Here is a 71,722-nt window from a genome sequence, read left to right on the forward strand (position 1 = left end):
TGGTTATGTCACATGATATTTTGCTAGGGTAGACACATGAGAGAATGCTTGATGTTTGGAAAGAATATAAATATGACCCCATGGAGAGTGGGAGGAGGCTCTGGCATGGTTTCACCTTGCATTGAGTTGCTTATCTTTGCTTGTCATGACTTTGTAGAGAGTAACACACCAAAGAACTTCTAGTGGAGCCTTGTGGTTTCCTCTGGTTTGAACTGCCACTGCTGATTCATGGTAGTGTTTTGCTAGAGGACTGCACTGGTGACAAGGAAGATTTGACATTGCCCCAAGGAACTATTTATAAACAGGCCCACAACCCTCATTTCCTATTAACCTTTCTTTTCCACTATCTTTGGTGGGTGGTGGATTAGCAGGGGGGGGTTGAAGCATTAAAAAACACTTATTAAAGTAGGTTTTGAATATCTAATATCTAATATCTAAATATCTAAGTCTACACCCTCCAAAAGCAAAAGATGGATATAAGTGCTTGTGAAATACTGAAAGGATGTGTGTGAACTCTGAGTGATCTCCAGGTTGATCTTATAATAGCTCTGTGTCAAAACTACTGCAGCAAAGGATAACTGATTGGATGGAGTCAACAGAAATAATAGCTCATCTTCTGGAAGCCAAAGTCGAAGATCGAGGTGTCCTCAGGGTTGAGGCAGGGTCTTCTTTTATTATTCAGTATTGGGGACTAAACCTTGAACATACTGGATGAATGCTCTGTCACTAACATGAGCCCCTCCCTAACCCCTTACTGGGGGATTCTAAGCAAGGAGTCTACTTTTGAATCATACACTCAGTCCCTCACTAGGTATTCTAGGCAGGGGCTCTACCACTGAGCCACGCCCCCAGTCCTTCACTGGGGGATTTTAGGCAGGTGCTTTGCTGCTGAGTTCAATCTCCAGTCCACCATGGTGGAGAAGGAATGGCAGCCAGCTAGCTCCTGAGTAGTGTGTGGCATAAGAGCAGTGACACCTGGTTATATCTACCATACAACCATGATAAAAAAAGCATAGACATGAGACTTTCTGAAATTCCCCAAAACAGCATCGCCAGCTGGAGGCCAAGAGTTCAAACAAATGAGCAAACCTGACCTGAGTCTGAGGGCAGGGAGTTAAGACCTTGCATGCATGACAGCTTCCTGGGTCCAGAGAGGGTAGAGGCCCAAGTGACCAGCCCATAGGACACTTGATGCCCCGTGATCTCTTCCATGTCTGTCATTTACACATACTTTTGCTATTTACAGAGGAAAGCTGCTTCCTGTCAGCTTCTCACCCTCCAGCCATGCCACCATCATCGTGCATCGAGAAGGTGAAAAGGACAGTCTGACCCACTAAGACAATGGCTTCTCGTTTGGACAGGTGTGGAAGTGCAGCGTTTGGGAGGCTGAGGTTGGAGGCTTGCTGTGAATCTGAGGTCAACCCCAGACTCCATAATGAGTTCCAGGCTGGCTGAAATAATAATAAAACCTTGTCTTAAAATGAAATAAAACAGGACCTGCTGAGATGGTTCTGTGGGTAAAGGTGCTTTACAGACAAGCCCTGACAACCTGAGTTCGATCCTCAGGACCCACATGGTAAAAGGAAAGGAACAGCTTTTATAGCTGCCCTTTGACCTCTACAGGCATGCTGTGGCTCACATCACTCCCTCCCCCTACACACACAAATAAATGACACAACAGAAAAATAATAAACTCTCCTATTCTTTGAACCAAAACCTCAGTTAGTCTCATAAGCAGAAGAACATATGCTATGCAGGGCCTCCTGGATTGGGTGGGCACTCAGCCTTTCTTCCCGACAGGACACGGCTCCACGCTCTATCTTCTCAGAATCTGGAGGCTCTCTTGAAGCTACAGCAGCCCTTCAGTAATAATCCCTGAGGCGAGATGGTTAACTCACTGTCTTTGCTCATGGATGGCTGTGGACTGTCTACCCATAACCCCTCTCTGCACAACTCCTGCCTCTGCTCTTGGTTCCCAATGGTTCAATGTGACAAAGGAGACAAGTCTCCCATGAGCCCATTTCACTCATTTCCTCTTCAGTTGGAGCATGCGGTTTATGCTACCATCCCATACCTGCAGTTTTTGTATCAAAAGATTCAAACAAGAACTGCAAAAAAAAATTTTTATAAAGAACTGTATCTACACACACACACACACACACACACACACACACACACACACACATTTTCTGGCTCTTTGCCGCCAGAGGACCACCATCATGGGTTGTGTGCACACACCTGGTGTCTTATCTAGGATTGCTATTGCTGTGATAAAACACCACAACCAAAGGAACTTGGGAAGGAAAGGGTTCATTTGGCTTACACTTCCATACTGCTGTACACCATTGCTGGAAGTCAGGAAAGGACCTTAAGTATGGCAGGAATCTGGAGGCAGGAGCTGATGCAGAGGCCATGGAACAGTGCTGCTTACATCTAGATCTGGAGGCCTGGCGCAAGCTTTTGAAGCTCAAAACCTACCCCTTAGTGAAACACTTTCTCCAACAAGGCTACACCCACTCCAATGAGGACACACCTCCTAATTCCTCTCAAGTAGTGCCACTCCCTGGTGACCAAGCATTCAAATATATGAGCCTATGGGGACCATTCCTATTTAAACCACCACACCTGGGGCCTGTTCCACTTGGTACTGCCGACCACCTTAACATCCTTATCAGGCTGAAGTTGACAGTTGACATCTGATGGCAAGAAGGAACAGATTTACAAATTGACCGCATTAGGTCTAACTCCCTCACAAATTAGTGTGATCCAGAGGGACTCCCATGTGTGGCACTGGTCCATTTTGTGACTAGTAATAAAACCTTGAGAATCTTTAAGTCCAAATGATTGACTCTCCCCAAGGATCTCCACCATCTGGTTAAGGAAGCAATCACTGTCCGCAGCGTCTTGAGAGGAACAGAAAGGATAAGTATGCTATGTTCTGCCAGATCCTGACAGGGAGTAGAATTTACCAGCTTGCTCATTGGTAAGACCAAGACAGTAATTGGAAATACTGCTCTAGTGGCATAAATTCTCTTGTGTATGTGAGCAATAAAATCACTTTAAAAAATGCTTCTGACTTCTGACTTAAACCTGAACAATCTTCCTTCCTTCCTTCCTTCTTTCCTTCCTTCCTTCCTTCCTTCCTTCCTTCCCTCCCTTCTTCCTTCCTTCCTTCCTTCCTTCCTTCCTTCCTTCCTTCCTTCCCTCCCTCCCTCCCTCCCTCCCTCCCTCCCTCCCTCCCTCCCTTCCTTCCTTCTTTGCCTTCTTGCTTTCTTGTTTTCTTTCTTCCTGTCTCTCCCTCCTCTTCCCTCCCTTCCTCTCGACCCTCCTCCTCTTCCTCCTCCTCCTTTGAAATAGGGTTTCTCTGTGTAGCCCTGGCTGTCCTGGAACTCACTCTGTAGACCAGGCTGGCCTCAAACTCATGGAGATCTGCCTGCCTCTGCTTCACGAGTGCTGGGATTAAAGGCATGCACCACCATGCTTGACGCCAGGGCCAAGAAGTGGGAGTGAGTGGGTAGGGGAGCAGGGCGGGGGGAGGGTATAGGGGACTTTTGGGATAGCATTTGAAATGTAAATGAAGAAAATATCTAATAAAAAAATAAATAACAAAAATAAAATCACCAGTTCCTGTAGAGTAGAGGCTACATTCATATGGTATTTATATTATATTAGGAATTATAACGCATCTTGATATGATCTGGCATGTAGGCATGCCCAACCTTTTGACATTGTAACATGATGTCATCTATAAAGATTTGTGCAATCAAGTTATATAACAAAAACAGAAACAGAAATGGAAGCTAAAGAGATAGCTCAGTGGATAAAGTGCTTGCTGGGTGAGCGTGAGCACCCATCTCTAGCCCTAGCAGCCTTGTAATATCTAACTAGGGGTATCTTGGTGATAGATGGATTTGTGTGATCAGGGTTCCTCACTTGTGGCTCCTTTCTCCTCTAGGTTTTTAAGTCCTTGCCATTTAGCTATGAACTAGGGGAAGAGAGAGTGAGAATTGTATGTGGTTTTGCAGGGCAGGCTCAGATCTGGCAGAGAACTAGAACTTAGTCACCTGACCATACCTCACTGCAGAAGAAGCTGAGGAATTCAGTGTAGCTGTTTTTGTGGAGAGATGAGGAGGTGTTGTATACTGGTGTTGATTAGAAGAGGGAACACATTGACTCAGGTCAGCTGGATTCAGTGGGACAGAAACTCATGCCCTTTCTGATTTTATTTGCATCTGCTTACTGCTTCATATAACAGAATAACTGAAGCTGGGGACCTTATAAAGTCAAGAGGTTTCTTCTGTATATGTGCTGGTAGAGTGAACATGAAAACTTATTTCTTCAGCTCACAGCTCAAAGCATGGTGCTGGTGTTTGCTAGAACTCTGGTGAGGCCTCAATCACACGATGATGCCATGTGTCCCCAAGCAGTGGGAGGATACGAGAGATTGGCATGTGGGTGTGTAAGGAAGAGGCTGACATACCTAGGGTAACCTTACACTGCAGTAACCTGTTTCTGTGACAACTAATCTATCCCTGAGAGACCCAATTTAGTCTTTTGAGAAAAACAACAACTTCCATTAATCTCTTCCTCTTTCTCCTCTTTCTTTTCACCCTCTTCATGTTGTCTGTTGAAAATGCTTATTTTTTATTAATGTGTCTGTGTGTGGGTGTATGCAAATCTGCGCAGGTGCCTCCGATGGAGGCCAGAAGAGGGGATCAGACCCCCTGGAGCTGGGGTTGTACAGGTAGTTGTGAGCTGCCTGACATGGGTGCTAGGATCGCAGCTCAGGCCTTCTGGAAGGCAATTGCACACTCGTAACCACTGAGCCATTTCTTCAGCCTCTTTTGTCTTTTGATACAAGGTCTTATACTGTAGTCTGTGTTGGCTTTGGACTCACTATGTAGTTTAGGCTGGCTTTTAACTGAAGCCAATTCTCCTGCTGCAGCCTCCTGAGCACTGGAACTACAGGTGTGTGCCGTTATTAATCTGTTCTTGAAGTGGAAGCCACCACGGCCTAATTCGTTCTCATTTATAGTCTCTTTCTTTGAAACTGAGGTTTCAGCTTAGTATTTCAGTTTATAGCAGAAGTTTTAAGAAAAGCTTCACACTCAACAGAAAAGGAATTAGCTCATATATTGTACCTGAAGCCAAAGTAGAACACAGTCAGATTATGGGAATGTGCTGGACTAATTGGTTAAGAGCAGGTTCCCACATGAGTGGCTCACTACCTCCTGTAGCACCAATTCTGGGAAATATGGCACCTTATTCTGGCTTCTGAGGGCATTTGCACTCACCCACTCACACACACTCACTCTCTCTCTCTCTCTCTCTCTCTCTCTCTCTCTCTCTCTCGCGCGCGCGCACACACACACACACACACACACACACACACACACACACAGGGTCTGTGCCAACATAATGTCAAGGGAACCAACCATAGCTACAACTTCTCCAGCACTGAAGCCCATTGACACTCTACTCCACTGATAATTCAGGGACTCTCTCCCTCTACCTGTCTTCTCCTTTATGATTAATTTATTTATATTTTATTAGATTCATTTATTTTATGCGTGTGAGTGTTTTTCTGTGTGTATGTATGCACACTGTGTGCATGCCTAGTATTCTAGGAAGTCAGAAGAAGGTATTGGATCCCCTGAAACTGAAGCTGTGAATCACCACGTGGGAGCTGAGTTTCAAAGAATTTAAAGCACAAACAGGTCTCATCTTAGGAGCATGGACTCTTCAAAGACATAGAGAAATGGCCTCTTCTATTCACTCTAAAGAAATGCCTTTATTAACTGTTCGGGTAATGCTGAAACCATTTTCTGGACATCTAATCATATTATCTTTTCATATTTTTTAAATTTTATATTCCAATTATTTTTTTGTGTCCTGAGGTGTGTGGGTAAAGGTCAGAGAACAAACTGTGGGATTAGATTCTCTCCTTTTACCATGTGTGTCTGAGGGATAGAACTCAGGTCATAAGAATTGGCAGCAAGCAACCATACCCCCCCTTCCATATCTTTTAAGAAATAAGGACTCATACATAGCTCCATTTTACAGGTAAGGAAGGTGATGCCAGAATTTGCAATGTCCTTACAACAACTCTGTGCCAAGTCTTGCTTTGCTGAGTTGTGGCCATTTAGAACTCTAGAGACAGCTATGGGGAGAGACTCTGGCAACCTAGCACTGAGGAGGAGACCAGCTGGCCTTCGGTCGGTCGTGCTGAAGAGCCTACAGTACATATTCTGATCTCAAGGCTCCGCTCCAAGAAATTCCCTTGGAGATTAAAGGCTTATTGTCTGGGGTTTTTATTTACTCTTCAAGGAGTGTTCCAGTGAGGCCTGCTAGTAGGAATGTCAACAGAGAGCCCCGCCCCACACCTACACTTTTCATTCGCCTCTCTTGCCTTTGTTGGGTGAACTTACAGCAAATATATCTAGTCTTATTTCACTGATTCTCCACATCCTCCTTAGGGTTTTGAACCCTGCTGGGGCTGGAACATGTCAGCCCATCCTTCCTTCCTTCCTTCCTTCCTTCCTTCCTTCCTTCCTTCCTTTCTTTCTTTCTTTCTTTCTTTCTTTCTTTCTTTCTTTCTTTCTTTCTTTCTTTCTTTCTTTTTGATTTTAGAAAAAAGGGCTCCTTCATTGGGGGCCCTTTGTTCCATCCAATAAATGACTGTGAGCATCCACTTCTGTATTTGCCAGGCACTGGCATAGCCTCATACGAGACAGCTATATCAGGTTCCCTTCAGATTTTAGAAAAAATAAATGATTTATTTATTCAATGTATTGTGATTTTGTTTTTTTTAGTTGTAAACTTTATTTATTTCCTCTTTATTAGATATTTTCTTTATTTACATTTCAAATGCTATCCCGAAAGTTCCGTATACCCTCCCCGCGCCCTGCTCCCCTACCCACCCACTCCCACTTCTTGGTCCTGGCATTCCCCTGTTCTGGGGCATATAAAGTTTGCAAGACCAAGGGGCCTCTCTTTCCAATGACGGCCGACTAGGCTATCTTCTGCTACATATGCAGCTAGAGATATGAGGTTTTGGGGTACTGGTTAGTTCATATCGTTGTTACACCTATAGAGTTACAGACTCCTTCAGCTCCTTGGGTACTTTCTGTAGCTCCTTCATTGGGGGCCCTTTGTTCCATCCAATAAATGACTGTGAACATCCACTTCTGTATTTGCCAGGCACTGGCATAGCCTCATACGAGACAGCTATATCAGGTTCCCTTCAGCAAAATCTTGCAATTCAATATGCAATATGCATATGCAATAATGTCTGGGTTTGGTGGCTGGTTATGGGATGGATCCCTGGGTGGGGTAGTCTCTGGATAGTCCATCCTTTCGTCTTAGCTCCAAACTTTGTCTCTGTAACACCTTTCATGGGTATTTTGTTCCCTATTCTAAGGAGGAATAAAGTAACCACATGTTGGTCTTCCCTCTTCTTGATTTTCTTGTGTTTTGCAAATTGTATCTTGGGTATTCTAAGTTTCTGGGCTAATATTGACTTATTAGTGAGTGCATATCTAATGACTTCTTTTGTGATTGGGTTACCTCACTAAGGATGATATCCTCCAGATACATCCATTTGCCCAAGAATTTCATAAATTCATTGTTTTTAATAGCTGAGTAGTGCCGCAGATCCTCTGGGTCCCTTTGTCTGCGTGGAACGGGTCTCTGGGTACAGAAGGGCAAGGAGTAGACGGGTGACAGACAGACCAACACGTGAGATTGTGTAGAATCTGAATGTCTTGTCACAAAGTGAACACCAGTCTTATATAGTACAGAAAATAAAAGGGGTAGGAAGTCACAGCAGGCAAAGTAAATTGAAGTTGCCTGACACAAAACAAAGGAATGACTTCAAAAGGATTTACAGGAACAGGTAAATGTTTACAATAAAGATAAAGCAGTCCTGCCTAGGGTCAGCTTAATGACAGGTAAGGATTTCACACCCTAATGCTACTCCTTTGAGCCTTGTGATGGCTAGCACCAGGGGGTTCTGCCCTTAGCAGGCCTTCTCATGAATAATGCAATACCACAACTCCCCTATTTCCTAGATCTTGCTAAATTCTTATGAGTGTAACTTTTATGTATCTGGAGAATCTTCATTTGTCAGAAGAATTCACCAACGTGCTTCTAATATGCAATGTAGCCTGTACTGAAGATTTCTATCTCAGTGGGATTCCCTGGCTCTACTATAGTATTCCCTTGTTTGGGTGCGATTTGCTATTGTCCTTAGTAAATACTTTGCAGACCAGCTCTGAGCTACTGGCTCCGTCTTTTGTAATGCTTAATTAGTTACTGAATAGGTATCTTCCTTACTGCATTTCTACCGGATTCTAAGCTCGTCGGCTTCTGGAACCTTGGAACACTGGTGGGGGCTTACATATGTCAGAATTCAATCTTAAAAGACACTATTAATAAGATAATACTAAAAGAGAGCACGTGGATAATACTAAAAGAGAGCACACCAGACTAACGCGGGAATGGGGTATGAGTATATGGGTTAATGAGAATGCCAAAGCTCCAGGAGGTGAGTTTCCGTGAAACTCTTTTCTTCATGAGTGCTTCCAGGCTTCTCAGCCTGTCAAGCAGACTTGACTGGAGTGCATGGCAGAGTAGTACTCCATTGTGTAAATGTACCACATTTTCTGTATCCATTCCGCTGTTGAGGGACATCTGGGTTCTTTCCAGATTCTGGCTGTTATAATTAAGGCTGCTATGAACATAGTGAAGCATGTGCTCTTATTACCAGTTGGAACATCTTCTGGATATATGCCCAGGAGAGGTATTGCTGGATCTTCTGGTAGTACTATGTTCAATTTTCTGAGGAACTACCAGATTGTCTTCCAGAGTGGTTGTACAAGCTTTCAATCCCACCAGCAATGGACGAGTGTTCCTCTTTCTACACATCCTCGCCAGCATCTGCTGTCACTTGAATTTTTGATCTTAGCCATTCTGACTGGTGTGAGGTGGAATCTCAGGGTTGTTTTGATTTGCATTTACCTGATGATTAAGGATGCTGAACATTTTTTTCATGTGCTTCTCAGCCATTCGGTATTCCTCAGTTGAGAATTCTTTGTTTAGTTCTGTACCCCATTTTTTAATGGGGTTGAATTTCTGGAGCTCAGCTTCTTCTTCTTCTTCCTCTTCCTCTTCCTCTTCCTCTTCCTCTTCCTCTTCTCCTCCTCCTCCTCCTCCTCCTCCTCCTCCTCCTTCTTCTTCTTCTTTACGAGACACAAAAGGCATTTAATAGAAGTGTGCTAGGAAGCTGCCCCTCTTTGAGACACTCAGAATCCAAGGCTTGGTCAGTACTGTCTCCACTTTGTTCACAAACTTTTGGCCTTTCTCATGGTCTTCTAGCTTGGGAAATTCTTAGGATATAATTGGAACAGCTTGCCTTCCTGTGTGGGCTCGAAGCCGTATTTCTCCAGGTTGTCAGCATCAAAAGTCCCGTCTTTAAAGTCTTTTTCGATAGCGGGTGCAACTGTTTCCTGGAAGAGCGCTTTGACGGTCAGAGGTGTGTCTATGCCTGCAGGAGCTCGGTAATTAACGTAGGGCTTGAGCTTGAAGCCCGTCAAGTCCGGGACAACAAATTCTGGAACCATTTCTTTTATTTGCACAAACTTCCTATCAGAAGTATAGATGCCTGTTTTCTTGGCACCCCGACTCTTAGTGAATGTGCGTGGTCCCCGCTTGCTTGTCCACTTGCTCATCCTGTCTGCTCCCCACACCAGGCAGTCAGGAAACCCATGCTGGGCTCTGGATAAATCAGCTCTGGGCTGATGGCTCTAGAGCTGGCCCGCAAGCCTCTTCTCCCTTTCGACCTGAGACAGCTCAGACACGGTTTCCCCAGCCTGAGCCATTTAAAACACCGCCAGACCTTCCAAGGCACAGCAAGGTCCTCCCTCCAGTCCAGCTTCTTGAGCTTTTTGTATATATTGGCTATTAGACCCCTATCAGATTTAGGATTGGTAAAAATCCTTTCCCAATCTGTTGGTGGTCTTTTTGTCTTATTGACAGTGTCTTTTGCCTTACAGAAGCTTTGCAATTTATGAGGTCGAATTTGTCAATTCTTGATCTTACAGCACAAGCCATTGCTGTTCTGTTTAGGAATTTTCCCCCTGTGCCCATATCTTCGAGGCTTTTCCCCACTTTCTTCTCTATTAATTTCAGTGTCTCTGGTTTTATGTGGAGGTCTTTGATCCACTTAGACTTGAGTTTTGTACAAGGAGATAAGATGGATCAATTCGCATTCTTCTACATGATAACCACCAGTTGTGCCAGCACCATTTGTTGAAAATGCTGTCTTTTTTCCACTGGATGGTTTTAGCTCCCTTGTCAAAGATCAAGTGACCATAGGTGTGTGGATTCATTTCTGGGTCTTCAATTCTATTCCATTGGTCTACCTGTCTGTCGTTGTACCAGTGCCATGCAGTTTTTATCACAATTGCTCTGTAGTACAGCTTTAAGTCAGGCATGGTGATTCCACCAGAGGTTCTTTTATTGTTGAGAATAGTTTTTGCTATCCTAGGTTTTTTACTATTCCAGATGAATTTGCAAATTGCCCTTTCTATTTCAGTGAAGAATTGAGTTGGAATTTTGATGGGGATTGCATTGAATCTGTAGATTGCTTTCAGCAGGATAGCCATTTTGACTATATTAATCCTGCCAATTCATGAGCATAGGAGATCTTTACATCTTCTGAGATCTTCAATTTCTTTCTTCAGAGACTTGAAGTTCTTATCGTACAGATCTTTCACTTCCTTAGTTAGAGTCAAGCCAAGGTATATTATTTGTGACTATTGTGAAGGGTGTTGTTTCCCTAATTTCTTTCTCAGTCCATTTATCCTTTGTGTAGAGAAAGGCCATTGATTTGTTTGAGTTAATTTTATATCCAGCTACTGCACTGAAGCTGTTTATCAGGTTTAGGAGTTCTCTGGTGAAATTTTTAGGGTCACTTATATACTATCATATCATCTGCAAATAGTGATATTTTGACTTCTTCCTTTCCAATTTGTATCCCCTTGATGTCCTTTTGTTGTCTAATTGCTCTGGCTAGGACTTCAAGTACTATATTGAATAGGTAGGGAGAAAGTGGGCAGCCTTGTTTAGTCCCTGATTTTCGTGGGATTGCTTCGAGTTTCTCTCCATTTTGTTTGATTTGGCTACTGGTTTGCTGTATATTGTCAGCCCGTCCTTCATGGATGAAAACCAGCACCTCTAAGCAGTGTGTGGTGGCTCGTGTCTGTAATCTCAGCAAGTTGGGGGCTGTAAGTAGGAGTTCAAAGCCATCCCTATCTATATAGCAAGTTTGAGGCTAGCATGAGCTACATGAGACGCCCATCTCAAAAACAAAAGTAAGATCTGATGTCTGATGGACCCCGTTGAAGTCTACAGCCTGCAGCCTTCTAGCTTGCTGACCTGGCTGACCTTGAGAAAGGTTCTTGGCCTTTCTGTCTACCCTCTACCCTTCTTCTTTCTCGAGCAACTTCAGCCTAGTTCCTGAACAAGCCACAGCTCTGGCCCTCATCTCAGGGGCTTTGCAGAGGTCATTCATCCTGCATAGAATACTTTTCCTAAAAGATCCAAGTCTTTCCCATCCTCACTTCCTTTAGGTCTTTATCCCATTAATCACCTTCTCAGGACAGCGTCCCCCAAACTCCTGTGCTGGACATGACCATCTCTCTCTGCCCTCAGCATTACCTATGTACCCTCTTGTCTTTCTGTGATACTTCACTTGTTTGTTTCCAAATGACTGAGAACAAGGACTGAGAACAAGGACTGAGAACAAGGACTGAGAACAAGATGTTCTGCCAATAGTTATTTATTTTTAGATGGGGTTTCATGCAGTACTTGCTAAATAGCCAAGGGGTAATCTTGAGCCCTTGTTCCTCTTGTCTCCTTTCTGTGCTAGGTTACCAGAGTCTCTCTCCATAGTTGTCTCTAGAGTTCTAAATGGCCACAACTCAGCAAAGCAAGACTTGGCACAGAGTTGTAAGGACATTTCAAATTCTGGCCTCACCCTCCTCATCTGTAAAATGGAGCTATGTATGAGTCCTTATTTCTTAAAAGATATAGAAGGGGGTATGGTTGCTTGCTGCCAATTCTTATGACCTGAGTTCTATCCCTCAGACACACATGGTAAAAGGAGAGAATCTAGTCCCACAGTTTGTTCTCTGACCTTTACCCACACACCTTAGCACACAATAAGTAACTGGAAGATAAAATAAAAAAATATGAAAAGATAACATGATTGAATGGTCAGAAACAGGTTCCATATCACCAGGTTTAGGATGAACAGTTAATAAAGGCATTTCTTTAGAGTGAATAGAAGAGGCCATTTCTCTATGTCTTTGAAGAGTCCATGCTCCTAAGATGAAACCTATTTGTGCTTTAAATTCTTTGAAATTCATAACCCTGAGTCTGGAGAAATGGCTTAAAGGTTAAGAGCACTGTCTGTTCTTCCAGAGGTTAGTTCAATTCCAGCACCTACATGGTGGCTCACAACCATATGTAATGGGATCTGATGTCTTCTTTTGGTGTGTCTGAAGACAGTAGCAGTATACTCATATAAATAAAATAAATAAGTCTTAAAAAAGCAAATTCATAACCCTGTTTTTCCTCAAAGGAAACCACATGGTGTAAAATCAAATAGACTGTGACTAGGGACCGTATAATTGCTCACATTGGGATTATTTTGAAAGACAGATTGCTAGTAATTAACGAGGGCAGGAAGACAATTTAGGAAAAGAAAAAGACAGCTCTAAAAGAATCATCCTTGCAATAAAGTAACTGCATGAGCCAGCAGAGAGCAGATGTTATGAACAGGGTTTACATGTCTAAGTCCATGACCAGTACCCCTTCCATAATTCTCGATTAGGGACTGAGTTACACACACAGACACACGCACACACACACACAGAGACACATACAGACACACACAGACACACAGACACACAGACACACAGACACACACACACACACACACACACAGGGATCCGTGCTGACAAAACAAACTTTGCAGCTCCCTCACCCTGTCTCCAGCTCCCTCACCCTGTCCCCATTTCCCTCACCCTGTCCCCAGCTCCCTCACCCTGTCCCCAGCTCCCTCACCCTGTCCCCAGCTCCCTCAGCTTGCAGTGTCTCCCTCAGGCTATCTTTAGCTTCCCTCATCTCCATGTTTCCCTCAGTGGCTCCAGGTCCTCACTGAGCACCTTCAAAATGCCAGGTCCTGTGCCTTGCAGCCCTCATTTCTACCTCATGATGCACCTGTGCACTAACATCCTTCACTTTTCCAGATGAGGGAATTTAAAACTCAAAGCTGAGTAGGCAACTGCCAAGATCTCTTAAGGAAAACAAAACAGACAATTGAACTGTGATGGAGACTCAGGTCTTTAGAATTGAAATATTAGTGCTTTATTGTGACTTACAAACATTTCTTAGAGTGAGTCCCTTGAAACCGGTACAGGAAATGTAGGGATGAATTCACCAGTGGAAGAAAAGCTTAGAGGCTGAATCTCAGAGCTGCTGTTCGTCTCTTTCTGTCCCAGGAAGCCCTGTCTCTGTCTCTGTCTCTGTCTCTGTCTCTGTCTCTGTCTCTGTCTCTGTCTCTGTCTCTGTCTCTGCCTCTGTCTCTGCCTCTGTCTCTCTCCCTTCCTTCCTTCCTTCCTTCCTTCCTTCCTTCCTTCCTTCCTTCCTTCCTTCCTTTCTTCCTCCCTCCCTTCTCTCCTCCTCCTCCTCCTCTCTCTCTCTCTCTCTCTCTCTCTCTCTTTCTTTCTTTCTTTCTTTCTGATTTCAATTATTTACATTTCAAGTGTTGTCCCCTTCCCTGTTTTCCCTCTGCAAACCCCCATCCCATTCCCCCTCCCCTTTAACTCCACAGGACCAAGGGTCTTTCCTCCCATTGATTCCCAGCAAGGCCATCCTCTGCTACATCTGTATTTGAAGCCATGGGTCCCTCTGTATGTACTCTTTGGTTAGTGGTTTAGTCCCTGGGAGCTCTAGGTGGTCCAGTTAGTTGTTATTGTTGTTCTTCCTATGGGGTTGCAATCTCCTTCAGCTCCTTCAGTCCTTCCCTTGACTCTTCCACTGGGGTCCCTGGGCTCAGTCCGATGGTTGGCTGTGAGTATCTGCATCAGTATTGGTTAGGTGCTGGCAAAGCCTCTTAGGGGACAGCTAAACCAGGCTTCAGGAAGCCATTTCTAATTCCCACTACTAGTGTTCATTCTGGGGCAAATAAGTCTGTTTCTATTGAGAGAGGGTCTCATTAGCTCAGGCTGCCCCAGGACTCACTATATAACCACCATTCCGGGGCTATGCTGTGCTGGAGATGGAACTTCATGCATGCTGGGCAGTCCCTCTCTCTACTGAGCCACGTGCCTAGCCCAAGATGTCTGTGTATTGTTAGTAGACATGTCTCCATGTTGCTTATCCATCCATGGAACCCCTTGAACTCTCTTTCCTCATTTCTCACTGTTTTTTTGTCTGCCTCTCTTGCTTCTCTATTATGAGGTTTGTCTGCCTGTCTCACATTCTGCATTATCAGGCTCTTGGCAACAGACTGGGTTTGACCCCTGACTTCTAGACCATAGTGGGCTAAGAGGCAAGGTGTCAACCTCTCTGTGCTTCCCCATTTCCACCAACAAAACAGGGGAGGGCAACAGTAGTTTATTTACTTTTCCTCACTTAAAAGATTAGTTCTTTGAGAATTCCATACAAGCCATTTTAATCACATTCACACCCCAGAGCCAGCTCCTCCTAGAACAGAGCTTCTCAACCTGTGGGTCACAAGCCCTTGTGCATGTGTGTGTGTGTGTGTGTGTGTGTGTGTGTGTGTGTGTTGAATGACCCTCTCTCAGGGTCGCATGTCAGATATCCTGCACATCAGATATTTACATTAAGATTCATAACAGCAGCCAAATTACAGTTATGAAGTAGTAAAGAAAATAATTTTATGGTTGGGGGGGCGGTGGTTAGCACACATGAGGAAGTGTATTAAAGGGTTGCAGCATTAGGAAGTCTGAGAAGCACTGTATTAGAAACATACTCCTCTAAACATCCCACTCTGAGTCCTCTTTTTCACTTCTTAAAAACCCTTCAAGTCCAATTTGGGCAGCAACAGTCTATTGTCTGGCGAGGACTAAGTGGATTATGCTGTGTAAAAGATACCATGCTTTCCCATCATGTTCCTCAGGGCTAGAATGAGGATCTGAGCCGACCAGTTAAAGAGTAATGTTGTGGGTTCATAAAAGTCCAAGGTGGCATTTTGCCAAGTTCATATGTGTGCGAAGGTCAGGTGTACTCTGTTGGTCCTCTCTCATGGGGTCACAAGAGTGTATACTGTCTCTATCTGACCTCCCCACCTCTGTTTCAGCCATCTCCACCCAGACCAGCACTATCAGCAATAGTTTGCCTCTGAAAGCTTTCACTTGCTTAAACTCCCTTACTTGAAAGAACCCATTCTACAGCCTGGTCCCTTACCAGCTACTTACCCTTTAGAACCTGTGGTGTTCTAAATGAAACACTCATACGTAAAGTGTAAAAGCCACACAGAACAGAAAACGTACAATGTTGGTCTTTCTGGGTCTGGGTTACGTCATCCTAGATGATCATTTCTAGTTTCACAGTTACCTGGATGTTTCGCAATTTAATTTTTTAACAGCTGAATAATATTTCCCTGTGTAAATGAAACACATTTTCATTATGGGTTCATCACTTGATGTGCATCTTGGCTAGTTCCGATTTCCATATGTTACCAGTAGAGCAGCAAGGGACATGGATGAGCAAGTGTCTGTGTAGTAAAATGGAGAGTCCTTCTGGTACATGTCCAAGAATGGTGTAGCTGGAGTCTTGTGGTAGATCTACTTTCAGCTTGTTGAAGAACCGTCACAGTGATTCCCATAGTGGCTAGACCAGTTTGTATTTCTATCAGCTGTGAATAAGTGCTTCCATTCTCCTGAATTCTTACCAGCATCTGCTGTCATTTGCTTTATTAATGTTGGCCATTCTGGCTGGGGTAAGATGAAATCTCAAAGTAGTTTCCTCCCCCCTTCCCCCGCCCCCTTTCCTTTTAGAAGAGAGCTGTTTTGGTCCTCTGGCTCTCACAATATCCCTGTGATGTTCCCTGAGCCTTAAGTACAGAGGTTGTTTTTTAAGTGTATTTACTGGGGACACATGAATTCAGTTGATCTCTGCATTTGACTTCTTGTATCTTTCTGTAATGATCTCAAAGGAGCTTCTTGGATGAAGGGTCAGAGATGCACTTTCCTGTGGAGAAGTTTGATTCTTTTTTAAAAAAAGTACTTTATGTGTGTGAATGTTTTGCCTACATGTATGTGTGTTTTGCTTGCATGCCTGGACGCTGCAGAGGCCAGAAGAGGTCCCCCAGGAGTGAAGTTACAGTCAGTTGTGAGACACCATGTTGGTGCTGGGAATCAAACTCAGGTCCTTTGGAAGATCAGCCAGTGTTCTTAACCTCTGGGCCATCTTTCCAGTCCCGTCCCCGACTCTGCATCAAATTTATAATATGTATGAAAGCAAAATGTATGAAAAGAAGAGCCCAAGGGTCCAGGGTGCTCTCTTCTACTGCAGGGTTCTCATGTGAGAACCTGGCGTGGTACACTGTCATCAGAAGTCCGGCGGTGATAAATTAAAGTTTTAATCTATGAAAGGTGTACACTCTGAACCCCAAAGCGATAATGAAAAGGGCAAACAGCTGGAAAGCCCAGTGGAGCCATTAAGGCGCCTGATAAGTTGACGATTTATACTTTGGACCTTTTATAGTAACAACAACAGAACAGGGACCTGTGATTAATAGGCAAGGTTATGAAATGGAACCATGAAAATACTTAAGACAAAAGAAGATAAGAAAAGAGGGGAAAAAGAGGGGGAAAGAACATACGGGACAAATAAATTGCATCTAGACTTATACCCAATAATGTCTGTACTCATTAGATACAAATTAAAACTACTAAAAGCAGTGCCTGTGCATACAGTGTTCATTCTAATTACACCCAGAGAGTCAGTAAGTTATGCAGGGAACATGGGATGAAGGAAACACATCGATCTGGTAGGTGGTGGTGCCAATGTCAATATACAGTTGGCACCGCTTACTGCTGGCTAGGGTGCATTTTTTGGAACTGTCCCCTTGGTTGTGAGATTTCGAGGGGAGCCATGGACGGACATGTATTCACTCCACACAGGGCAGCACAGCAACAATATTTTTAAACCTTGCAGCTTGGTGAACCAGTGAGTTTATTGAAGGTTACTTACAGGAGCACAAGAAATTCAAAGGCAGTTGTATCCCCCACGACCCCTTCCCAAACCCACTCGCATAGGCAATGGTTCATCAAAGCTGCATCCTTGGGATAACTTGCAGGCGGTTACACTGGAGAGTACCTCCATCCAGATCGGCAGCTGCGTATTGCTTACATAACTTCAGAGAAGGCTTTGTGAGTTCTATAACTTTTTGAGTTTTCTGAGCCTTATGCCTTTCCACGGCTCCCGTGTTTCCTTCTCCCCTCCTCCTTCCGGAAGAGAATGTTTCAAGTCTCAGGAAATAGCTACATAACATGTCTCAAGACCCTTGTGTTTAAAGGCTTGGTCCCCAGGCTGGTGCTATTGGGAGGTGATGGAGCCCTTAAGAGGAGGACTCAGTGGGAAGACTTTATGGTTGTTCTTACTCTTAGTGAGTAGTGAGACCCCAGTCCCTTCCTCTTCTTTTCTGGGTGAAGCTGTGAGATGACTGGTTTTGAGCTGCAAGGTGCTTTTGTTAAGCTGTGCTGAATGCCCTGGTCCCATCCTTGGCATCCTCACCTCCGTGAAAGACACCAACCTGCACATATGTTGAACTGATTTCCAACAGTTACAAAGACAATCTGGAGGAGAAATGACATTTCAGCAGATACTGCTAGAAGATTGGATAGCCATATGCCAAAGAAGGAATGTTGATCCATGCTTGTTGCTGTATGCAAAGATTGACTCGAAATGCATCGCAAACAGAAAGGAAACTCCAAACTATAAAACTCCTAGAAGTGTCCGACATTTGTGGTTGGGAAGATATCGACCATATAATTCATGAAAATAATGATAAATGGGAGTTTAAAGCTCTATAAATGATTCTGGTGCTGGGTGCCATGGTATATGCCTTCAAATCTAGCATCTGGGAAGCAGAGGCAGGGGAATCGCTATAACTTTGGGTCCAGACTGGTCTATATATCAAACTCAGGCTAGCCAGGGCTGCACAGTGAAGGGAAATGTTTGTTGTAATTTGAGATGCATCCTGTAATTTGAGATGTTTGCTCGTATGTCCATTTACCAACTTACCGATTATTTTTTTTTAAAAGGTTTAAGGAAAGGGGCTGTAGCTCAGTTGATAAAGCGATTGCCTAGCATGCATGAAGCTGGGATTCAGTCCCCAGCACCCCATAAAAACTTGGTGGTGGTACCCACTTGCCTCCTAGCATGTGGAGGTAGAGGCAGGAGGATCAGTTCAAGATCTCTTTGGGCTACAAAAATTTCGAGGCAAGCGTGGGATAAAAGACCTCTCATCTCAAAAAAGTAACAAAATCCAACATTGCTCATGTTGGAAAGTTTTCACCACTTCCTGTATTATCCAAATGACACCAAAATCAGCGATAATAGCATTGCTTAGAGCAGGCCACCAACTTATATGCTTTGGTAAAGTTATGCCTTTAAAACTCCTCGTTTAAAATGTGAAATGTTTTTTGTTTGTTTGTTTCGTTTCGTTTCGTTTTTTCCCGGTAGGTGGTTGATTCTCCCACCTTCATCTTTCCTCATTGTCTAAGAATGGAGTGAGCAGACGATGAAGGGCAACAAAGAACTTTACCTCACGCGAGTAACTATTTAAACGAGAAAGTAAATATTCATTGGGGAAGGATGCTCACCAGAGGACATGGGGGACATGCTCTGTGCTCCTGGTCTTCTGTCTCTGGTAGGTCTCTAGGGCTGGAGCCAGCTGCAGGAATGAATTTTCATCTTCAGCCAAGGGATGGGGTCTTAGAGGCAGAGGCAGGGATGAGCACCACTGCCTGCGACCATAGGTCGAGTCCCACAGACTGGAGTAGTGGGGTCCCAAGCAAGGCCCTGTTTGAGACTGAAGCCTCCTCGGCCGATTATTTACTACAGCGCTCTTTCTCTGCAGAGTACCTGGAAGCTCAGCCCCGAGCCAGGAGCCAGGAGCCTGAGCAAGAGCCAGGCTCTGGCCAGATGTGGGACTGGGAACCTTCCTTCTCTGACAATTTGAGGATTTTATTGTTTCAGAGCTTGTACAACTCAAGGGTATAGGACCACCTGGAGGCTCTGATTGGCTGAATGCACACATATGCAAATAAGGTGAAAATGGAACCAATCAGAGAACAGTTGTCAAATCTGGTGGGGGAGGAAGGGAAACTGGTTCACAATCCGGTCTGTACTAACTGTCCTTGGCAGTGTAGAGAATTTGACACTTAACTGTCCACAGGGCTTCTGTCAGTTCTGGCTCACCTTTTCCGGGGAGCTGCTTGGGGTGAGGGTTCTTCATTCACTGCAGTCTTCTGGTTGCTGCTGTCACTGTGCTTTCACACTCGGGTGTCCATCATGGCCTGCCAACGTCTGCTTCCCCACCCACTGGGCTGTCCATCATTGCCTGCCACTGTCTCCACTCAATTCGCATGGCAGCTCTGCCAGTCAGTTGCATTCTGCCTGGGTTGGCATTTCTTTCCCAGTCGCCTCATTTGACAGGTTGGGTTGCTTCACAGCAGGTTGTCAAATGGCAACCGGGAGCAGCTGGTAGTCCTACCTCTTCTTCCCCTCCCCTCCCCTCCCCTCCCCTCCCCTCCCCTCCCCTCCCCTCCCCTCCCCTCCCCTCCCCTCCCCTCCCCTCCCCTCCCCTCCCCTTCTCTTTTCTCTTCTCTTCCACAGGTCTGTAGGTACAGCTGTTGTTTGCAGTCACTTTATTTTGGTCTTTCCAGGGTGTAGCTACGTCTCTGACTTCAGGGCATTAAGACCAAATTTGGAAGCTAGCAGCCATACCCTGGCAACAATCTTCTGACTTTCTAGATCTGTCACCTTATGATGCTAAGTCCACAGCAGGAGAATTGGACAACCTTATACTTAAAAAAAATTCTATTGATTTTTTTCGTGAATTTCACATCATGAAAACATCTCCCTATTCCTCTGTATCTGCCCTTGCAATCTCCCCCCCCACCAAAAAAAAATGAAAAAAAAATGAAAATAAAAGATAAAAATAAACCATCTTATGTTGGAAGCTGTGGTGTGTTACAGCGTGTCCCACAGTTTACCTCTCTACTCACACATCTTTACTTGCAGTGAGTCCTTGCAATGAGTCACTGGTCTGTTTCAAGGCCTCTGGCTTCTGCTACTCTATCAATACTGGGTCCTCACTGTTGTTGTCCTGTGTCATGGAGATCCTACAGCTTTGGTTCTGCAGTATCTGCCCCCTTCTCATGCTCCAGCACTCATAGGTGGGGTAGATGTTGGGGTGGGTCAACTCAAAGCCCTGGATCTGGGCCTGGGTGGTAGTGAGCCGGTCAGCCACCAGCTCTCCTGTGCCAGTGAAACGAGCGCCATTTCTCCTGCTTTGCCCAGGCAAGGGGCAGGTCAGTTTTGCCTGCAAAGGCCTGCAAAGGACAAGACCAGCTGCACTCACACCATCTGGGTCAGCTCTCCCAGATCCAGGCCACCAGGGCCAGCTCTCCAGCATTGCCTCAGCAAGGGGCAGGGTCAGATTACCCAAACTCCACAGCTGGTGAGGGACAGGGCAAACTCTCTTGCTCTAATATCCTCAGGGCTGGTTCTCCTGAGCCCACGCTACCACGGCCAGCTGAAATGGGATGCCCAGGCAAGGCATGGGGCTAGCTCTTCTACACCACCCTGGTGAGGGGTGGGTTCAGTTTTTCCACTTCACTAGGGGCCGTTTTTTTTTTTTTTTTTTTTTTTTTTTTTTTTTGAGACAGAGTCTTACTACATAGCCTTGACTAGATGGAACTCACTATGTAGACCAGGCTAGCCTGCATTTTGCAGAGATTCACCAGCCCCTGCCTCCTGAATGCTAGTATTAAAGGCATTTGTTCCACCACAGGGTCACACACGTTTATGTGTTTAGTTGGCGCTATGATTTTTTCTCTAAAGCTGCCATCATGAACTCTGGCATCAAATCTATTAAACTGAAGTTCTGCTGTGGGTCCTTTGTTTCTGCACTTAAAAATGGGAGATCCTAAAGTAAAGGCAAGTTGTATATACATAGTTTACATAACCATTTTCTCTGTGGCCAATCTGTGTACACTTTTAAATGCTTATTTAATTTTTTTCTCTTTAAAGTTTCTCTCTCCCTCCCTCCCCCTCTCTCTGTGCTTGTGTGTGGTATATCTGCTTATGTTTCTGTGGAGAGGCTAGATAGTAATGTTACTACCTTCCTCAGTTGTTTTCCAATTAATCAATTAATTAAGTTAATTTGAGACAGAGTCTTTCGCTTCACCTGAAGCTCATCAATTCAGCTGGCTGGCTGAGTGGCCAATGAGATCCAGGTATCTATCTCCTTCTGTCTATTCCACCCTTCAAATGCTGGGCTTGCAGATATATGCTCTGTATCCATGCCTAGCTTTTATGTGGATGCTGGGGACCCCAACTCAGCTTCTTGTGCTTCTGAGGCAGGTACGTTTCTGGCTGAGCTATTTCTCCAGGTCCTCATGAACTTTTCTGTAACTTCTTAAGAATATAAAATAATGGATTTCATTATGAAGTTTTCATACATATCACACGTTACTCCTCTACTACCTTGTCTCTCTCTGTAATGGGAATTGAGCCGATGGTCTCATTTATGCAAGACTAGTGTTATGCCACAGAGCCCCAAGTCCTTCACTGTTGTCAGATGTGTCTAGGTGTGGTAGTTTGAATGAGGATGGCCCATAGACCCATATGTTTGAATGCTTGGCCCCCAGTTTCTGGAACTGTTGGTGAAAGATTAGGAAATGTGGCCTTTGGAGAGGTGTGTCATTAGGAATGGACTTTGAGGTTTCAAAATGGTTTCAATAACCATTTTCAGTTATTGGTTCTCTCTGTCTCTCTGTGTCTGTGTCTGTGTCTGTCTGTCTGTCTGTCTGTCTCTCTCTCTCTCTCTCTCATGCTTGTAGATAAAGATGTAAGCTCTCAACTACCGAGCTCTTGACACTTGAGCAGTGTCATGCGTGTCTGCTGCCGTGCTCCTTGCCATGATGGTTATGGACTCTAACTCTCTTGAATTACAAGGAAGTCCAAACAAACTCTTTCTTCTATAAGTTGTCTTTGTCATGGTGTCTCTTCACAGAACCAGAAAATAAACTAAGATACCAGGAGAATGGTCTACCTTAAGGGTATACAACCAACTCTTAAAGTTTTAATTTTGAGATAGGGTCTCCCTAAGTTACCCAGGCAAGGACAGCCTTCCCAACGTGGAGATGAAAATCATGGGCTGCTCTGCCCATCCTTGGACCTCTCCTTAACAACACTTCATTTCTCTTTAATGGAGAGAGGTGGAGGGAGAGGAAGCAGCACCCCTTTTGTGATGTTCAGCTAATGCCTGTCTGGATCAGGACACAATCTTGAAGAGGTGCACTCCAGTGACTTAGGAGGAAGGTCAGAAAAACATGGTGATTTCGGGCACAGAATCTGTACTTTCCTGACCTTGGCACAGTGCCACCATCAACTTGCCTGACACCAGGACCTTGCTCCTGCCAAGCTGGTTGATCTGGCACTGAACTTGGGTCAGTATTCCAGCCCAGGATTCCCAGTGGGAGCCATGAAGTGTGTTCTATGCAGTAACTGGCACAATACTTACATTTTGGAGAGGTGTATATTGCCTCCACTTTTTAATAGACAGAAGTACAGAGAGATTAAGAGTCTTGTCTAAGACCACACAGTGGATTAGAACTACATTGTCCACATGATAGCTGCTTTCCAAATGTGGCCATCAAGAGCTTGGCATGTTCTAAATGTGATAGCACACATCTGTGGTCCCAGTAGTGGGGAGGCCAGAAGAGAACATTATGAGTTCAAAGTCAGCCTGGGATATGTAGGGGGACCTTGTCTAAGACCAAAGAATGAAGAGTTCAACCAATGGGCTTAAAATGTGTGGTGGTTTGAACTTATTTACTTCAGAAGTTGAAGCAAGTCGACCACAACCAGTTTGAGCTATAAAGATGTAGCTAAAACAGATAGCTGGATATGGTAGTACAAACCTGAAATCCTGACACCTGGGATGTAGAGGCAGAAGGACCAGGAACCTAGGATGGACAGTGAGACTCTTTCTCCCAAATTCCTGCTACCAAGCAACTGAGGAGAAGGATTTATTTCCTCTCAGTTTCATTGCAGGGGAGGTATGGCATTTGGGGCTTGGTCTAGATGTTGGAGCTTGTGGTTGTTCTTATGTACAAGAGATGGAAGAAGGAGGAGGAAGGAGAGAGGGAGGAAGAAGGGGAGAGAGAGAGAGAGAGAGAGGGAGAGAGAGAGAGAGAGAGAGAGAGAGAGGGAGAGAGAGAGAGAGATTGATTCAGTAAAGTTATAATTCATTAGGTTACCTCCAGCAACCTACTTCTTTCTTGCAAGCTTTAGCCCTAAGTGTCCTGCCACCTCCCCAAATAATATCAGTTAGGTATAGTGTTGAAACATGAACTTCTGAGACAGATTTTTGCATTCGAAATAGAACATGTTCTGAGCGGATCAATGTTACCCCTGTACTGGTGGGCTAATTAAGAACTTTCTATTTCCCTCTTAGCTTTTTATTTCCTTTTAGCAAGAGGGAAGGTCAGAGAACTTCCTGTGCTGTGAAAACAACAAGGAGGATGAGTGGAACCATTTGTCCTTAGACACAGTGGTCAGAGACAATCTGAGTTAGGGTCTCTATTTCTGTGATAAAACTTCTACAGGCAACTTGGGGAGGAAAGGATATATTTTGCTTGCAATTTATAGTTTATCATCCAAGGAAGTCGGGGCAGGAACACAAGGCAGGAAGCTGGAGGCAATGCAGAGGCCATGGAGGGATGCTGCTTACTCATCATGGCTTGCTCAGCCTGGTTTCTTATAGAACCCAGGATCACCAGTCCAGGGATGAAATTTCCCACGGTGACTTAGGCCCTCCAACATCCAATCGCTGATTAAGAAAACACTCTAAAGGCTTGCCTTCAGTGTGATTTTATGGATATATTCTCTCAATTGAAGTTCCCTCATCTCAAATGACTACAGCATGTGTCATGTTGACACAAAAGCTAGCCAGTCCAGAAACCCAGGAGCTCCATCTGCTCTGCCAGGTTTCGCCTCTGTCCACCTGACTTCTGAGCCTCACTACTCTCTTGCCTCTCCTTTTTTCTCCTCCCTTTTCTCCCATCTATGGCTATCATGGGCCAGAGAGTGAAATGGGGGCTCTGGAGAAATTATATCTGCAGACCTTAAAAAAACCTGGATCAGGGAATGAACAGGCAGAGACAAACAAAAGATCATGGGACACTACTCTTGTCAAGCCAAATGTAATCACGTTTACCCAGGACATAAAGAACATACAGAGAGGCCTCCATAATTTAAGATTAGACATGTAAATACACCCCAGACATGTAAGAATAGATTAGGTAGCACATCTAGACTCAGACACAGAAATACACATCCGTACATTCATCTCAGAAATGACCTTTCAGGTATTAAAAGCGTACAGCACACCCGCAGTCTCTTGTCCCAGTAAGTGAACAGACAAAACTGAGCTGACAAGGGCACACCCACCTCCATAAAACAAGAAGCATCACTCCCAGTGCCCTTTTGTCCTATGTATCTGTTTCATGGTGTCCTTGCCAACATCTACAGTGAGGGTAAGGGAATGAGGAGTGAGCAGCCAAAGCAGGGAGTTGCTATGGCTCCTCACGCTCTGGACAATGAGAGACAGGAGGCGGGAACAGCTGAAGTTGCATAACTGAGTGGAGAGGCGGGGCCAGCATAAAAGATCCTGCTGGAGCGTGGAGTGAAGTCAACATTGGTTAGACCAGGACCATGGAGCCCAGTGTCCTGCTCCTCCTTGCTCTCCTTGTGGGCTTCTTGTTACTCTTAGCCAGGGGACACCCAAAGTCCCGTGGCAACTTCCCACCAGGACCCCGTCCCCTGCCCCTCTTGGGGAACCTCTTGCAGATGGACAGAGGAGGCCTCCTCAAGTCTTTTATTCAGGTGAGAACAATATGAGGTCTTAGTGTGGGTTTCCCCCTGCTTTTGTTTTCGGAGGTCACTCATCAGGAAGAGCAAGAGACTCCTTCCACGGTGTAGGTTCAGGTGGGAAGGTTGCTGAGGGGAGGGTGAGATGCTGATTTGTGGTGGATGGTACTCAGATAGACAGGCAAATCTTGCTACGTTGGAGTTGTGTGGGGGCACTTGTGCTTGGGCTTCGAGAGGCGTAGAGGCGTTGAGGTGTGAGCGTGCAGAATTTCACTCCTTGGAGCTTGTCTGTTCCAGAAGAGAAAGAAAAATATCAGAGGCATCAACATGAAGGCTTGCTTCTGCCAGCAAGAGATTAGCCTGAGGTGTTCTAGGACAAAGGGGAAGAGAGGCAGAACAGGAGGAGGGGTGGGTAGGAGTGTTATCAGTTTATTCCAGCCCCTGGCTTGGCACTGACCTATCAGTGTCTATATTGGTGCTTCACACACAGTGTTTCATGTTTAATTACCACTTGCTTACAGCATCTGTAATCAGCATCCGTGATCCTGCCTTTCATGAGAGAGCTGAGGTAGTGACTATAAGTCCCATCCCTCTGTTCTTCGCCGTAGCTGTGGAGATCACACTTTTGAACCTTGTATTTGTTACCACCTGGCTTTTAAAAGATCCCTCCCCTTCCCAGCACTAGTGGCAAATCCAGTTATATTAACTTATTTTTTGAGATGGGGTCTGTCCCTGTTTTTATTTTTTTTTTATTTTTTATTTTTTTGGTTTTTCAAGACAGGGTTTCTCTGTATAGCCCTGGCTATCCTGGAACTCACTCTGTAGACCAGGCTGGCCTCGAACTCAGAAATCCACCTGCCTCTGCCTCCCGAGTGCTGGGATTAAAGGCATGGGCCACCACGCCCGGCTCCTGTTTTTATTTTTTAGGTTGGTTCCCAACTCATGATTCTCCTACCTTAGCCTCTGGAATGATAAGTGTGTCGCCACACACTGCCACACATGTTTTAAACACATGCCTCCCATGTGTGAGGAAAGGTCAAGCCAACATCCTACCTGATTTATTTTAAGAAATCCATTGACAATTCAATGTACACATATGCTGGACCTTTGTCATCTGTGACCCCTCCTTTCCCTCTTTCTCTCACAGAAACCCTTCTTTTGGCCAACATGCCTCTTCCTACCTTGATGCCCCTTTTATGTTTTTACCCACTGAGTTTAGTTAGGGTCGTTCAGGGTGGGTTGATGTGTGGTTTATTTCTTGGAGATAACTTAGTATGAAGCAAAAGGATGGATGCCTTCTGGGCTCTAGGTTCAGGTGGGAGGGTTGGTGAGTAAAAGATGAGATGCTGACAACTTCATGACCATGGGCGGGAACTATTTACTGAAACATGAAGTTAGGAGTAACCATACCATGAAAGTAATTGACTCCCTTCCACAGCCAGCGCCACCACTGCCCACAGACCCACAGGGAGCGGTGGTAGCATCCAAAATGGTGCATCTTTCCCCTGTAGTGAAGGTGATATTTTTCCCTAATTAATTAATTAATTAACTAATTAACTTAGTCGGGGGACACCCAAAGTCCCATGCCAACTTCCCAGTAATTAATCAATCAATCAACAAATTAACAAATTTGTTAATTAATTAGTTAATTTGGGTGTCGTTCACCCCTCCCTTTCTTCTTTGAGAGGTTGGAGGCTCCCTGGGTATCCCCACCACAACACATCAAGTCTATGCGGGGTTAGGCACACCACCCTCTTCCACTGCAGCCAGATAAGGCAGTCCAGCTAGAAGAACATATTCCACAGGCAGGCAGCAGCTTCTTCTTCTTCTTCTTCTTCTTCTTCTTCTTCTTCTTCTTCTTCTTCTTCTTCTTCTCCTTCTCCTTCTCCTTCTCCTTCTCCTTCTCCTTCTCCTTCTCCTTCTCCTTCTCCTTCTCCTTCTCCTTCTCCTTCTCCTTCTCCTTCTCCTTCTCCTTCTCCTTCTCCTTCTCCTTCTCCTTCTCCTTCTCCTTCTCCTTCTCCTTCTCCTTCTCCTTCTCCTTCTCCTTCTCCTTCTCCTTCTCCTTCTCCTTCTTCTTCTTCTTCTTCTTCTTCTTCTTCTTCTTCTTCTTCTTCTTCTTCTTCTTCTTCTTCTTTGAGACAGGGTTTCTCTGTGTAGCCTTGGCTGTCCTGAAACTCACTTTGTAGACCAGGCTGGCCTTGAACTCAGAGATCCGCCTGCCTCTGCCTCCCAAGTGCTGGGATTAAAGGCGTGGGCCACCATGCCCGGATGGCAGCAGCTTTTGAGACAGCCCCTGCTCCAGTTGTTTGGGACCCACATGAAGACTGAGTGACACCTCTGCTATATATGTGCAGGGAGGCCTAGGTCCAGCCTGTGCATGCTTTTTGGTTGGTGGTTCAGTCTCTGAGACCCCTCAAGGGTCTAGGTTAGTTGACTTTGTCTTCTTCCTGTGGAGTTCCTATCCCCTTTGGGGCCCTCAATCCTTCCCCCAACTTTGCTAAAAAACTCTCTACCTCCATCCAATGTTTGGCTGTGGGTCTCTGCATCTGTTTTAGTCAACTGCTGGGTGGAGTTTCTCAGATGACAGTTAAGATAGTCTCTTGTCTGCAAGCATAACACAGTATCATTAATAGTGTCAGGGATTGGTGTTTGCCCAAGGGATGGGTGTCAAGTTCGGATAGTTATTGGTTGGCCATTCCCTCAGTCTCTGCTCCATTTTAGTGACAGTGATCTTAATGTTACAATCACACAGGGCTCTTAGGGTCTAGGAAATGTGCAGTTGGAAGGAAATCAGAGCTTATACCAACTCTGATGCGATGGCCTGGTTGCCTTTCTAACTATATATTTTGAACAATAAAGAATCCCACGCTGGGCTGTTTAGCAGTAGTAGTGGCAGGATCAAAGAGTGGGGCTGCATTCCTGACACCCGTGTGCATTATTGGTGCTCAAAAAGATTGTAGGATCCTCTGGAAACGAGTTACACATTGTGAGCACCAAGTGGGTGCTGGAAACAGAACCCAGGGCCTCTGAAAGAATAGCAAATGCTTTTAAACATCAAGCTATCTTTCCAGCTCCCACCCTAATTGAGTTTTAAGATCATTGGAGGGGTTGTAATGGTTTATATAAGAGGTAGAATCTGATCAGATTCCCAAAGACTCTCCGGAGAGAGAATAAGGGAGAAAAGAAGCTGTTCCTGGGGAGCCATGAGGGGCAGATGAGGAAGGAGCAGGTCCAGGTGAACAAGAACATGATGTAATGGTGAATAAGAACATGATGTAATGGTGAACAAGAACATGATGTAATGGTGAACAAGAACATGATGCAATGGAGAAGAGGTAGATGTTGAATTTTTGGGTCATGGGGAGGAACTGGTCTGGCTGAAACCAAGAACAGAAAGAATAGAAACGGTCCACCTGAACCAGCAAGTAGAGTTCTCTGGTGCCTTTGCTTTCTGTTGTTACTACAACAAGCAAGAGGTCTTTTATAAAGTAAGAAGGTGTATGGGCCTAGAATGACGGCTCATGGGTTAAGAATGCTTGCTGCTCTTCCAGAGGATCCAGATTGACTCCCTGTGTCCGTATAGGACAGCTAACAACTGCCCGTAGCTTCAGCTCCAGAGGATCTGACATTTTCCTCTGACTTTTGGGAGTACCCACACACATGTGGCACACACACACACACACACACACACACACACACACACACACACACACTACAGTTACACAAATACAGACACACACACACACATGACAATTAAAAGGTAGTAGGTTTATTGAGTTTATAATCATGGCCATCATGGCCCATCTAAGATCATGCACTCCTCTGGTCCGACCTCTGGTGAGGAACCCTCTGCATGTGTCACAGCACAGTGATTGGAAAGGAGAGAAGAGAATCTGTCACATGCAGAAGGGGTTAACCATGTGGGGTGGCCTTGGTCTGTAACAATCAATTCTCTAAGCATCCAGCCCTCTCTGCTTGCCCAGTGTTAAGGTATTCTGTGGATCTGCCCTGAAGACCCAATGCCTCTCACTAGGCTCCAGCACTTGAAGGCTTAACCACCTCTCAACACAACCACTTTGGGGACTAACCTCCAGCATGTGAACACATGGAGGGCACTTAAACCATGTTCAAGGTATAGTACATGGAGCAGGCAAGAAGAGAAGGGCAGCTGGTCCAGACAGGTGGTTCTGGATGCCAAGTGATGGTGATGTCCCAGGAACCCCAGGAGAAACCAGCTTGGTTGTCTTAAGTGTGTTGAGGCTGAGCCAACAGCCTGACTCAAGTGCAGCGTCATGAGATCTAGCTCAATTCCAAACTGCTTGTTTTTGCTCATGTGCTTGTGGGCCTGGGTTTTCTGATATGCAATCTGGAATGTTCTCAGGAAGTTTCAGCTGTGACTCAAGAAACCGACAGCTACTCTTCCAGGAGGCTGTGTTGCTGAATGTGATCATGTAGGCTTTTTATCAAGCATACATTACTGAGAATGATTTTGTAAGCATGATGAAATTCTGTTGGTCAGGAGTCGAGAAACAAGCCTAAGCTTTGGCTTCCAGCCACTGCCAACATTTGCACTAAAAACATTCAACTAAAAATATTTGCCTTTCTAAGGCTTTACGTCCTTCTGAAACTCAAGTACCATTTTATTAGGATTTGAGAGGCAAACACCAAAGCACACAAGTTGTGAATCTTGGCAGCTGCCAGAGGAGGAAGTCGGCGATGAGGAGGAGGGGACTCCGTGCTGTTTGTAGGCTGCCACACAGTGAGAGAGTGTGTGAAGGAGGCATAGCTTCAGAGGAGAGGAGAACAGGCGCAGAGTCAAGGAAAGCAGACCCAGCATTTGGTAGAGATCCAGAAGAAAAAGATAAGAAAGATAAGAAAGAGTGATGACTTCTCTGAGGGAGGGCTGGAAAAGCTGCTGATGGAAGTTCTGCATGTGGCTACATGAAGGGCAGGGCTTCTGGGAAAGATAAACACACTCTCAGCAAAGGGATGAGTATTCCTATCATCTCTTATGGTTTAGGTGAGTCAGTCTTCCCAGGGCTTGGCTAGGTGATCAATAGCCAGCTTAATTAACTCTTAAGAGAGGAGTCAAATCTTTGGAGCAGGCAAGAATATCATGTTTCCACTCACGACTAGAGAGAGGAGAGAGGAGGGAGGGGGTAGGAGGGAAGAGGGAGAAGGGAGGAAGGAGCCTATTCTAAACTGCTTTTAAGGCTCCTTAACATTATCTTCTCAAGAATGGGAACTCTCATATAATTTCCAAAACGGCTGCAATTTGGTGATAGATCATTTCCGAAGCTGTTCAGTGGGAACGCGTGTCTGGACTTAGGTTTCAGTCACACGTAATTCCAGATAGAAGTGCTTCTTTTGAAAACATAAGAAGAAACTGTGCGGTGGTGGTGGAGAGCTGGCTCAGCAGCACTGGCCGTTCCTCTCAGGTCCTGGTTTTGATTCTCAGGAACCAAATAAACTGCTCATAACCACCTGCAACTCCAGTTGCAGGGTATTCGATGCCCTCTTCTGTCCTCTGTGAGTACTGCATGCATGTGGCGCGCGCGCGCGCGCGCGTGCACACACACACACACACACACACACACACACACACACACACGAAGACAAAGCACCCACACATGCAAAATAAGCAAAATCAAAGAATGAGGAGGAGGAGGAATGGGAGGAGGAGGAGGAAAGGGAGGAGGAGGAAGAGGAGGAGAAGAAGGAGGAGGAGGAGAAAGAGGAGGAGGAGGAAGAGGAGGAGGAGGAAGAGGAGAAGGAGGAGGAGGAAAAATAGGAGGAGGAAGAGAAAGAGGAGGAGAAAGTAATAACTAGAACATTTTCTGGCATTCCTGACTTCCAGTGAAGACACTCCTCAGACTCTTGCATTCAGGGTTCTCTCCCCAGGGTAACTAGTTTCTTTATCCTGTCTCATCACTCTGTCATTAATGAATGTGAGTGGTCACTTACCTGGCATTTTTCTGTTGGGTGGGGTCATTAAGTGTGACAGGGGCCCTGAAAATGAATCAGTGGTTTTAACAATCAAGTGCAGGGAGGAAAACAAGGTCTTGACTGAAGTCTGGGTAGAGACATGATGGAGAAGAGGCAAGAGAGGAGTGGGGAAAAGAGAAATTGGAGACCTTAGGGAAGAGGCGGTGATCCCATGCTGCTGGGAGCAGGCGTGAGCATAGGTACTCATTACAAGCCCTAGGCAGAGAATCAGGGAAAGCCAGAACAAATAGCATTTTAAAATGTACAAACTAGAGTTTGTTAGGAACACTGGCTGCTCTTCTGGAGGACCCAGGTTGAATTCCCAGCACACACACACACACACACACACACACACACACACACACACACACACACACATCTCAAGCTGTCTCTAATTCCAGTCTCAGTGGGACTATGGCTCCCTCTTCTGGTCTCTGAGGGCACTGCACTCATGTGGTATATTTACATACACGCAGGCTCAATACTCACACACATAAAGTCCATTATACACCCGTGGTAGGCTCACAAGAACATGAATCCCTGTCTGCTCGTTGGATGCCTCATTAGGCTTTTAAGTCTGGCTCTTGAGGCTTGATTCAAGAGTGGTGAGCCTGGGATCCATTTTCAGTGCCTGGGGTTCCTCTCAGGTGGCTCCTAAGGTCCCGCAGTGTAGTCACCTTTTTATTTATTTTTTCCCTCAGAGGATTTTCTTTAGAGTTTCATTTAGGTCATCAGGGGAAACCCACTGCTACCATGGAAACTGGTGTTAGAAACAAATGCAGAAGGAATCTGAGGGCAATCTTACTAGAGTTTGAGGTTTAAAACACTAAGGGTAGGCACGTGGTATATCTTGGCGGCTTCCGGAAGTGGAAGAAGGGAGCGAGAAATAGAGGAATCTATGCTATTTGCAAGCAGCTGCGTGGTGAGAAACAAGTGGGGGAGCTTCGGAAAAAGAGAGGGAAAAACTCAGTGCTGGAAAACACATGCTCAGCCTTTGGCCAGCGTCTGAAACAACATGTGATAGAAGGGACGTTTCAGAGTCCCCGAGGTTAGAGGCACCACAGTGATGCCCGATGGAAGTTCTGCAGGTGCTTCCTAGAATTAGAAGGAAATTGAAATTAATTATTGATATGTTATTTCTCCACTGGTGAAATGAGCCAATGCAAGCCAGATTAGGTTATATTAAAGGCAGGTTTATTGGGACGTTGCCCTGGGGTGGGGGTCCAAGGATGGAGGCTGGGAAGTTGCCATTGGGAGGGGTGGGGAGAACAAAAAGAGTGAAAGAAAGTGCCCACAGAAAGAGGAGAAGAGAGACAGGAGAGAGGGGAGAGGGGCAAGGGGAGGGGGGAGGAGAGAGGGGGGAGGAGGGAGGAGGGAGGGGGAGGGGGAAAGAGAACACAATATCTAGATTATATAGGGAGGAGCTTCTTTTGAGAGAAGGGCAGCCCAGATGCTGGACTGGAAAATTCAGGGTTGGGACCAGAGTATGCCAGGTAGGGACTGAGGGATGCTGGGAGAACCTGGAGGCCAGGTGGAATTTGATATGTAAAATATGCACCTTAGTACTTTGTTGCTGGCTCTGAAACAATTATTATTATTATTATTATTATTATTATTATTATTATTATTCCACTTGTTTACATCTCAAATGATATCCCACTTTTTGGTTAACCCCTCCGCAGACCCCCATCCCATGATATTCCACTTCCACAGACCCCCATCCCATGATATTCCACTTCCCGGTTACCCCCTCCACCAACCTCCATCCCACATCTGTCCTTCCTGTTCCCCCACCCACCCACATTCTCCTGTCCCACCGTTCCAGCATCCCCTTACTCTGGGGCATCAAACCTCCCCAGGACCAAGGGCCTCCCCTCCCGTTGCTGTCAGGCAAGGCCATCCTCTGCTACATATGTATCTGGAACCATGGATTCCTCCAGTACACTCCTGGGTTGGTGGTCTAGACGCAGGGAGAACTGGGTGATCAGGCCAGCCTCTGTTGTTCTCCCAATGAAGTTGCAACCCCTATCCGCTCCTCCAGTCCTTCTGTCAGCTCCCCCACCAGGTTCCCTGAGCTCAGTCTGATGGTTGGCTTCAAGCACCCACATCTTCATTGGTCAGTTGTTGGCCGGACCTTCCCAGGAACCGGCACACTTGCTTTCTGTCAGCAAGCGCCTCTTCTCTTGACCGCGGCAACAGTGTTGGGACAGCAACAGCGTTGGGTTTGGTGTCTGCAGACATGATGGATCCCCAGTCCCTGGTTGGCACTTCCTTCAGTCTCTATTCCACCTTTTTTTGTCCCTGTTCTTCCTTTGGATAGGAGCATGTCTGGGTTAAAAACTTTGAGATGGGTGGGTGGCTCCATCCCTTGACCAAGGGCCATGCCTATCTGCTGGAGGTGGTCTCAACAGGTTCTATCTCCCACTTCTCTGCGCACTCTGACTAAAGTCATCCCCACTGGGTCCTGGGAGCCTCTTGTTACCCTGGTATATGTGACCCCCCCCCCCCAGTGGCTATCCTCAGTTCTTCATCTTCCCCTGCTACATATTTTTGTTTGGTTTCCTGACCCTCTGTATCTCTCTCACATCTCCTCCAGTCCCTGATACTTCTACCCTTATTTTCTCCCTCTCCTTTCTCCCTCCCTGTTCCCCCTCTCCCTCCACCTCCCACAATCATCCTGTTTCCCCCTCATTGCCATTAATATTATTACTAGTGTCTGTTTGAGTGCACGTGTACTTTGTGTATTGATGCACACACCCATTACATGGAGGTCAAATGGGGGGCATTCTTGACTTCTATCACTCCCTGTCTGTTCCTTTGAGGCAGAGTCTCTGCCTGAACCTGGTCCTGGCAATCTCTCAGCTAGGCTGGAAACTGGCAATCCCCACAATCCTGTCTCCACTTCCACTTTTGAGCTGGGGTTATAGGTGCGCATGGGACAGCAAGTTTGTAACTGGGTCCTGAAGTGCAAACTCCAGTCATCATGATGGGGCAGCAAGTGCCTCGGGCCACTGAGCTTTTACTGTACCTTGAGAGTTATTTCCTTTAGATTTACTTTTATTTTGTGTGTAAGAGTGTTTTGCCTGCATGCATATCTGTGTGCCATGTACCTGGTGCCTGCAGAAGTCAAAAGAGGGCATTAGATCTCCTGGAACTGGAGTTGAAGATAGTTGTGAGCTACGGTGCGGATACAGGGAGGTCTTAACTTCTGCACCACCTCTCCAGCCACTCCAGTTATAACTTTTGAGCTGTGGTATTTTTAAAGTTGATCACTGTTCCAGAGCAGTCGTTTTCAGCCTTTCTGATGCTGCGACCCTTTAATGTAGCTCCTCAGGCTGTGGTGTTCCCCAATCATAAAATTATTGTTCGTAAATGTAATTTTGCTCCTGTTATGTGTTGGTGGTCTGGGTTACGTGGGAGAAAGAGAAACACTTCAGGATGTAATAGGCTTAATAAAAGCAGCAGGGGGAATCAGCCTCTAATACACTGACTGCCTAGCGGCTTTGCAGAAGGGCTTTCATTGGTTGTTACATAAAAGGTCTTTGAGCAAGTCCATTCCCGCATACCCAAATCTCTTATCTGATTTAGGAATTGTCTCAGAGAACCATTACCTAAGCAAACACAGTCACTATAAGAATTCCAGGATTGCCAGGAACGCCTTATGACTGAGGTCATGCTAAGGGCCTGAAATACCCAAGAAAAAGCAACCCCATGAATCTCAGATAACAGCCACTGATTATTTACAGGAGAGTACTTTAGAGCTAAGTGGCCATCACTCCAGAGTATATGCCAGGAGCGAGGGCTCTTCTAAGATTCAATTATGATTATGAATTGTAATGTAAATATCTGTGCTTGGTCTTAGAGGACTCCCGTGCAAGAGTCCTTTACATCTTGGGAGGGGCACGACCCACAGGTTGAGAAACACTGCTCTAAAATCAGCATCGCTCAATGAACTTTCAAACTGAACCCATTTTTATCATGATACGCAGCTCAGTCAATGCTAAGGTTGGTTCCTGTCTTATGCCCTCTAGTCACTACTGTCTCACTATTCTGACACAATGGGTGGGCTTTACCTGTGTCCAAACTTCATTCAGAACAGCAAATATAAGCAGAATTTGCTCTTCTGCCAATATTAAGCTGGCGATCATTTCTATCATCCATCTGATGGGTAGGTTGTTGCATGACATCCTACTGTGTGGACTTGCCAGTGCTTGTTCTTGTAAAATTTTAAGAGGGCTTCAGGAATAATCTGGTCTATTCACTTGGTGAACACATGCATACTTTCTTTTGTTGTTGTACAGGCATTTGGAGGTGAAGTTTCTCTGCATGTTTATGTTCAGCTTCAAAAGGTATAGCTGATTCTCCATAGAGGCACAGTCTCCACTCTCAACCAGCTGTGGATTGGAAAATACTTAGAACAAATACATTCAGGGATAAGTGTGTCTCACATCTGCAACCCTAGCACTTCAGAGACAAAGGCAGAATGATGGACGGATTGAGAAAACTTAATCAACATAGTGAGTTCCAGGTCAACCTGGCCAACATAGTGAGATCCTGACTCAAAGCATAAACACATGTAAAGCAAATAAGCATAGTTTTTTTCTTAGCATTATTTCAAAAGCAACATGGAGAACTGGCCATTAGCATTTAACTTCTATGAGCTGTATGATAATCTGGAGTGAGCTAAAGGTTACAAGAGTGTAGTGGTGAGTTTAGCTGCTCCACCTCATCCTTTGGCTGGTGGCACTTCCAGCCACCCACCCAGAAGCTCTTTGGATCTGTGAATGAAAGACATACACACATTAGCTTACTGGCTATTCAAAGGCTTGCCAGTTCTAAGCCTCCCATGGCTAGCATGCTTTTCCTTCTGTACTCCTTGTCAATACCTTCTAAATCTACTTTTAACTTTGCTGTCCTGTTACCCTCTGTGAGGTCCATTGGTCTTTGCTGCCCAAAATGCTTCTGGGCAGCCTTTCTGGGGACCCCTTTCCCTTTATTCCTACATTTCAGATGATCTTCCCTCTGCAGCTCTAAATCTCATCTGTCTCTCTCCTCTGAGTCATGGCGATCCTCTGTGTCCTCCCTTGCATCCTCTCCCATGCAAATTTAAGGGTCCTGCCCCATCTACCTTTGCCCAGCAAAGGCATAAAGGCTGCATCTTGATTGATGGATCAAAAACCAATTGGGGATGAGGATCTTCAGCATTTGGACATACAGATTACTGATCGAATCAAAGCATTAGAACACATCTCCAACACAAGAGGATGAGGGTGGCTCATTTGCAAACACACACAGTTCTATTAAAAGGCTTTCAGTACTGGAAGGTTTTGATATTCCTGGGACCAATTCCCTGGAGATGCCCAGAGATGGTTGTACTGCCAGGTAGTTTCCCACATGCTGAATTGTAGACATGATTGACAGTCGGGACCACCACCAGGGATCATCCATTTCCCCTCCCATGTAACTCAGTGGGTGGGTCAGGGTCATTCGCTCTGAAAGTCATCGGAGGCATTGATCAGGTTGAAGCTGCATCACAGGAAGGATGGCTCTTGGTTGAGATTCCAGAGCTGGCCAGATTGAAGGGTATAGGCAAGGATATTTATCCGTATTTATATCCACATCCATATCATATTCATATCTATGTACATATTTGTATCTATCCAAATCTATATCTCTTTAAGCCCTCTCCCTTCACCAGTGAGAATTTACTCCTAATACTTGTGAAATGAAGAGAAAAGTTTAATAATGCCCATCTGGTTCTGGTACCACCCTAGAGAAACTAACCTCAAACACATTTTTAACGGCTTATATAGAGTTTGGGCATTAGCAATCTAAGTGCAGTCATCTGTAAATCAATTTTAGGCTCCATTCCCACATTAGACTTTGAGCAACTAAACATATTTTACAGAACTGTGAATTTCAAGTCTGTCTGTTTCAGATAAAGTGTAGATTTACAGTAGAGATATGGTCATCATCACTTTTCGAGTAGACTAGTGCTGCCCACTTGAATGATTGTCACGCAGGGCCTTTGTCACTGTTCTGTGCTGTGCTGTGCTACCAGAGCTGAAGGTGACACCAGGACCAAGGCAGCTCTTAGAAGAAAGCATTTGGTTGGGCCTGGATGATAGTCTCAGAGATTTAGTTTCTTATTATTACAGCAGGAGCATGAGAATGGGCATGGCCAGAGCTGAAGCAGTAGCTGAGAGCTACATCTTGATCTGTAGACAGAGTAACTCTGGGCTTGGTGTACATGCTCTTAAAATCTCAAAGCCCCCCCCCCCCCCCCCCAAGGACACATTTCCTCCAACGTGGCCACACTTCCTAATCCTTCTAATCTTTTCAAATAGTGTCATTTCCTGGTGACTAAGCATTCAAGTATTTAAGCCATTCTTATTCAACCTACCACACCTGGGGTCATCCTGCCCTTCTGGAAGAATTTTGCTCTTCCTTATAAAAGAATCAGGTCTTAGTGGTGGTTGTAACCAAGTGCTTTGAGCTGCCCAGAGGAGCCATCTTCTTTCCTATGCAAATGGAGCCTAATTGGCAACAATCTTAACAAATAACTCTTAACAGATACATATTCTCAGCAAGCCCCAGCTTCAATTGTGTTTAAGGCGCAATTCTTTTCCTATAGTTTTTAACAAGCCTGATTAGTTTGTTACTTATTTCCAAGTCACATTAGAGGCGGCACTTAACTAAATCCTACCTTGTGCAATGTAGTAGTTTCTAAGCAAGTTGGTTGGTGAGTCCTTTGTAACATCAATTCATTTTTATTGAATTGTTTTATTATCAATTTCTTTTTTTTTGAAAATCAGCTCTTTTTTAAATATAATTTATTTATTTATTATATGTGAGTAAACTGTAGCTGTCTTCAGACACACCAGGAGAGGGCATCAGAGCCTATTACTGATGGTTGTGAGCCACCATGTGGTTGCTGGAAATTGAACTCAGGACCTCTGGGAGAGCAGTCAGTGCTTTTAACCACTGAGCCATCTCTCCAGCCCTTTATTATCACTTTTATTAAAGTGTTTCATTATCAGTTTTCCTATACCATATCTATAACTTGTATTTTTTTTCAGACAAGGTTTTATGTTGCCCAGGCTGGCCTCCAGCTCAACAGCAACCAGAGATGCCCTTGAATCCCTGAGCCTCCTTGTTTACCTCCTCAGTCCTGAGCATTGTGGCGCTAGCCCAGCACCCACAGTTATACTGTAGCGCAGGACTTCTTAGAACATCCAACCAGCCAAGGGACGCCTTCCTGGTGATGGATTCACACTGAAATTCCTAGGTCCTCAGAAAAGGAAGGGTGGCCAGGGTCAGCATATTCACCAATATGTATCTAAGTGTTTTAAACAATTTAACAATAATGTCTGTGCTGGCTAACCCCAGTCCTGTGCCTTTATGCTTGGCAGCTTCGAGAAAAATATGGAGATGTGTTCACAGTGCACCTGGGACCAAGGCCTGTGGTTATGCTGTGTGGAACAGACACCATAAGGGAGGCTCTGGTGGGCCAAGCCGAGGCTTTCTCTGGCCGGGGGACAGTTGCTGTCGTTGAGCCAACCTTCAAGGAATATGGTAAGACTCTCAGAGGTTGGGATGAGGTAAGATGGAGAATGGGCACGGAGAGAGGTGATTCTGCAAGAGAGGAAGGTAAGGGCTGGGGAAGGACCCAGGTTTCTTTGAACTTCCTGTGTGACACACCCACCCATGCTTTCCCTACTTTCTCAGGTGTGATCTTTGCCAATGGGGAACGTTGGAAGACCCTTCGTAGATTCTCTCTGGCCACCATGAGAGACTTTGGGATGGGAAAGAGGAGTGTGGAGGAGCGGATTCAGGAGGAAGCCCAATGTTTAGTGGAGGAACTGCGGAAATCCCAGGGTGAGTCTGGGAGAATGGGCATGAAGGAAGATGGCAAAGCCGAGACATGAGTGTACAGGCAAAGAAAGAGAAAGAGATATCCATGGGTAGAGAAACACACACACACACACACACACACACACACACACAAATGCACTCACACACAAACATACACACATTCACTCTCACACATTCACACACATACACACACTTATACATAAATACACATGCACATACACACACTCTCACACACACTCACACACAGAAACACACACACACATCCACTCACACACATACATTCACACACATACATTCACACACACACAGTCATAGACACAAATACACATGCACATACACACACCCCCCACACACGCATGAACACACACACATACACACACACACATAAACATACACACATAAACACACACATTCACACACACACTGTGGGGAGAGAGAAAGAAATACATAAAAACAGGGGAAGAGTCGTGAAGTTCACAGTGTCCAAAAATAACCCAGAGAAATAGATTGTGTGATTAGCATGTTGGGCTCTTACATTCAAGGAAATGGTTGCCTATGTTGAGATGATATTTCAGTCAGGCATGGTAGCACAAGCCTGCCATCCCAGTAGTCAGGGTCTGAGAAAGAAGGAGCAGAAATTCAAAGCCAGTCTGGCTATATCACCGTCAACTCTTGTCTCCAAAAGAAAAAGCTGACTCTGTGTGTGCACACACAGCTCTATCTGACCCCCAGTACCACAATATTGGCAGGGGGTTATATGCTGGTCATCATAGTGGGCCTGAGGTGGAAAAAAGACGAGAAAACAGGGTGACATGGAGACCAGGAAGCTGAGCTAGAACTAGAGAGACAAAAAAAAAAAAAAAAAAAGGAGCAAGAATGGGGGCGGGGAGGGAGATAGAGAGTGGGAGAGAGTAGGTAGGGAGAGGGACAAAGAGAAAAAGATGGAAATACTGCAAGTCTTTTAGACCAGAAACCAGAGTCAGATAAAGACTGATGAACGTCAGGGAAAGTTCTGCAGAGGAATCAGAAGACAGATAGCTGAGTCCCAGCCACAGTGGTCCAAGACTGCTGCACTGACAACATCTCATGAGGACACATCAAGGAGCCTGGAAATCAAAGGCAGCAGGCAACAGGTGCTGATAGTTCTTGAACACTGCAGAGTCTAGGATCGGAGAAGGAATGGAGGAATACTCACAGATGAGAGACGTGTCGATCCACACAGGCATTCCTGGAACCCTTCTCTGCACTGTTCCTCACCTTGGGAGTTGCCTGTCAGCTTAGAGTCAGCATGGTGATGGGGAGGTGCAGGGTGGAGACTTACTATACATGCTGCCCCTCTTGTATCTCTGGGTCTGAATCCTGGTCCCAGTCAGTAGTTGCTGTGTCACTTTGGTGAAGTTATCTACCCTCTCTATATATACAAATTAAAAAGAAAAGGTATTAGCCCAGGACACTTCAAGACCAAGTTCTCAGCACAAAGGAGAGTTATTTGCCCCAGAGGGACAGAGGCAAGGATAAGGGACAAAGACAGGAGACAGAGGAACAAGGAGAAGGGGAAGAGAACAAAGGGAGAAAGGGGGGATAAAGGAGAGGGGGAAGGATTATTTGTTCTAGGGGGACAAAGACTACTTCTAGATAGAGAGGGGACAGATGTTGCACATGGGCCAAATGGCTTATATAAAGGTAAAGGGGGAGACCCCATGTTGGGATGTTTAATTATAATTGGGCATGTCAATTAGGTGAGTCACTGGGGCTTTTGATTGCTGGTCTTCAATACTTTGATAGCTGGACCTTGGTAGTCAGCCTCAGAAGAAGGAAGTGACCAAACAAGAAAATAGACCTTGGTGATTACCTTCAGGAATATAATCTAATGTCTTTTAACAAGGAAGAGGGAATGGGAGAGAAGGATGAGGCCTGCCAGAGCTCAAGTGCGCTAGTGTCCCTTCATTGATAGGATTTTATCTTATGTATAGAATTAAATTAAAATTAAATAAAATGTATGAAATCCTGAGTGCAGGACCCGGTGCATCATAAGTGCGGGCTTAGCAGCCGTTGCTATGCTTTGAATAGTGAGTGGGGGAAACAGCTTTCCAGAGATGGGGCCAAAGCCAAATGTTCTACAATTCTTGATACCATGTCTCCTGTCCTGCCTCTCATCCTCCAGGAGCCCCCCTGGACCCCACGTTCCTCTTCCAGTGCATCACGGCCAATATTATCTGCTCCATTGTGTTTGGAGAGCGCTTTGAGTACACAGACCGTCAGTTCTTGCGCCTGCTGGAGCTGTTCTATCAGACCTTTTCACTCATAAGCTCATTCTCCAGCCAGGTCAGTGGGTGGGAAGAGAAGAGCATCCAGGGTAGAGGAAACAAGAGGCTTCTTTGTGGATGAAGGAGAGAGTGTCTGAGATCTGGAAGAAAGGCAGAGACAGCATGGAGAGACAGGGAGGCTGAGACCTGGAGGCAGAGGGAGGGATGGTGAGCAAGGAGGAGAGACCTGAGTGTAGCAATAAAGAGCCATCCAGATAGACATGAAGATAATGATGACCTGGGGGCTGTGGCTGTAGCTAAGAGGGTATAGGACTTGTCTACCACGTATTAGTCCCTAGGTTCATCCCTAGCACGACATAAGCCAGGTATGGTGATACATATGTGCAGTCCCGGTTCATGGGCGATCAGAGTTTACAGTCATCTTTGGATAAGTATTGAGTTTGAGGACAGTCTGAAAAACATGAGATCTGGTTAAAAAAAAAAAACAAACCAAAATGATGGTTTAGAAAAGAGAAGAGAGGAAAAGAGGATAGAGAATGCAAGGCAAGAGAGTGCTTGAGGAAGATTGTCTGATAGGATGCTGTGTTGTGTGTATGTGCATCAGAGCGAAAGTGAAGGAACAGAAGATGAGCAAGGGACAGAGGGAGAACCGAGGGAGGGAAGGGGAGAGGAGAGGATGGAAGGGGAGGAGAGGAGTTGTTCCTAGGGAACCTAGGAACACAGCCTGCTTCTTGAGTGCTGATAGCTCCAGGTGACCTCCTGGGCCCTTCTTTCTTGCAGATGTTTGAGCTCTTCTCTGGCTTCCTGAAGTACTTTCCTGGTGCCCACAGACAAATCTCCAAAAACCTGCAGGAACTCCTCGACTACATTGGCCATAGTGTGGAGAAGCACAGGGCCACCTTGGACCCCAGTGTTCCACGAGACTTCATTGATATTTACCTTCTGCGCATGGAGAAGGTTAGTTAGTCCTGCATGGATGAGAGAGGGGGTGGGTGAGAGTGAAGGATGGGGATGTGGTCAGAGGAAAAGAGGAGAGGGGACAGAGGATGGTAAAAGAGGAAGAAATAGAGTGAAGGAGATGCAGAACATCTGGAAAATAAAGAACAGAGGAAGGGGGGAAGAAAATGACGTAGATAAAGAGAAGGGGTGTGGCTGGGAAAGAAACACAGGGCAAGGGGCAAAAGTAGAAAAGACCAGAGAGGAACAAAGAGCCTAGGAGACAGAACATGATAAACCACCAAAGAACAAAGTAGAGAAAGAAGACAGAAGAAACCAAGGGATACTGTCTGGGGCTGAGTAATGTCCAGAGGTCCAGATAGTATGAGATTCACAGACTGAAGGACAGTGCCCAGAGATATGTGTGCATCTCCTTGAAAAGGTCTAGTCACTCCTGACCCATCCTTCTCTCTTCCATCTGGAACCAGGAGAAGTCCAACCAGCACACGGAGTTCCATCACCAGAACCTCATGATGTCTGTGCTCTCTCTCTTCTTTGCTGGCACCGAGACCAGCAGCACCACGCTCCGCTATGGCTTCCTGCTCATGCTCAAGTACCCCCATGTTGCAGGTGTGTGACAGATGGACAGTTGGGGCCCCTTTTGGATGTGGAATTTTGAGTGGATGAGAGAGACATGGATGGCTTACATCTGTAACTCTAAATGCTTTGTTCTATTTGTAAACTAAGGCAGTGCTGTGGGTGGTGTGTGAATGAACACTCAGCTGAACCATTTTCTGTTGTCTTCTAGTTAAAGGTTGATCCTTCCCTTACTTCTGTTCGTCCTTCTGTCCTACCTTCCTGCTTTCCTTCAATCTTTACGTTCATCTACTATTCATCTTTCTATCCATTCACCTCTCCATCCATCTACTTATTCTGTTCACTCACCCACCCATTTGTCCACCCATCCATGATCCTGTCATCTGTCTCTCTTCAGTCATTCTCACACATCTAAACATCAATCTGTCTAAAGACCTACTTACTCACTTTTCCTTCTATCTTCCTCTAAGCACTTATTCACAAACACTCATATGCATGCACACACCGATGCATACACACACACACACACACACACACACACACACACACACACACACAGCCCTTGAATCCACCCAGTCCACCACTTATAAATCAACTGATTAATGATTTGTGCACCTACTGATTCTTTAATTACCAAAGTAAGCATTTCATTTATTTATTTCAATGAATCAACTTAAGTGTTGTTCCTTGGATAACCAGAATTGAATAAACTATTGGCCATTGATTCGCTCATACACTCATCTCTCCTTCTATCAACAGGTTCTATTTCCTAATCCTTTCACTAAGTGGCCTTTGAACTCCCCTTCTGTTTGTCTATTTATTCCCCCATTCATCCACTAATTGAATCATCCATTGACTTACAAGTTGAATACACAATCCAGTGCTTAGTGTGTTCATTTCATTAACTCATGAACCTGTCCACATATTCATTTATCTATTGATTCTCTTATGTCTTCATTTTTACATGCATCTATGTATTGATTAATTTACTAATCTACCTACTTCTCTGTTACATTTCTGAGGACATAGCTTCAAGTTCTTAATATAAAGTTCCATGTAAAGTTGTGGTGTGTGTGTGTATAGTCAATTCATTGCCAAGGTGATAATTTCTCCTGCTTTTCTCCCCCCACCCCACTCTTGCCTCATCACGACTGCTCTGAAATCACCCTGTGCAGTATCCCTTTGCTGTCTATTTTTCTTTGTTTAGTAAAACTCTGTTGAAGCTCATGGAGGAGAGATTTAATATAGTTTTAAACATGGGCACAGAGAGGCAGGCACTTAAGAATGGGACAGTTGTTTGTACCCTCGAAAGCTCTCAGTTTCTCAGCAGGTTCTCCTTACTGCACACTTTTCCTGGGTCATTGGCAATTAGAATATAATATCATTGCTACAAAGCCGGTAACACAGGTCTGCTTCCCCCCCTTTCTGTGCAGAGAAAGTCCAAAAGGAGATTGATCAGGTGATCGGCTCACACCGGCTACCAACCCTTGATGACCGCACCAAAATGCCATACACTGATGCAGTCATCCACGAGATTCAGAGATTTTCAGATCTTATACCTATTGGAGTGCCACACAGAGTGACCAAAGATACCATGTTCCGAGGGTACCTGCTCCCCAAGGTGAGACCAGCTTTGATTCCTCATCGATACTCCCTGAGTGTCCTCCACTCTGCTAATCACAAACCTCACCCTGTGTTTTCCCTGCATTCTGTTTTACTTAGGTACTGACTTTTTCATATGAGAGTCAGGGTAGAATAACATCTTTGTATCTTGTAATGTCTCCTAGAACACTGAGGTGTACCCCATCCTGAGTTCAGCTCTACATGATCCACAGTACTTTGAACAACCAGACAGTTTCAATCCTGACCACTTCCTGGATGCCAATGGGGCACTGAAGAAAAGTGAAGCTTTTCTGCCCTTCTCAACAGGTGAGACAGACCTGTTATTCCTTTCCCAGACACTAGAGGGCAGGCCCACCCTCTGGGATACAAATGGCAATAGGTCCCTGTTTACTGAGTTTCTCCCATCTGCCTTGTTGAAAAATTTCATCTAACCCGGCTACAGCCCCGTGAGGGGAGTCTTGGACTAAAGAAACTTTTGGAAAGTGTTTAAAGGCAATGCTAAGAAAGTTGACACAGCGGCAGGCGTGGGTAAGGGAGTATCTGGCGGATAAATGCCAAAGATTCCCTCTAGTAAATCCCATATGTGACAGGTCTGTTATAATGTTTTTTTTTTTATTTTTTTTCCATTTTTTTATTAGGTATTTAGCTCATTTACATTTCCAATGCTATACCAAAAGTCCCCCATACCCACCCACCCCCACTCCCCTACCCACCCACTCCCCCTTTTTGGCCCTGGCGTTCCCCTGTACTGGGGCATATAAAGTTTGCGTGTCCAATGGGCCTCTCTTTCCAGTGATGGCCGACTAGGCCATCTTTTGATACATATGCAGCTAGAGTCAAGAGCTCCGGGATACTGGTTAGTTCATTATGTTGTTCCGCCTATAGGGTTGCAGATCCCTTTAGCTCCTTGGGTACTTTCTCTAGCTCCTCCATTGGGAGCCCTGTGATCCATCCATTAGCTGACTGTGAGCATCCACTTCTGTGTTTGCTAGGCCCCGGCATAGTCTCACAAGAGACAGCTACATCTGGGTCCTTTCGATAAAATCTTGCTAGTGTATGCAATGGTGTCAGCGTTTGGATGCTAATTATGGGGTGGATCCCTGGATATGGCAGTCTCTACATGGACCATCCTTTCATCTCAGCTCCAAACTTTGTCTCTGTAACTCCTTCCCAGGGTGTTTTGTTCCCACTTCTAAGGAGGGGCATAGTGTCCACACTTCAGTCTTCATTTTTCTTGAGTTTCATGTGTTTAGGAAATTGTATCTTATATCTTGGGTATCCTAGGTTTTGGGCTGTTATAATGTTTATTTGGCGAAGAAAGGAGAGCGAGAACTTAGAGAAGGGGGACAGAGGAGGACAGAAAGAAGGACCGAAAGAGGAGCTGGCCAGGAACACGATTGTGTGTGTGTGTGTTTGTGTGTGTGTGTGTGGAGAGAGAGAGAGATATGGGGGAATAGAGTAGAGGGAGAGAGAGGGGAAGGGGGGTAGAGAACAGTCATTTTTATATGCTGTTGATGCTGCATCTGGCTTGCACCTGGCAGGCAGTGGTGGCAGATGATGATGCAAGCTGTTGCTAGGTCTCTGGGAGAAGTCTAGTGGAATTGTCTGTAGGCCAACATTTCTCCCTTCTTGTTTAAATAAAAATGAGGAACTAGGAGGGGGTCGTGGTGGAGCAGGGATGTGGTTGTCCTGTTCTTTAAACTACTTCCTGCTAACTTTGGGGTGATGGTCTGTCTTTGGGGACCCAAGGAAAATTGGGATGCTGGACAAGTCCTGGGAAAGTTGGATGTTTCACTGATTTCCAGGATCCGTGGGACCATCTGCAGCTAGGAAAGTGCAGGCCCAGGAGAAGAGCCCGTGAGAGTAGACAGGAGGACCTGTAGGTGGCTTCTCTCAAAGTGTTCTGGATGCAGATTTTGAGTAAACATGTGGATTAGGCAGGATGCTGAAAAACTTCTACCTACCTAGTAGAGGAAGAAAATAAAGTTATGTTAGGGAGAAAACTTTTTTTCTTGGGTGTACCTTTAAAACCCCTTGGCCCATGTTCTTGGTAGTTGGGGAAGGGGAGTCCCAGAACCAGGGGAGGGGTGGATCCCACCCTCTGGAATAGGCAGCAGGTGGGGAAGTTAGGCTGTTGATTGACAGGTATTTATCCAGATGGAGTCCATTTGACCCATAAGAGGCGAACCTGAGTATGTTTCCTGAAGCTTACAAGAGTCTTTTTAAGTTTACAAAATGCACATTGTAGAAAAAGGATAGCAAACACCATATTGTGTTATAGTAGAGGCCTGGTAAACAATATTTGTGAAAAGCATGAGCAGTCTTGAAGGTGAGCTCAGGGAATACAGAAACCTTCCATGGAGCAGAAGGAGCAAGAGGGACTTTTCCCCTCTATTCAGAACCCTGAATGTATATTCATTTAGCACAATGAGAAACACCTCTAAGTCTATAGTTAAAAGACAACCAAAGGACACTTAACATCTTGAACTTGTGAGTATGATAGGGAATGGTACTGTGGTGAGTTTTACCAGAGTTAGGCTAATAATTTACTAGCACTTCATTGATTAATGTTAGAACTCTGAACTTTCGAAGTCCTAATGTAATAGTAGCATAGTGAGGGAAAGAACTCTGCAGAATTTTTGTCCCTTTTATGAATGTTAAATCACTTTCCTATCACCATCCAAGTTTTTCACATCCTCCAGCCTTCACAACTTGAATTTACCAAGCTCAAAACATTTTCTTAGATTCTAAAAATAGTTTCTTAGATCCTCATAACTAAACCTTTCATATTCTCAGACTTGTATAAAGTTTACCACTTTTTCCTATCTTGTTTACCATGAGATACAGGTGGTATCATTGGGAGCAGCTACTGCAAAGTGAGTTCCTTTAGATAGGGAACAGCAAAAAAATCTACATCTGAAACCTGTTTATCTTTTAACACGAAGCCTGCGAGCAAGCCCGACCTGTTTACCTTTCTAATAACAGATCTGGTAGTTTTAACTAGCTAATGAATTGACTAATGAACTAACGTGTTGGTTGATTACTTTTGGGTAAGGAGCTAGTTTCCATTTGTCCTCTCACTGTCAAGCTATACAGTTAGCTTAGCTGTCAATGTGATCAGAGGTCTGAGAAGGATAAATTATAATCTAGATGCCTTATATTAATTAAAATGACAGATTAGTTCATAGACCACTACCTAGACAGTTTCCCCAGATTCCTATGGTCTCCATTGCAACACGGCAAAGGCAGTCAATCTGTCAGGGCCAGAAGATGAGAGACTTTTTAGTTTTCCCTGTGGAGGAGGAACATGGGAGAGAAAAAAAAAATCAACTCTCTGGGTCTTCTCTCTGTCCACAGTTCAGGCCAGGCCCTGACAGTGGGCAAGACACTGGGGCAGTCTTACCTAATGGTTGGGATATTACAATCCTGATAGAGTTCTTCATCACTGTGTCTATATATTCTTGGTGACCTTGGGGGAGGGTCACATTTGGATTTGTGAGTCTCTGTCTGTCTGTCGTAGTAAGTTTAAACATTTAATGCCACATTCATCTGCTCTCTGACAGGTTTTAAGGCTAGTACCTACAAAGTATATCTAGGTTAAACAACTTATGTCTATTTCTAGTTATCTGCTCTAAACTGTACCTAGCAAACATAAAACAGGAGGCTAAATAAAGCTTAATATTGCAATTAACTACACCAGCTCTTAGTATGCCTTTAAATATAATTTTGATCTCATTAAAGGATATGGTCATTTATAAGATAACTGATTATCAATTTGTATTTAATTATAGCAGTTTTTATGAGACTAGAACTGTTATAGTAGCTTTTGAGACTAGAACCTGTTAGGTTTGAGCCTTAAAAAAAAAAAGCATGATTTTTGAATTGGCATTTTTTTGTCTTAAAGGAGACACAATAATAAATAGTTTATTAGGGCTCAGAAGTGCTATAATTGTTGCTTCATCATGTGTGGTCATCTTAAGATGGTAGTCACATGACTGGTTGAAAACCATGTGACTGATATGACTACTAATATTTAAAATATTATTTTTAGTAGATCTATTTCTTATATTTTTCTTAAATGAGAATTGTATCCAAATTATATGTACATATACACAGAGTTAAATCCAGGTTACATACATATAGAGTTGAATTTGCAGAACATATATATGTCCTTAACAAGAGCTGAATAAAGCCAAATATTGTTGCAGATTATATAGACTTTAATCCTTACCCAGCGAACAACTTATAAATACTCAGATGAGAGTTTACAGCATAACCTTACTATATAATTTTTTCTTCTGAGAGCAGAATGTAAAGAAATCAGAGATGAAAGATTTTTAAGAGTGGGGAAGTAGAACCTTAAGTGTAGGGCAAAGCAAGTATATACCTAAGATATTTGAGAATCATTTGTCTGTGTCAGTGAGAATCTGGAAGTCAGGAATAAAATCTGAGTCCATGAAAGGAGACAGAATGTTCCTAGTATAGGCCAGCTGCACAAGGGGGAGGGGTGCAAGAGTCCACATGGCCATGCCAAGAGCCAGAGCCAGGGCATGAGACTCTAGGTAGAGTTTGGAATAAATTCTCAGACAAACAATCCATAAGATTTAGGAGATCAGCAGCTAGGCTCAAGAGCAACCGTTGGCAGGAACATGTGTGTACCCCTTCCAGATTACGGGGTATATGTAGAGAGGGGGACCAGACAGGAAGAAACAGAACTTGCACAAAAGAGAAATAGAATCCAGTTGCTTTCCCTGATTGCTTGTAGGACTAGTCTAGTGGCTGGAGGTTTACTAAGAGGCATCCCAAGGGGTTGAGAACGTATGGACAGCCTTCCAGTAGATGAAGGGAAGAGAAATGTCACTGTAGCCTGCAGTCATGGGCGTCTCTAGGAGTTTGGCAGGACAACATGAAGCCCAAGCCATTCAGTGGGTCATCATCACAACTCAATGGAGGTCAGTAGCTAACTCAGAGGAGAGACTGGGTGCCTGTTTTCAGGGCTTTTGAGGAACTCAGGAGGCAAGAACATGAACTGAGCTCTTGTGGAGGTTTTCATCTCCTGGAAAGGGTGCAGTAGTCCAGTAGGGCCTAAGGAAACTGTAGGATTGCAGCTCCAAGGATGGTGGGATCGGGATAGGTGAGAAGTATCAGAGGAATGCCAGGCATTGAAAGATCATTTCTTGCTGCAGGGTTAAAGAGGTGTTGTCTTTCGGAGGATATGAGTTCAGTTCCCAGCACTCAGTTGTACAGTGTTTACAATGATCTGTAACTCCAGTTTCAGGAAATATGACATCCCTTTTCTGGCCTCCATGGGTACTAGCACTCAAGTGTACACACTTACACAGAGAGACACACATAATTAAAAAATAAAAATAAACCTTAAAAAAAAAATCCAGAGCAGGATCTAGAAGTGTAGCTCTGTAAAGTACTTGCCTAGCATACAGGAAGTCTCAGGCTCGATCACAAGCACCACAAGATGTGCTCTGGTGGTGCATGCCTGTAGCTGGAGGACTTTGAAGAAAGATAGAGGCAGCAGGGTATTAAAAAAAAAAAAAAGAAAGATCATTTCTTCCACCTCTGGGTGATGTTAAAGAGGAGAAGCTGGGGGGGGGGTGCGAGGGGGTAATCAGGAGAGGGTCAGTGAGTGGGATATAAAGTGAATAAGTAAATTAGCTGTCTCTTGTGAGGCTATGCCAGTGCCTGGCAAACACAGAAGTGGATGCTCACAGTCAGCTGTTGGATGGAACATAGGGCCCCCAATGGAGGAGCTAGAGAAAGTACCCAAGGAGCTGAAGGGGTCTGCAACCTTATAGGTGGAACAACAGTATGAACTAACCAGTACCTCCAGAGCTCGTGTCTCTAGCTGCATATGTAGCAGAAGATGACCTAAGGAGCCATCATTGGGAAGAGAGGCCCCTTGGTCTTGCAAACTTTATATGCCCCAGTACAGGGGAACACCAGGGCCAAGAAGTGGGAGTGGGTAGATAGGGGGAGGGTATAGGGGACTTTTGGGATAGCATTTGAAATGTAAATGAAGAAAATACCTAATAAAAATTAGAAAAAGAAAAAAATTAATCTGGACCCTCAAGATCTTTTAAACACTGGACCATCAAACAGACAGCATACACCAGCTGATATGAGGTCCCCAACACACATACAGTAGAGGAATTTCAGGTCTAAGTTCATTCAGAGATGATGAACCTAACACCCAAGAGACTGGAAGCCCCAGGGAGTTTAGAGGTCAAATGGGGTGGGGGATAGGAGCATTCATGTGGAGACAGAGTGTGGTAGGGAGGAGGTGTGGGATGTGGAGCATTTGGAGGGGGTGGGAATTTAATATGGAGTGTAAAAATGAATTACAAGTAAAATAAAATTTAAAAAGTCCCCCCCCCCAAAAAAAGTAAAATAAAATGACCAAAATGAAAGCTTAGGTAATTGTTGTTGGTGGTTGTGGTGACAAGCAATCTGTCAGCCATAAAGTGTAGTTGTTGCAGGTGGCATTGTGTTGGATGTAGGGTCCTGGTGTGTGACTTAGACCCACAAGAATCACAACCACCTCAAGAGCCTCCCAAGTCTTTTGGCACCAATGTTATGAAATATAACTCGGTGGCAGGCAGGGCTAAGGGGATACCTGACAAGCCCATGCCAAGGTGTCCACCAGAGAAATCACACCACGAGACAGATCTAGTATAAGGGCAGTTTATTTGGGGGGACTTGGAGAAGGGTTGAGGCCAGAGAAGTGGGTACAGAGGAGGACAGAAAGAAGGACAGAAAGAGAAGTCAGCTGGGAACATGTGGGGACATAGAGAAAGAGAGGGGTGGGGGTAGAGCAGAAGGAAAGAGAGAGAAGGGGCCTGGGGTAGTGAGCAGTCCTTTTTATATGCTGTCACTGCTACATCTTATTCCCACCTGTCAGGAAATGGCTGCAGATGCTGCTGCAAGCTGTTGATAGGTACCTGGGGGAACCTAGGGCAACACTCTGTAAGCCAACACTCTAGACCCGAGCAAATTTATTTTCTTAAGAAACAACAGCATGGACAACCAACACGAGCTGGGTAGAATCTTGGAGCCAGGGCGTCATTCATCTCTGAGCACTGGGGAGATGGGGCATGTCTTGATATGCTTGTCCCTGTTAGCATACTCTGACTTGTTATGTTGTAAAAGAAATAAAAATCACGAGCATTTATCTGAGCCAAAGAACCATTCATGATAGTCATTTTCCTGATCCAGAGAAAGTTCAGAGTTACAGCACCTGTCAGTGTCAGCAGGCTGTGTTCATAGACAAAAGAGGTAGCTGGGCACGCACACATAGCTTGATTGATGTCAGCTCCATTTCTGCCTTACTTGGCCATGCAGGAGGACTTGGCAGGACAGGATTGGTCAACTTTAAGAGTGACTGAGACTTGTTCTTCTTTGGAAGAATATAATCTTAAGTTACAGTGTAGTCTAGTTGACTATTGTGTTTGGTTATTTTGTTACATATAGAAGAAGCTGCAGTCAGTTTAATGGACTGGATAGGATGGAAACATGGAAACTTTGTGCTCAAGTTTCTTGCTTTCTTTTTTTCTTTTTTAAATTTAGTAACTTTACATCCTAGATGACTAACCCCCCAATCCTGATTCCCCCCCCCCCCAGTCACAGTGCCTCCCCCCACTCCCTCCCTCCATTTCTTCCTGAGAGGGTGGAGGACTCCTGAGGGTATCCTCTAACCCTGGCACATCAAGTCTCTTCAGGGTTAGGCTCATCCTTTCTCACTGAGGCCGGACAAGATGGCCCAGTTAGAAGACCATATCCCACAGAGAGGCAACAGCTTTAGGGATAGTCCCCGCTCCAGTTGTTCAGGACCACATGAAGATTGAGCTGCATATCTGCTACATATGTGCAGGGATTGGGGTGGGGGTGGATAGGTTTAGTCTGTGTATGCTCTTTGGTTGGTGGTTCAGTCTCTGAGAGGCTCCAAGGGTCCTGGTTAGTTGACTCTGTTGGTTCTTATCCTCTTTGGGGCCCTCAATTCTTCCATAAGAGTTCCTGAGTTCTGTCCAATGTTTGTCTGTGGATATCTGCATCTGTTTCAGTCAGCTGCTGGGTGGAGCCTCTCAGAGGACAGCTATGGTAGGCTCTTGTCTGCAAGCATAACAGTATAATTAATAGTGTCAGGGATTGGTGTTTGCTCATTGCATGGTGGGGCTGGTTATTGCTTGCCATTTCCACTGACTCGGCTCTATCTTTGTTCCTGCATTTCTTTTAGACAGGACAAATTTTTGATCAAAAGTCTGTGGGTGAGTTGGTGTCCTTATCCATCCACTGGGGTCCTGCCTGGCTCTTCAGATTCCATATCCCCATAGCTATGTATCTCAGCTAACGTCACTGCCCATAGCCTCTGGGGGCCTCCCCCATCCCCGGTCTCTGGGATTTCCTAGAGATTCCCCCATCTGCCCCAGCCCCCACCCTGCCCTGGCAACTGAAAAAATCCATTCATTCTCCTGTTCCTCTCTCCTGTCTCTTTTCACACCTGATCCTGACCTCCCATTACCCTCCACATGCCCTCTCCCACAGTTCCCTCCCTCTTTCTGCCTCCTATGACTATTTTATTCCCCCTTCTAAGTGAGATTCAAGCATCCTCACTTGGGCCTTTCTAATTGTTTAGCTTCTTTGAGTCTTTGTGGTATATCACTGGTATACTGTACTTTTTGGCTAATATCCACTAATTACTGAGTACAGACTGTGCATGTGTTTTTGGGTTTGAGTTACCTCACACAGATGGTATTTTTTAGTTCCATTTGCCTGCAAAATTCTTTTAACATTCCTATTTGAATTGTAGGGTGATGGTCAAAGTCCTTGTTGTTTAGTGCGTTGGACAGGGATGTCTAAATGGGTTTAGGGATGTGACAATCCAAAAGCTATACAATGGATGGGTGCTCACATGGATTATTTTCTGTGCCTACAGGAAAGCGCATTTGTCTTGGTGAAAGCATTGCCCGCAACGAGTTGTTCCTTTTCTTCACGTCCATCCTCCAGAACTTCTCTGTGGCAAGCCATGTTGCTCCTAAGGACATTGACCTCACTCCCAAGGAGAGTGGTATTGGAAAAATACCTCCAACGTACCAGATCTGCTTCTTGGCCCGCTGATTGGGCTGAGGCAGACAGGTGGCCCCAGTACTGTTGAGAATGACTCTATCTTTGAGCCTCTGAGAGACCTGCTGGAAATCAGTACTCCTATTGCATGTCTCCAAATCTCCAGGGCTCCAAGGCATGTTCTTCTTCCCTGTGAATGGCACTGGAGAAATCAATCAACTGTCTTTCTTGACATGTGAAAAGAGACTTCTGGAGTCCACATCTCATGTTGAGTCACTTCCCTTTTCCTCCCAATAGCCCAAGTCCGCACTTATCAGCTCTCCATGATCTGGGATCTGTGCTAATGGACTCTGTATAAGGTCTGAATTCTATGTCTACAGATTTGCCTAGTATGTATGGTTCAGGTAAACAGAATCACATAGTGTGTGATGTATGGTGTCTCGTGCCTTTACTTTACATAATATTATCTAGGTTTCTGTATTCTACAGACCACAGTTACACACCTTCATGGGTTTTCTCATGCTCTTTCTTAGCATACTCTTCCTGCATCTTCTGTCTAGGCACAGGCCTCTTCAGCCCATGGCCCCTGAGCTGCATGTTTTTGAACTCAGATTCCTGTATGTTTCTTTTTAAATCTCCCAAGAATCACATCAATGCCTTCATTAGTAAGGGTTCTCTAAAGGAACAGAACTGACAGAATCAATCAATCAATCACTCACTCACTCACTCACTCACTCACTCACTCACTCAGTCTATCTGTCTATACATCTGCCCTCTCTCTTATCTCTCTCTCATTTACGTGTATATGTTTATATGTATCTATTGACTATGTATCTATTCATTGTGTATTTATGTATATGTACATATATATGTACTATCTAATTAGGTATCTATCATGTATGTATGTATGTATCTACTTATCTATCTATCTATCTATCTATCTATCTATCTATCTATCTATCTATCTATCATCCATCTCTCTATGGAATTTATTAGACTGGCTAACAGGCTATGTCTGAATAATACAACAATGATTGTCCCATAATGGAAAGGCTAAGGATTGGGTAGTTGTTGCTCCATGAGGTTGTTAAGTTTCCTCTGTCTCTTGCAGTGCTGCAGTCCTAGAAGGTAGTCAGGGAGTTGCTGGTATTTCCATCTCTGGTGCAATCAGATGAAGTTGGATTTATTACCAGCTATAGTAACAGATTAGATGAACTTGTCAGGGAGAGTGAGGACAGGCAGAAGAAAAGCACAGTTTCCTTCTTTCCTGTGTCTGTCAGCAGGAGGTGTGACCCAGGTCTAGGGAGGGTCTTCCTGCTTTAAATAATCACATCAAGAGGCTCCTCCCTCACAAGAGTACCCGGCAGCTTGAGTTTTAGTTGATACCATGTGCAGTCAAGGTAATACCCAAGAGCATCCACCACAATACCCAGACTCCTGACCTCCCTGGTATTTACATATGTCTTTGTCTTTGGGTTTCCATTGCTGTGAAGAGACATGATGAGCAAGGCAACCCTTACAAAGGACAACATTTAATTGGGGCTGGCTAACATTTTTTAGAATTTTAGTCCATTATCAACATGGTAGGAAGTATGGCAGCATCCAGGCAGACAGTGCTAGAGGAGCTGAGAGTTCTACATCTTGATCCAAAGGCAGCCAGGAGAAGGCTCGTTTCTGCAGGCAGCCAGGAGGAGGCTCTTTTCAATATTGGGTGGAGCTTGAGCATTGGAGCTCTTCAGAGTCTGCCTACACAGTGACACACTTCCTTCAACAAGGCCACACCTCCTCATAGTGCCACTTTCCATGGTCCAAGCATAGTCACACCATCACATTCCACTCCCTGGCCCTCATAGGCTTGTTCATACACATGAGTCTATGGGACTGTCTTAGTTAGGGTTTCATTGCTGTGGAGAGATACCACAACCAAGGAAACTCTTATTAAAGACAACATTTAATTGGGACTGGCTTACAGGTTCAGAAGTTCAGTTCATTATCATCAAGGTAGGACCATGGTATCATCCAGGCAGACTTGGCACTTTAGGAGGAGCTGAGAGTTTTGCATCTTGATCCAACTACAGCCAGGAGAGACTGGCTTCCAGGTGGTTAAGAGGAGGGTCTCAAAATCCACCTCAACAGTGACACACTTCCTCCAACAAGGCCACACCTTCTAATAGTGCCACTCCCTGGGCCAAGCTTATTTAAACTAGCATAGGGGCCATACCGAGACACAGAAAAATATATTTAGTTCAACTTCTAATTCTCCCTAGTCTATCACAGTCTCAACAATGTTAAAAGTCTAAAGTTCAAAGTCTTTTCTGAGATTCATCCAATCATTTAACTGTGAATCTCTATAAAATCTAACATCATGGGATATACAGTCCCTTTCCAAAATGTCATAGTGAGGAAATACTGGACCAAAGCAAGACAGAAAACCAGCTGGGAAAATTCCAAACTCTGTATCTCCATGTCTGTCAAAGTCCTCTTCAAATCTCCAACCCCTTTCATCTTTGTTGACTTCAACAAACTTCTTGGGCTGGTTCCACTCCCTGTTAGCAGTTTTCCTCAGCAGGTATCCCATGGCTCTGCTTTCTCTAACATCTTGGGGTCTCCAAGGCAACTTGAACTTCATAGCAAGCATGCTGTGAAACCATGCCTTTAAAACCAGTACCACTTGGGTGATTCTTATACATTACCCAGTCCAGCTGCCAGCATGAAGTTTATCTCTGGAACAAAACTTTTTTGTGGCCTCAGAAAATACTTCCAAGAAAAATTCGCCTCAGTGATGCTCACAGGTTCTTAATCACCACTAATTCCTTAGCTCAAGTAACTAACATCAATTGTCCCAGTAACCCTGTATATTTGTTTTATTTGATAAAGACTACTTTTTTTTTAAATTTAAATTCCATTTACATCCTAGTCACAGCCCCTCTTCCTCCTCTTTTCCTATTCCCATCCTTACAAATCCCTGTCCCCATTACACCATCTACTTGGGTACTACCTAATCCTGGGACAACTTGTCTCAGCAGGGCTAGGTACATCCTTTCTCACTGAGGCCTATTCAGGCAGTCCAGATAGGGATAGGGATCCAATGTCACCGAGACCGAGAGAGCCCCAGCTCCATTTGCTAGAGGGCCCACATGTAGATCAAGGTACACATCTGTTACATATGTGTGGGGGCTGGGGCTAGGTCCAGCCAATGTAGGCTCTTTGGTTGGTGGTTAAATCTCTGAGAGCTCAAAGGGTTCTGGTTAGTTAACTCTGTTGGTCTTCCTGTAGAGTTCCTATCACTTTTAGGGTTCTCAGATGGTCTCCCAACTCTTTCATTAGAGTTCCAGAGCTCCTTCCAATGTTTGGCCTTGAGTCTGTTTCATCTGTTTCAATCAGTTGCTGGGTGAAGCTTCTCAGCAGACTGTCATGTTAGGTTCCTGACTGCAAGCATAAGAGTATCATTAATATTGTCAAGGATTGGTGCTTGCCCATGGGATAGGTCTCAAGTTGTTCCAGTTATTGGTTAGCAATTCCCTCAGTATTTAAATCTATTACATTTTGTTCCTGCATTTCATGTACACAGGGCAAGTTTTGGGTCAAAAGTTTTGTGGTTGGGCTGATATCCTTATCTCTCCACTGGGGAGGGGATCCTGCCTGGCTATAGGAGGCAAACTCTTCAGGTTTCATAGCTCCAATACTGCGAGTATGGTCACCAGGTTGATTCTTGGGAACCTCCCTCAACCCAGGTCTCTGTCATGTCACCAAGATACCCCCATCCACATCTACACTATGTGCAGATTTCCATTCATAATCCTGGTCCCCTGGCCCTCTCTCCTGTCTCTCCACACACCTGATCCTGAAAATGAGCCCCATTAACCTCCGCATGCCCTCTGCCACCCAGGTACATCCCTTGATTTGCCTCCTGTGTCTATTTTATTCTCCTCTTTTAGTGTGATTGGGGCATCCTTTCTTGGGCCTTCCTTCTTGTTTAGCTTTTTTGGGTCTATAGAGTGTAGCATGAGTATCCTGTACTTTATGACTAATAACCATTTATAAGTGATAGGTGCATGTCCTTGTGGGTCTGGATTACATCAATCAGAATGATATTTTCTAATTCCATCCATTTGCCTATAAATTTTATGATGTCTTTGTTTTTGATAGCTGAATAGTGTTTCATTATATACATGAAACACATTTTCTGTGTCCATTCTTTGATTGAGAGGCATCTTGGTTGTTTCCAATTCCTCACTTTGTTATGAATGGAGGTGCTTTGAACATAGCAGGCTCCATGTCCTTGTGGCATGGTGGAACATATCTTGAGTATATGCCCAGGAGCCCTATAGCAATTATAGACCTATTTACAATATTCTGAGAAACTGCCAGATTGATTTCCAGAGTGTTTGTACAAGTTTTCACTCCCACTAGCAATGAAGGAGTGTTTCCCTTGCTCCTATCTTCAACAACATGTCCTGTTCCATGAGTTTTTGATTTTAGTCATTCTGATGGGTGTAAGATGGAATTTCAGTGTCATTTTGCTTTTCTTTTCTTTTCTTTTTTTGGGAATTTTTTCTTTTTTTTGAAAATTAGATATTTTCTTTATATACATTTCAAATGCTATCCCAAAAGTTCCCTATACTCTCTCCCCAACCCTGCTCCCCTACCTACCCACTCCTGCTTCTTGGCCCTGGCATTCCCTTGTATTGGGGCATATAAAGTTTGCAATACCAAGGAGCCTCTCTTCCCAGTGATGGCTGACTAGGCCATCTTCTGATACATATGCAGCTAGAGATATGAGCTCTGGGGGGGGGGTACTGGTGAGTTCATATTGTTGTTCCACCTATAGGGTTGCAGACCCCTTCAGCTCCTTGGGTGCTTTCTCTAGCTCCTCCATTGGGGGCCCTGTGATCCATCCAATAGATGACTGTGAGCATCTACTTCTCTATTTGCCAGGCACTGGCATAGCCTCATATGAGACAGCTATACCAGGGTCCCTTCAGCAAAATATTGCTGGCATATGCAATAGTGTCTGGGTTTGGTGACTGATTATGGGATGGATCCCTGGGTGGGGTAGTGTCTGGATGGTCCATCCTTTTGTCTTAGCTCCAAACTTTGTAACTCCTTTCATGGGTATTTTGTTCCCTATTCTAAGGAGGAACAAAGAATCCAGCCATTGATCTTCCTTCTTCTTGATTTTCTTGTGTTTTGCAAATTGTACCTTGGGTGTTCTATGTTTCTGGGCTAATACCCACTTATCAGTGAGTGCATATCTAATGACTTCTTTTGTGATTGGGTTACCTCACTAAGGATGATATCCTTCAGATACATCCATTTGTCCAAGAATTTCATAAATTCATTCTTTTTAATAGCTGAGTTGTACTCCATTGTGTAAATGTACACATTTTCTGTATCCATTCTTCTGTTGAGGGACATCTGGGTTCTTTCCAGCTTCTGGCTATTATAAATAAGGCTGCTATTAACATAGTGAAGCATGCGTTCTTATTACCAGTTGGAACTTCTTCTGGGTATATGCCCAGGAGAGGTATTGCTGGATCCTCCAGTAGTACTATGTCCAATTTTCTGAGGAACCTCCGAACTGACTTCCAGATTGGTTGTACAAGCTTGCAATCCCACCAACAATGGAGGGATGTTCCTCTTTCTACACATCCTCGCCAGCATCTGCTGTCACCTGAATTTTTGATCTTAGCCATTCTGACTGATGTGAGGTGGAATCTCAAGGTTGTTTTGATTTGCATTTCCCTGATGATTAAGTATGTTGAACATTTTTTTCAGGTGCTTCTTAGCCATTTGGTATTCCTCAGTTGAGAATTTTTTGTTTGGTCTGCACCCCATTTTTTAATGGGGTTATTTGAATTTCTGGAGACCAGCTTCTTGAGCTTTTTGTATATATTGGCTATTAGACCCCTATCAGATTTAGGATTGGTTAAAAACCCTTTCCTAATCCGTTGGTGACCTTTTTGTCTTATTGACAGTATCTTTTGCCTTGCAGACACTGCTTATATGAGGTCCCATTTGTCAATTCTTGATCTTACAGCACAAGCCATTGCTGTTCTGTTTAGGAATTTTCCCCCGTGCCCATATCTTCCAGGCTTTCCCCCACTTTCTCCTCTATTAATTTCAGTGTCTCTGGTCTTATATGGAGGTCTTTGATCCACTTAGATGAGCTTTGTACAAGGAGATAAGAATGGATCAATTCGCATTCTTCTACATGATAACCGTCAGTTGTGCCAGCACCACTTGTTGAAAATGCTGTCTTTTTCCACTGGATGGTTTTAGCTCCCTTGTCAAAGATCAAGTGACCATAGGTGTGTGAATTCATTTCTGTGTCTTCAATTCTATTCCATTGATCTACCTGTTGGTCACTGTACCACTACCGTGCAGTTTTTATCACAATTGCTCTGTAGTACAGCTTAATGACAGGCATGGTGATTCCACCAGAGGTTCTTTTATTGTTGAGAATAGTTTTTGCTATCCTAGGTTTTTTTTTTTTATTATTCCAGATGAATTTGCAAATTGCCCTTTCTATCTCAGTGAAGAGTTGAGTTGGAATTTTGATGGGGATTGCATTGAATATGTAGACTGCTTTTGGCAGGATAGCCATTTTGACTATATTAATCCTGCCAATCCATGAGCATGGGAGATCTTTCCATCTTCTGAGATCTTCTTCAATTTCTTTCTTCAGAGATTTGAAGTTCTTATCATACAGGTCTTTCACTTCCTTAGTTAGAGTCACACCAAGGTATTTTATATTATTTGGGACTTTTGTGAAGGGTGTTGTTTCCCTAATTTCTTTCTCAGCCTGTTTTATCCTTTGTGTAGACAAAGGCCATTGACTTGTTTGAGTTAATTTTATATCCAGTTACTGCACTGAAGCTGTTTATCAGGTTTAGGAGTCTCTGGTAGAATTTTTGGGCTCACTTATATATACTATCATATCATCTGCAAATAGTGATATTTAGACTTCCTCCTTTCTAATTTGTATCCCCTTGACCTCCTTTTGTTGTCGAATTGCTCTGGTTAGAACTTCAAGTACTATATTGAATAGGTAGGGAGAAAGTTGGCAGCCTTGTCTAGTCCCCGATTTTAGTGGGATTGCTTCAAGTTTCTCTCCATTTAATTTGATGTTGGCTACTGGTTTGATGTATATTGCTTTTATCATGTTTAGGTATGGGCCTTGAATTCCTGATCTTTCCAAGACTTTTATCATGAAGGAGTGTTGGATTTTGTCAAATGATTTTGCAGCATCTAACGAGATGATCATGTGGTTTTTGTCTTTGAGTTCGTTTATATAGTGGATTACGTTGATGGTTTTCCATATATTAAACCATCCCTGCATACCTGGGATGAAGCCTACTTGGTCATGATTGGTGATTGTTTTGAGTGTTCTTGGATTCTGTTTGTGAGAATTTTATTGAGTATTTTTGCATCGATATTCATAAGGGAAACTGGTCTGAAGTTCTCTTTCTTTATTGGATCTTTGTGTGGTTTAGGTATCAGAGTAATTGTGGCTTCATAGAATGAATTGGTTAGAATATCTTCTGTTTCTATTTGGTGGAATAGTTTGAGAAGTGTTGGAATTAGGTCTTCTTTGAAGGTCTGATAGAATTCTGCACTAAATCCATCTGGTCCTGGACTTTTTTTTTTTTTTGTTGGGAGACTATTTATGACTGCTTCTATTTCTTTAGGGGAAATGGGATGTTTAGATCGTTAATCTGATCCTGATTTAACTTTGGTACCTGGTATCTGTCTAGGAAGTTGTCCAATTCATCCAGGTTTTCTAGTTTTGTTGAGTATAGCCTTTTGTACTAGGATCTGATGATGTTTTGGATTTCCTCAGGTTCCAATGTTTTGTCTCCTTTTTTATTTTTGATTTTGGTAATTAGGATACTGTTCCTGTGCCCTCTAGTTAGTCTGGCTAAGGGTTTATCTATCTTGTTGATTTTCTCAAAGAATCAGCTCCTGGTTTGGTTGATTCTTTGAATAGTTCTTCTTGTTTCCACTTGGTTGATTTCACCCCTAAGTTTGATTATTTCCTGCTGTCTACTCCTCTTGGATGAACTTCCTTCCTTTAGTTCTAGAGCTTCTAGGTGTGCTGTCAGGCTGCTAGTGTATGCTCGTTCTAGTTTCTTTTTGGAGGTACTCAGGGCTCTGAGTTTTCCTCTTAGGACTGCCTTCATTGTGTCCCATAAGTTTGGGTATGTTGTGGCTTCATTTTCATTAAACTCCAAAAAGTCTTTAATTTCTTCATCCTTGACCAAGGTATCATTGAGTAGAGTGTTGTTCAGTTTTTACGTGAATGTTGGCTTTGCATTATTTATGTTGAAGATCAGCCTTAGTCCATGGTGATCTGATAGGATGCATGCGATAATTTCAATATTTTTGTATCTGTGGAGGCCTGTTTTGTAAACAGTTATATCTTCAATTTTGGAGGAGGTACCATGTGGTGCTGAGAAGAAGGTATATCCTTTTGTTTTAGGATAAAATGTTCTGTAGATATCTATTAAATCCATTTGTTTCACAACTTCTGGCAGTGTCCATGAGTTTCTGTTTCCAGGATCTGTCCATTGGTGAGAGTGGGGTGTTGAAGTCTCTCACTATTAATGTGTGAGTTGCAATGTGTGCTTTGGGCTTTACTAAAGCTTCTTTAATGAATGTGGCTGCCCTTGCATTTGGAGCATAGATATTAGGAATTGAGAGTTCCTCTTGGAGGATTTTACCTTTGATGAGTATGAAGTGTCCCTCCTTGTCTTTTTTGATAACTTTGGGTTGGAAGTCGATTTTATCCGATATTAGAATGGCTACTCCAGCTTGTTTCTTCAGACCATTTGCTTGGAAAATTGTTTTCCAGCCTTTCACTCTGAGGTAGTGTCTGTCTTTTTCCCTGAGATGGGTTTCCTGTAAGCAGCAGAATGTTGGGTCCTGTTTGTGTCGCCAGTCTGTTAGTCTATGTCTTTTTATTGGGGAATTGAGTCCATTGATATTAAAAGATATTAAGGAAAAGTAATTGTTGCTTCCTTTTATTTTTGTTGTTAGAGTTGGCATTCTTTTTTTGTGGCAGTCTTCCTTTTGGTTCGTTGAGGGATTACTTTCTTGCTTTTTCTAGGGCGTGATTTCTGTCCTTGCATTTTTTTTTTTCTGTTATTATCCTTTGAAGGGCTGGATTCATGGAAAGATATTGTGTGAATTTGGTTTTGTCATGGAATACTTTGGTTTCTCCATCTATGGTAATTGAGAGTTTGGCCGGGTATTGTAGCCTGGGTTGGCATTTGTGTTCTCTTAGGGTCTGTATAACATCTGTCCAGGCTCATCTGGCTTTCATAGTCTCTGGTGAAAAGTCTGGTGTAATTCTGATAGACCTGCCTTTATATGTTACTTGACCTTTCTCCCTTACTGTTTTTAATATTCTCTCTTTATTTAGTGCATTTTTTGTTCTGATTATTATGTGTCGAGAGGAATTTCTTTTCTGGTCCATTCTATTTGGAGTTCTGTAGGCTTCTTGTATGTTCATGGGCATGTCATTCTTTAGGTTTGGGAAGTTTTCCTCTATAATTTTGTTGAAGACATCTGCCGGCCCTTTAAGTTGAAAATCTTCATTCTCATCAACTCCTATTATCTGTAGGTTTGGTCTTCTCATTGTGTCCTTCATTTCCTGAATGTTTTGAATTAGGATCTTTTTGCGTTTTGTATTATCTTTGATTGTTGTGCCGATGTTCTCTATGGAATCTTCTGCACCTGAGATTCTCTCTTCCATCGCTTGTATTCTGTTGCTGATGCTTGCGTCTATGGTTCCAGATTTCTTTCCTAGGGTTTCTATTTCCAGCGTTGCCTCACTTTGGGTTTTCTTTATTGTGTCTACTTCCCTTTTTAGGTCTAGTATGGTTTTGTTCATTTCCATCACCTGTTTGGATGTGTTTTCCTGTTTTTCTATAAGGACTTCTACCTGTTTGGTTTTGTTTTCCTGTTTTTCTTTAAGGACTTGTAACTCTTTAGCAGTGTTCTCCTGTATTTCTTTAAGTGAGTTATTAAAGTCCTTCTTGATGTCCTCTACCATCATCATGAGATATGCTTTTAAATCCGGGTCTAGCTTTTCAGTTGTGTTGGGGTGCCCAGGACTAGGTGGCGTGGGAGTGCTGTGTTCTGATGATGGTGAGTGGTCTTGATTTCTGTTAGTAGGATTCTTACGTTTGCCTTTTGCCATCTTGTATTCTCTGGAGCTAGTTGTTATAGTTGTCTCTGGTTAGAGCTTGTTCCTCAGGTGATTATGTTAGCCTCTATCAGCAGACCTGGGAGACTAACTCTATCCTTAGTTTCAGTGGTCAGAGTACTCTCAGCATGCAAGCTCCCCTCTTGCAGGGATGGTGCCCAGATATCTGGTGTTTGAACCTGCCTCCTGGCAGAAGTTGTGTTCCACTCTCCAGAGGTCTTAGGATCCCTTTGCGGATCCTGTATGGGTCCTTGCGGGTGTCCGCAGACTCACCTGGGCCAGGGACCACGGTGCTGCAGTGGGCCGGCCGGAAGGGACTTGAGCCCCGTATCAGGCTGGGTTACCTGCTTCCTTAATCAATGCAGTCTCAGGTCCTGCGCGATTGGATTGGAGCAGGCACTGTGTTCCACTCACCAGAGGTCTTAGGATCCCGTGGCAGATCCTGTGTGGGTCCTTGCGGGTGTCCGCAGACTCCCCCGGGCCAGGGACCACGGTGCTGCAGTGGGCTGGCGGGAAGGGACTTGAGCCCCGTTGAAGAGACATTCTTTTGTGTTTGGCTGAAATGTTCTGCAGATATCTGTTAGGTCCATATGATTCATAATGTCAGTTAATTTCATTATTTCTCTGTTACTTTTTTTCTGGATGACCTTTCTTTGATGAGAGTGGGGTATTGAAGCCTCCCACTATTAGTGAGTGGGGTTCAATGTATGATATAAGCTTTAGCAATATTTCTTTTACAAATGTGGGTGCCCTTGCATTTGGGGCATAGATATTTGGAATTGAGATGTCATTTTGGTGGATTTTCCCTTTGATGGGTATGAAGTGTCCTTTCACATATCTTTTGAATATTTTTTGTTGAATGCCTATTTTATTAGGTTTTACAATGGCTTCTCCAGCTTGCTTCTTGGTTACTTTTTTTTTTTTTTTTTGGTTGGGTGCCTTAAAACCATGGGCTGTCTCTTTTCACTGGGATCTGCCATGGGGAGTATAGAGAAGGCATTCAGCTATAGAACCTCATCTAATCTCCTGTACAAAGCCTCTCTGTGCTCCCAGCCACGGCCACCAAGCCAAGGTAGCTGCCTGGCAACAAGCCAAGGACTCCTACCCGAGGGATCCAGCCTGAGCTCCCTTCTTTTACCCCTCGGTCCCAGGCTAGATCCAGCCCGTGGCCTCTACTCTCTTCTCATCTCTTCCCTAGCTTCCAGTGACGCCTGGGTGCCCAAGAGCCTGAGAAACAGATGGCCCTGGCTCCCCTGCAGGCCTGGGGACCCCTGAGCAAGCTCCGGCCTTCCTGGGGACCTCAGACACCACCCCACTAGCGGTGTCCCATGGCTTTCCATAGCCTGACACCTGCCCAGTGCTGGCGTGTGCTAAACACAGTCCAAACTCCCCGAGTGTCTGGAGCCCTGTGGTGGAGCAGACACAGGACCCCATTAACCCTACATCCCCCCTCTAGGATTTTTGATAAGGGGTTACCCCACTTGTCTGTTGGAGGCACAGGCTTCCTTTTGGAATTACTTTGGTCTTTGCAATTCCTTTCAAAATTTTCTTGCTCACCACAATCAACACATTTGTGTGTTTGGATTGTTTCAAAGCCCTTAATGACAACCATATTAAGACCACATTAGGTGAATGTATCTAATATCAACTGGATTCCTAATCCATTCATTGATTGATGCTGTCCTTGCCCTTAATGGTCTGTTACTTCTTTGCATTCATCATTGGCATTTTTCTAAAGCTAGAGATTCAGTTAGTGCCTTTCTTGCTAATGGATCTGATATATGTCTCTCCACAGTTGAAATCTATCTTTGTAGAAATCATCGAATGTTTTTTTTTCTTTAGACTTTCCAACACCTGAAAAATGGTTTAAGACTTTTTCCTGTTTCCTCAACCCAGTCCCAGGCATTTAAGGCTGCCACATGAAATAATGTCAAGGTTTCTCATCATATTCAGCCTGTATATCTGCTTTAGGACAATGACCTCACCAAGTAGATGATCCCTAGGAGTGCTGATGCCTCTGAATTTAATTTCTCATGCTATCTTCTTAGCCTCTCCTCTCCACCATGAAACCCCTTCTAAATATGGGTCATGTTTTGATAATGGTCTGGCCATTCCTTTCCAGTCTTGGAGGATTATTCTATTTTTGACTACCCAAGAAGTCAGTATTTGTTTTACAAATGGGGAATGCAAAATTAGTGATAGTTTCTTTAAAATTTCTCAATTCTAACATATCCAGGTTGCCATCAAATTCCTGAAAATTTCGTGGATGATTATCATCTGCTGGTCTTTGTTGAATAAAGTTTGTTTTTTAACTATATTGGTCTGGCTTTCTTTATTTTTCCCTTCTGTGTCTATTTGAGTATTTTCCCTAATTAATATTTTCCATCCATCTCTTAAGTTCTACCTCCTTTTCTCATACTTCTCTAGTGCTTGTATGTCTGCCATCTTAGCACTTTGTTCAACCTGAATTATAGTGTTTTGTAGGCTCTCTTCCACATCTTGTCTCCACGCCTTGTCTTTTTTTTTCTATTTTAAATTCTTTATTTTTTCTTTTTTTCCTCCAATTTTTATTAGTTATTCACTTCATTTACATTTCAAATGTTATCCCGAAAGACCCTATACCCTCCCCCCCCCCACTTCCCTACCCACCCACTCCCACTTCTTGACCCCGGTGTTTCCCCTGTACTGGGGCATATAAAGTTTGCAAGACCAAGGGGCCTCTCTTCCCAATGATGGCCGACTAGGCCATCTTCTGATACATATGCAGCTAGAAACACGAGCTCTGGGGGGTACTGGTTAGTTTATATTGTTGTTCCACCTATAGGGTTGCAGACCCCTTCAGCTTCTTGGGTACTTTCTCTAGCTCCTTCATTGGGGGCCTTGTGTTCCATCCAATAGCTGACTGTGAGCATCCACTTCTGTGTTTGCCAGGCACTGTATGCCTCATTTTTAAATTTTTGTTGTTAATTCTGTTCTAAGTTCTTGTATCTTTTGTTCTAACCTATGATTACAAATTTTATTGTTTTCTTTATAGGGCAATTCTGTTATTTTAGTATGTACTTTATTTTAATTGATTAATATTAGTAAATTATCCTCCAGGCTCTGTCTCCAATTTTTAAAACTTTCTGTTATTCAGTCTCATCTGTAAAATTCTGCACATTTTGTTCTAGGGTGTCTTCCAAGCCCAACCTCCAACCTTCATTTTTCTCTCTATGTTGTTTATCATGATCTTTAAAATTCTGTACCTTTTGTTCTACTATTTCCTCTAGGCCTTGTTGCCACATCTTAAATTTCTCTCCCTGTTGTTCATTCTGCTACATAAGTTCTTATATCTTTTTTTCTAAGATTTGCTTCTATAATTTTATTTTTTCCTTATGTTGTAATTCTGATATTATTAGCATGAACTTTCTTTTGATTTATTGATTTAAGTAATTCCTCTTATAGGCCCTGTTCTTTTGGTTTGGATTTGTCTTGATTCCTTCCACAGGGACTGGTCTCCCAGGCTATGGTACTGGGATCAGCTCCTGAATGCCTTTTCCCTTTCAGGAAGCATGCAGACATATGGCCTATATGGCCTTGAAGTAACACCTGAGAGAGTCGACTGCTTAGTACGGGACTTTTGACACCTTGCTGTCATATCTGTCTGTTCATCATTTGTTTCTGGTGTGCTTGCTGTTTTGTGTTCCCTTTCCTCACCCACAAGGAATCCCAGATTAGGGCACTGAAAATTGTTCTGTTGACATGAGGTCTCCAGGTTAAAACTCATGATCTGGACCAATTTTGGGAGGAGGCTGCTATTTTGGCCTTCTGGATAGCTCTGGGACCCTGATTTCTGGATGCATGTTCTCTTCCTTGCCTGCAAGCACTGGGCACAGTCTGGGATTACCCCTTCCTTATTCTTTGTCGCCAACCTCCTTGTAGTCACTGCAAATCAGTCTGGAGGTTCCTCAGAAAATGGGACATAGTACTACTGGAGGATCCAGCAATACCTCTCCTGGGCATATATCCAGAAGATGTCCCAACCTGTAAGAAAGACACATGTTCCACTATGTTCATAGCAGCCTTATTTATAATAGCCAGAAGCTGGAAAGAACCCAGATGCCCCTCAACAGAGGAATGTATACAGAAAATGTGGTACATTTACACAATGGAGTACTACTCAGCTATTAAAAAGAATGAATTTATGAAATTCCTAGGCAAATGGATGGACCTGGAGGGCATCATACTGACTGGGGTAACCCAATCACAAAAGAACTCACATGATATGTACTCACTGATAAGTGGATATTAGCCCAGAAACTTAGAATACCCAAGATACAAGATACAATTTGCAAAACACATGAAACTCAAGAAGAATGAAGACCAAAGTGTGGGCACTTTGCCCCTTCTTAGAATTGGAAACAAAATACCCATGGAAGGAGTTACAGAGACAAAGTTTGGAGCTGAGACGAAAGGATGGACCATCTAGAGACTGCCATACCTGGGGATCCATCCCATAATCAGCCTCCAAACGCTGACACCATTGCATACACTAGCAAGATTATGCTGAAAGGACCCAGATATAGCTGTCTCTTGTGAGGCTATGTCAGGGCCTAGCAAACACAGAAGTGGATGCTTACAGTCAGCTATTGGATGAATCACAGGGTCCCCAAATGGAGGAGCTAGAGAAAGTACCCAAGGAGCTAAAGGGGTCTGTAACCCTATAGGCGGAACAACAATATGAACTAACCAGTAACCCCCGCCCCCCAGAGCTCGTGTTTCTAGCTGCATATGTATCAGAAGATGGCCCTAGTCGGCCATCATTGGAAAGAGATGCCCATTGGTGTGCAAGCTTTATATGCCTCAGTACAGGGGAACGCCAGGGCCAAGAAGTGGGAGGAGGGAGGGTCTGGGGGGGGACTTTTGGGATAGAATTAGAAACGTAAATGAAGAAAATACCTAATAAAAAAAAGAAAAAAAAAAGAAAAAAAAAAAGAAAAAAAAAAGAATTCTTCCTTAGAGGAAGTCGTGGCTGCCCATAACAAACACTGTGAAGCTCAGGGTAATATGCACCTTTCTATTACTGACCCCGCCTTGCTTTCTTGGGTAAAAGGATGATCTCAGTGATGAGGACAAGGACACCTCTGCTCCAGCCTGTCCCCAGCTGTCAGGCTCCAAGCAGTCATCTAGCATTGCTGTCCCAGGTCCGTCACTCAAAAGCCCTTCTGCTGTTGCACCATTAACAGTACTCCCAGCTTACCCCTGGCATGATCTTGGGTTACTTTGCCTTTCAGCTGGCGCTCCTATGATGCCTATCCCTCATGCCGGATTGGCTCTCCCCAACAGGCTTCATCTTCCTCAGGTATATCATGAGGCTCTGTCAAACTTGGCCTTGATACAGAAGAGACTGGACCCTGGATTCTCTCTCCTCTGGCAGACTTGGCACTAATCTGAAAATCTGTCAATGCTTCTGGCCAAGACTCTCCATATTTTGAACAAGTACTAAAGTAATGGGCCACACATCTGCAGACCTATTACAATTCATATAATCTCCTTAAGGCAGTGTTCGACCCCACCTTGTTTCTTATTTGGGGTAAGAATATCATGACTTGTCTGAGAATCAGGCTAGAGTTAACCTGGAGTACAAACTTAATGTTACTCTTGACATGCTTACTGGTCATGGGGCATACATTAACCCTGTCACTCCCGCCTCTATTAGATTGCATGCTTACTTTAACCAAGTGGTTGATCTTGCCTTTAAGGCCCTTAAGGCCCTTAAGACCTGCAACCCCTAAGACCCCTCTGCTTACATTCTCATGCTTGTCCAGCAGCCTGAGGAGTCCTTCATGGACTTCCTGTCCTGTTTGACTGAGGCAGTGGAAAGACAGGACAATACTGGCCCTACCAGACATATGCTAATTAAGCGGCTCACGTGGGAAGGCCTTAATGCCCCCATTCACAATGTTGTGATAGCCATAAGGAATGATGATATCCATAAATAGGCTGTTGCTACTCATAATTTGGACCCTGGTGCGGGCCACATTGCAGCCCTGACTGCCTCTATTGATGCCTTGGTCATGAAGTGTTACAGAGGATGTGCTGTCTTCCTGAAGGTCCCCTGATTGTACCTGTTGGGGTTGTGGCAAGCATGTTTACCTCAGATGGGCCCCTCAGCTAGGCCCAAGACCAGATGTCCTTGTTGTAACAAAGGTTTCAATTGGACTAAAGATTTTCATTCACAAAAGTAGGAATTCAATTTAAACTTCAAAAGGGGCACCCCTCAGTCCTTCCAGTAAGAGGAAACCCTGCTCATCCAGGAGTCTTAAACCTTGCCTGTGTTTCCTTATTCCATGATGATGACTGTACATTTAGATGGTATACCTGTTAATGGCTTGGTGGACACAGGGGCAGATGTCAATACAATAACAAATTTGAATCATTGAAGTTACCCCATTGGAGATTCTGACCTGGCCCCTCCATTATGGGAGTTGGATGCTAACAGACTACCAAAATGACTATTTGACCTGTCGTCAGGACTTTTGGACAGCAGGCAGGGATCTTTTATACTTGTGGCTGATGTTACCCACAACCTCTGGGGAAGAGATATTCTAGAAGATATGAGTGTCATCCTTACTACGGATGATAGCACCTTTTTTGATGTTATACAACATGACCAACTAGGCCTTACAGGTCCTGAAGTTATTCTAACAGCTACTGCCCACCCAACACAATTTGATATAAGGTACCTGACCCTATACCTGGATGTCTGAAGCTGATATATGGGTGGACCAGTGGCCCATTTTGGAACTTAAGCTTTCTGCTCTCAAAGAACTGGTCTTGGAACAATTAGCTTTGGGTCATTTGGAACCTATGACCAGCAAACATAATACTCCAATTTTTGTCACTGAAAACAAGTCAGGGAAATATAAGCTACTAAGGACCTGAGAACTGCTGGGAGCCATGGCCTCAGCCATGACCTTGTGGATATTTTCTAACTCACATAAACAATTCTGAGAGAACATTCATGGCATTAAGAATGTTTATGGGTAAAGAAGACACTATGACCATTGGTTCCAGGAGCTGAAGATTGCCACCTGACCTTCAGAGAGTCCCCGGGCTCTTTCCCCTTCCCTTGTAGCCTCATCTTGCTTATGCTCATATTTTCACTTTTGAATAAAGTTTTTAGAGCTTGATCAGTATGATTGACTTGCTTTCATTCTTCATGTCTCTTTCCCTCCCACTCTCTCACTCCCTTGCACTAGGTCCCCACCGATTATCCCTGCAGGTCAGGGCAGAGAACCATTAATGAACATATGGAAAAAATGGGGGCCACTCAAGTGGGACTGCCTCATCCTAGTGCTATTCCGCCCAAGTACTATGTGATGATCCTAGATATTAAGGATTGCTTTTTTCAGATCCCTCTGGCTACCCAGGATAGATGGCATTTTGCCTTTACAGTATGGGAGCCTAATATGAATAACCAGCCAAAAGAAATCAGTGGACTGCCAGGCAGTGGTGGCACATGCCTTTAATCCCAGCACTTGGGAGGCAGAGGCAGGCAGATTTCTGAGTTCATTGCCATCCTGGGTTACAAAGTGAGTTCCAGGACAACCAGGGCTATACAGAGAAACCCTGTCTCAAAAAACAAAAAACAACACAACACAACAACAACAACAAAAAACCCAAAAACCAAAAAAAAAACACCCCCCCCCCCAAAAAAAAAGAAATCAAAATCAGTGGACTGTTCTGCCTCAGGGCTTGACCATTTGTCAGCTATATGTGGCTAGAGCCATACATGGAGGGATGTCTTTGTAGTCCATTACGTGGATGATATTATTCTTGCACACCTTATCCTACCCAATCTTGAAAGGGTGTCCTCTCAGTTGTTACTTAACTTAGAAAAACTTAGGTTAAAGCTTACTCCCAAAAAGATTCAGAGAGTTCCCCTGTATGCCTTCCTGGGCTTTTCTATTTCTGA

General features: G+C 44.3%; 1 protein-coding gene, 1 long non-coding RNA gene and 1 pseudogene across 3 annotated transcripts; 1 reads left to right on the plus strand and 2 right to left on the minus strand.

Moving 5' to 3' along the window:
- Positions 1-9,359: 9,359 nt before the first annotated feature.
- On the minus strand, positions 9,360-13,194 carry Gm6434 (annotated as a pseudogene).
- Positions 13,195-16,016: 2,822 nt separating this feature from the next.
- On the minus strand, positions 16,017-19,774 carry Gm51461. Of its 2 annotated transcripts, none has more exons than XR_003946698.1 (3): positions 19,519-19,773; positions 18,921-18,991; positions 16,017-16,281 (listed from the first exon to the last, which is right to left on the minus strand). It is a non-coding gene; the product is annotated as a predicted gene, 51461 (long non-coding RNA). The 2 variants fall into 2 exon arrangements; XR_003946699.1 differs by lacking the exon at positions 16,017-16,281 and adding an exon at positions 17,250-17,891 and having other exon boundaries at positions 19,519-19,774.
- Positions 19,775-25,017: 5,243 nt separating this feature from the next.
- Cyp2b10 (cytochrome P450, family 2, subfamily b, polypeptide 10) lies at positions 25,018-53,984 on the plus strand. The gene is made up of 9 exons (NM_009999.4): positions 25,018-25,215; positions 38,598-38,760; positions 38,914-39,063; positions 41,225-41,385; positions 42,108-42,284; positions 42,752-42,893; positions 44,294-44,481; positions 44,648-44,789; positions 53,428-53,984. The coding sequence occupies exons 1-9, from the start codon at positions 25,045-25,047 to the stop codon at positions 53,607-53,609; spliced, it is 1,476 nt and encodes a 491-aa protein (NP_034129.1). The 5' UTR covers positions 25,018-25,044; the 3' UTR covers positions 53,610-53,984.
- Positions 53,985-71,722: the final 17,738 nt, after the last annotated feature.

This window comes from Mus musculus, chromosome 7, assembly GCF_000001635.26.
Source record: "Mus musculus strain C57BL/6J chromosome 7, GRCm38.p6 C57BL/6J".
Lineage (NCBI taxonomy): Eukaryota > Metazoa > Chordata > Mammalia > Rodentia > Muridae > Mus > Mus musculus.

What these genes read in the sequence shown, in the direction of transcription:
- Cyp2b10 (NM_009999.4), top strand. Translation starts at nt 25,045, where the DNA reads ATGGAGCCCAGTGTCCTGCTCCTCCTTGCTCTCCTTGTGGGCTTCTTG. An exon ending in TCCTCAAGTCTTTTATTCAG is followed by an intron (nt 25,216 to 38,597) that starts GTGAGAACAATA and finishes TATGCTTGGCAG; the next exon opens with CTTCGAGAAAAATATGGAGA. An exon ending in GAGGGTACCTGCTCCCCAAG is followed by an intron (nt 44,482 to 44,647) that starts GTGAGACCAGCT and finishes AATGTCTCCTAG; the next exon opens with AACACTGAGGTGTACCCCAT.